The following is a 61,819-nucleotide window of genomic DNA, read 5'->3' on the forward strand; positions in this document are numbered from 1 at the left end:
TGTTTACGTTTTGAAGATATAAATACCACATTTCAGCCGCCCCCTACCCCACTCTTTTTTATGCTCTCTCTCACCGTCAGATAACAGATCAGTAGACTGCCCTCAAAACCGATTCTTTATCTCTATCTCTGTCTCTCGCTTTCTCAATTCTCAAACTCGATCGTTTCGTTCTGATTTCGGCTGCCGAATTGTTTGCTCGATCTTCAGGAAAATGGGTACGCTGCTTCGTACTTCCCACTCTTCTTTTCGTTCTTGTTCTTACTGTTGTTCTACTCTTACTGCTGCTGCTACGACTACTAGTATTGCTAGTGCTAAAAAAAACCCGAATCACAATCACAATCTGAATCAAAATCATTTCTTGAAATCTGTTAGAGATCAGTGCAAATCTAGAAGCTTTAGGAATGTTGATCATGCCTTACACCTGTTTGATACAATGCTTCACATGCGCCCTTTGCCTGCCATTGACGATTTTAATCACATGTTGGGTGCCATTGCAAGATTGAACTATCACCCAGTAGTCATTTCTCTAATTAAACGAATCGAATCATTTGGTATCTCTCCTGATGTTTATACTCTTAATATTTTGATTAACTGCTTCTGCCATTCGAACCGAGTAGATTTTGGGTTTTCTGTCTTGGCAACAATTTTGAAACTTGGTTATCACCCAGACTCTATTACTCTAAACACCCTTGTCAAGGGGCTCTGTCTTCAAGGTAACATTGTTGGAGCTGTGAGGTTGGTAGAAGAAATAGAGAGGAATGGGTATAAGCCTAATGCAATTACTTGTGGAACAATACTAAATTGTCTGTGTAAGATTGGACAGACTAGTATGGCTATTGGGTTGCTTAGGAAGATGGAAGAAGGGAATTTTGAGCTTCAACTGATAACGTATAACACAATCATTGATAGTTTATGTAAGGATACAATGGTAACTGAGGCTTTGAACCTTTTATCTGAAATGATGAATAAAGGCATTCAGCCGGACCTTGTCACTTACAATTCCTTAGTTCAAGGCCTATGCAATTTCGGCAGGTGGAGAGAGGCTACTACCTTATTGAACGAGATGGCACAGAGGAAGATTGTGCCAAGTGTGAGGACCTTCAACATATTGGTGGACACATTTTGCAAAGAGGGGATGTTGAAAGAGGCGAAAATTATTTTTGATAAGATGATTCAAAGAGGTATTGAGCCTGACGTAGTCTCTTATAATTCTTTAATTGATGGATACTGTTTGCAAAATAAATTGAATGATGCCATCGAAGCATTGAACATGATGGTTGAGAGGGGTTGTTCACCTAATGTTGTTAGCTATAACACATTGATTAATGGATTTTGTAAAAATAAAAAAATTGATAAGGCAATGAATCTCTTTCATGAAATGTCCAAGAAGGGAGTAACTCCAGATGTTGTGACTTATAGTACTCTTGTAGGTGGGTTATGTCGAGTGGGGAGACGCAAGGCTGCTCTAGAGCTATTCCATAAGATGCATGTTTGTGGCCAACCTCCAAATCTCCAAACTTATGCTGTCTTGTTGGACGGCCTGTGTAAGAATGGACAAGTTGTTGAGGCAATAAAAGTGATTCTTGAGATGGAAGACAAAACGTTGTGCAACAATATTGTGATTTACAACATTTTGATTGACGGTTTGTGTAACATCGGGAATCTTAAAGTTGCAAGAGAACTCTTTTATAGTCTACCTACGAAAGGATTGCAACCCAATGTTCAAACTTACACCATAATTCTCAAAGGGCTTTGCAAAGAGGGACTAATAGATGAAGTGAGTGAGCTGCTTGAGAAAATGGATGGGAATGGTTGTACCCATGACGATCGCACATATAACACAATCATCCAAGGGTTACTGCAACACAATGAGACATCAAAGGCAATGAAATATCTTGAAATAATGGTTGAAAAGGGTTTTTCAACGAATGTGACGGTTGCAACCATGTTGGTTGGCTTGCTGTCATCTAATCAAGTAGATAAGAACATTCAAGAATTGCTTCATAAGTTTGTGTGAAGGTTGCTTAACTTCTCCATATCTTGGACAAGCTTCATATTTTTACCCATCTCTTGTCAATATGTAAGCAACATGTATTTTTTATTTTAATTTTTTGGAGTAAATTTTATATTTTTTACAAGATGAACTTTCTCTTCATTTCTATACGGAAGATTGGTTGTTCTTTTAATTGTTCTATCTTTTGTTGAGATTTCATTGTGCACCTATGTTGTTGCTTTCGACCTATTTTCATGGATGGTTATTTCAAATTTTATATAATGTAAAGTTAATGTGAAATATATTTGTTCTAAAGTTTGACCTTCTTTGTGGTCATAAATCCATTAGGTAGTGGAATAAACGTTAATAAATGTATATTATGCTTAAATTAAGTATTTTGGAGTTGCGTGTTGAATGTTACAATAAAAATATATATTACGCTTAAATGTAAGGTTTAGTGAATACCTTACTTCTATTTCTATGCTGAATTTGTCTTAGTTTCACATGCTTTCCTGAACTGTATTGACACTAGACTTGGGAATTGGAACCAATTTAGATTAGTGTAGTTTGAAACACTTTTGAACTTAACGAAGTAGCTATTTTGTCCTCTGACTTGAAGAGTTGCAACTTTGGTTGCATTATGGTACAAAAGTAACGTGATGATTTGGTGATCAGAGTCCAATGTTTTTGTGTAAGTTGTGGATGCTTAAACAAGTGTATAAAAGAAGAAAACTCATTTCTGTCTTGTCATAAAATGGGCTGACATAGGAGCTTGACTAGTGGTAGATCATAATGGTTTCTACACTGTTGGCTAAAAAAATATCAGTGTCATCCCATAAGGGTTCACAGAAAACAATCTGTCCTTGTACTTTGTCAGAATTCATGGAACCATTTCTGAAATATTTTGAATTATACAGGTCAGCACCTGCAGAATAGCTTGCAGCATCTCCTGCCTAAATCAAGGGAAATGATTTTTCGTTGAAGTTGAATCTATCAATGGAGAGGTCCTTCTTATATACCTTGTAAGAATCTTAATGTTTAATAAAGTATCTATATGATCTGAATCATCTGATGCCCCTGCTGTCCTTGGCACTTGGGCCTGCCTTCAATCAGCCAATTAAGAATTTTCATTTGTACTGTTAAAACTCTCTCTCTCTCTCTCTCTCTCTCTCTCTCTGAGCTGAAATGCGAACAGTGAGTGATCGATCTGTGTGGTCCAATATGGTGACAAGAGATCAAACAGACTGGCACAAATGTAGATGAAAACTCTTGTGATGAAGCCGGGACCAGTTTTGTGCTCTTATAGTACACAATAATAAAGCACGCTTAAGAGTTTTCTCAACATGTGGGGATGGGATAACCAGTCACACGCACTTACATTTGTGAACAATCTGACTGCTTGAATGGAGTGAGAAAAATTGTTCATTTTTTTCCCTCTTCTTTTCTTTACTTTTGCTAATCAGGAAATGAAAAGGTTCATGCGTGTGTTTCTGTTAACCCTTACACCTCTTATGGTCATGTGGTGAGACTGTTAAATTCAAGGACTAGAGAAAGACATTGATTCTCTCACACCTCTTATTGTACCTTGTATATCTATTCTACGTGTGTTAAATGCTAATATTGATAACAATAATTAAAAAAAAAAATGAATATCTTGCATAAAGTTTTGAACATGAACATTATGTGTTAAAATATATCAACAAGCGTGACATACAGTTAAAAATAGAAGGCATTATATCATTGTCTAATTAAATTTATGAAATAATTCACGGGTAAATGATTGAGTCGCTGAGCATTATATCACATGTAAAAACAAAAGGAAAAAAAATTTGGTGCTGTAGTTTCGATTAATACTATTCACATTCAAATGAAAATAAACTAGATTCTATAACATAGTGAAAAGTGTGCCCTAATATTCTAATTGCAAGATCATTTGCTCAACTTTTTGGATTCATTGGGAGAGCTAGCTGGACCATTTTATGGGGATTGAATATTTGTTTTACCATGGAAATTTGACTTACAGGACACTTCAAAACTAAAAGATGGAGCATAGTCGATAACAGTGTGGAGAGCAGAGGGAGTTCTGTCCTTACTCGTACAAACAACCCAACAGAAGGGCATGTTTTCATAAATGATTAACAATAATGTTATTATCTTTAGCTGTACATCAGATAAGCCCTTCCAAGTGCATCTCTAGGGCAAAGATTAGAGGGAATAAAAAAAAATGATAATTGGGCTCCATTAGAGGCGCCACACTACAAAGGATCACATATATGATTTAAAAGGCCATGGGTTCACTTTTTGATAAGATGCAGCATCTTAATATATTGTAAATGCTTGGGAACTTAGAGAGAGCTGGAATAATACAATTCTTGCGAAACTTACAAATCAGAGTGGCTTGGGGTACAAGGTATATTTGAAATTAGGATCTTTAAATTTTTTAACACCATAATGAGGAAAGTAGGAGAGGATGATATGTTAAATAAGAGTTAAATGGATGACAGGGGCTTCACATAAGCTAGAAAAATTAAGAAAGCAACCACACCCTCTACAGGAATATATATAGATACATAAGCCTTTAGAAATGCTCGATATGATGTCTAGTCATAAGCTTTGTAAGATAAATTATGTAGATATTTTTGAACTTAGGATCTTCAAATTTTTTAACACCGTAATGAGGAAATTGGAAGAGGATGATATGTTAAAGATTTAATGGATGACAGGGGCTTCACATAAGCTAGAACAATTAAGAAGGCAACCACACCCTCTACAGGAATATATAAATACACACACATAAGCCTTTAGAAATGCTCAGTATAATGTCTAGTCATAATCTTTGTAAGATAAATTAGGCAGATGTATGAAATAGGTATTTTGTTGTTGTTAATGCTAGCCACAGCCACTTTTTTTTTTATATACTTCACTCAAGCAGTCAGATTGTTCACAAATGTACGTACGTGTGACTGGTTGTCCCATCCCCACATGTTGAGAAAACTCTTTGGTTGGATTGGAGCATAATATAGCCTTGAGTCCTGACAATGGTGCAATTGTACATGGTTTGTGGACTTAGAGATAAAATGCCTTTGTGCTCTCTTAACATTAGCTAACCAATAAATTGACCAATAATTTTTTTTTCTTTTCATTATAATCTATTAATTAAGCTCAAATATTAATCAATAAATAAAATAATATTTTTTTAATCAAATGAAAAACAAGAAAAGAGGGAGAAAGAGAAATGTTATGGTTCCAAAATTTTTTACAATAAATCCTTAGTGGCAGGTTGTTAGTTGTTACTGGTTATTATTGGTATACAAAAAAGTAATTTTAGTTGTGGGTTCCAATCAAAACGAGTAACAACTTAACCCCTAAGATTTGTTGTGAAAATGTTGTGAATGTAGCATTTCTAAAAAAATAATAAAAAGAGTAATACACAAAAATTTTCTTTACATTTTTCACAACAATTGAGTTGATAAACTTTTACTAGTTTTTATTTGGGTCCATTACTAACATTATCTTTTTACTTACCAGTTACCACTGTCAATTTGCCACACATCAACATGTGTGAAAAAAATTTGACAAATTTTATGTGTCTATAGACTTTCTCAACAAAAAAAAAAAAAAAAAAATTTGACATGGTTTATTTTAAATAGTAATTTTCCATCTAAAACAAGATAATACAGTTTAAGTAAGATTTAAATTTTTATATAAAAAAATCATAGTTAAAAAATATATATATATAAAAAAAAAAAAAAAAACCCAATTCATTTTTGCCTCAAGCCTTTAAACGCATCAAGCCACCCTCACACTTAGTAGTTTCGAACTCATGATCTCATATATATCATGAGACTTTAAGAATTGCTTAGCCAACTCTTGGGGTTGATAGTTACAGTTTAAAATCTATATGATTTGTTTTGAACTTTGAAATACTAGGAGGTCTAAGTCAAAACTATAGCCTAGACTCTAGAATCCTTTTGTATAATTTTTATATTTTAGCTTATTAACTTATTTTATTAACTTAATTGGAACATTTTGATATTTCCAATTAAAATGTCAGGGTTCACATCTTCCTCCGCACTATCAAATTAAAAAAAAAAAAAAAAAGTATGATGATACATTATAAATTTTTTTGTATTTTTTCAACTCTAAGCAAATAAATAAATAAACTTTTTAGTAAAAAGTAATCCAAACGAACTACTAAACTTTCAATAGGTGCAGACTTGAATTCTATAAATAACCAAATATTATTGAGATAAATATCTATGGTGTCTCATCATAATTAGTTGAATGAAATTTAAAATAAGATTAGTCAAAGAGTTTTGTAATTCAATGGTATCTTTCTCCGTTGCTTACACTACAAAAAAAGGTCCTCTGGCCGCGTTTTAAAAACGCGGCTATATGCCAAAAAAACGTGGCTATAGCTTATAGCCGCGTTTTTTTAGGCCGCGGTTTAGAATGTGGCCTAAAACCTGTGACTATAGGACTGATGGTCCTATGGCCGCACTTTTTAACTGCGGCTCCAGCTCAAGTCCTTAGGCCGCGTTTAAAACGCGGCCTAAGGGTCCAGTCTTAGGCCGCGTTTTAAACGCGGCCGAAGGGTGCAGTCTTGGGCCGCGTTTTAAACGCGGCCCAAGGTTGGACCTTAGGCCACGTTTAAAACACGGCCTAAGACTGGACCCTTAGGCCGCGTTTAGGAAGTGTGGCCATACCCTCCATGGTGAGGGCCTCTGACAGTCCGTTAAGCCGCGTTTTAAACGCGGCCTAAGGTCCAACCTTGGGCTACGTTTAAAACGCGGCCCAAGACTGCACCCTTAGGCCATGTTTAAAACGCGGCCCAAGCTTGGACCTTAGGCCGCGTTTAAAACGCGGCTTAAGGGAGCAGTCTTGGGCCGTGTTTAAAACGTGGCCTAAGGGAGCAGCCTTAGGCCGCGTTTTAAATGCAGCCTAAGACCTCCGAATTCCTATTAAGAATTTGTCTATAGTCGCGTTTTTAAAACGTGGCTATAGATTTTTTTTTTTTCCTTTTTTTTTCCCTTTTTCTGGGCAGATGAGTTTTCCTGTATTCCTTACAGCTTGCTGCATGCAACACAAATTTTCTCAAGCAAGAGTTTTCAACAAAATATCAAGCACGAATTTTCTCAAACTTGTCAACAATCACTATCTCTAAAGAATACAGGAAATTGATCAATCTTTATGGAATATGTCGTTCAATACAGCAACTAAATGGAGGGAAAAAGTGTAAAATCCATTGGACACAATATTACAATCATGTTTACAATATTTTGAATATCCACGAAGTTACAATATTACAATATTCCGAATATCCAAACAATTATACACGAAGAGTCCTCCCTATGATGTAGCGCTATCCTGAATATATTATATACATTTTGTTAGCAGCACATAAAAATGCATTACAATAAACACACAAGTTTCATTAAATTAAAGGCAAAGTTTGTATTACCTGACAAATTGCTTAAACCTAAACTGCTTGGCGTCTTTTGTAAGAAGGCTAGTATTTCATCCATTTTCCTCTTTGCTTCGACCATTTCCTACTTTGTTTCGGCCAGCTGCTGCTGATGCCGTGTTTCTGATTCATGCATTGCTTCGGCCAGTTGCTGCTCATGTCGTGCATCTGACTCCCGCTTTGCTTCGGCCAGTGCTTCGGCAATTTCCTCCTTATGTTGTGCATGCAATGAGGCCATCTGGTCCTGATGCCTCTGCTCTGCGTAAGCAAGTTGGTCCCTCATCGAATTTTCCAATGCAGTCATCCGTTGGGCCGTTTCAGGGGACGACGGCCCAGGCAAACATGGAAGGTTGGACCCACTTCTTCCTGTTGGGGTTGGTCCAAAACCGACCCCACGGACACGTCCAGAACGTTCTTTGCCCATCACTTGAGCGAACGCATCATCATGTGCCCAGAGAAGTGAGATATGAGTGATGTGAGAACCAAACAGGCCCTAAATTATAAATTTACTATTTCCTATCAGCTTAAGTTTTTGGGATAAGTGGTAATTTATGAAAATAGATCTAACTACCTTTGCCCAACTTGTGAATGCAATTATTATTCTGCATTATGATATCCTTTGTAATAATAGATATTTGTCATTAAAAGTTCCTTTAAATGGTTAGAATCTTGAATGGGCATTCATTTTAGGGATAGAGATTTTGATAGATTGGCTTCGTAAGTAAATGACTTGTGAAGTCACTATCTTGGTTTATTCGTGGATTGAGATGTGGTGCACCATGCAATACTACTTTGAAGAGTTTGGATTTAAAGAACATTTAATCTTAATCATTGGATTAGTGTTTTTTTTTTTTTTTTTTTTTTTTTTTTTGTTAACCTTCCTCTCCCACATTAAAAGTGGTGGGAATTGGTTCTCGTCAATCTTCTACCCATAAATTAAAATTTCCTAGAGATGCACAGTGTCAAGTCACTCATCCACTCTGATTCCATGAAAGGTACGGATGAGCACTTCAGCAGTACTACAAACAAACACTAGAGACATTACAAAATCCAAATCTTGTTGTTTCTCCTTTATTTATTTTACTCTTTTATCTCTAGAGTTTGGCACATTCTTCTTTCTTTCTTTCTTTTTCTTTAGGTATTGCGGGTGGGATGGAGTGAGATTTGGGCTATAATAATATTGACACAAAACATAAACTGATACACACACATATATATATATATATATATATATATAATTTACATTTTATATAAATACACACGCATTTACATATGCTTATACATGCATGTGTGTGCATGTCCTTCCTTCAAATGTGTGAGATTTAAGGACTGAACTCTTGATTCATTTTCTTTTGAATTTTCTTAACATGATAAGTTTCTATTGCATATCATCATTTCATGTAAGATTATATAAATTTTAATAAAAAATATTTGTACTTTCTAAAGTATTAAAATATATCATCATAAATTATTATTATTATTATCATCATCATCTTCTATACTAATCTTACGAAAAAGAACTATTTTATATCCATTGTTTAAATACTCAAAATACACACACGCTTAAAACATAATAACTTAAAAAAAAAAAAAAAATTCAGTGGATTAGGGTTAAATATTTGAAATATCTAAGTTTAATTGAGTTACATTTAATTTAAAACTTAAAATACAAAATAAATCTTTTGTCTTTTTTTGCTGTTTTTTTTTTTTTTTTTTTTTTTTGACCTCATTAACTAGATAGCCATCAAGAATTATAACTAAAATAAGTAGTTAAAATGTGGTAACTTAAAAAATGACAAGTTTTCCAGTTTTTGCACTTTATTTTCTTACAAAAACTTATGTCCAAGGTTTAGAGTTTTGACATTTTATGATTTTTATACTTTTGTATAAAATATTATCTCCGGAATCTAGAGACATGTCAAGATTTAGATTTGTATGACTTTAAAAATGTTTTAAATTTTTTAATTAAAAAAATGGTAAAATGTTGTTATTCATATTATAAATTTATAAATGATTAATTTATCAAAATTTTGGGGAACAACCTTTCCAGCTAGATTTGCGTAGGGGGGAGAGAGGGGGTTGGTGTTGGTGGTTTGCTTTATATCAAGGTGAGACTCCCACCCTTAATTCTCATATTAGTTCTCTGATCACTACCATGCCTACACAACAACCATCTATTGCTTCTCTTCCCAAATACTTGAAAGAAGATGAAGTGACCCAAGAATGCAGAAACTTCATATCCTCCTTACCTACAGAGAAAGGCTGGGTTACAAATAACCTGCATCAGTACCAAGGTTGTTGGATCATAACTAGGTACATGCAAGGTGTTCTATCATTCCAAAAACACTTCCAAGCTCATGACACTGATATCATCCTTGTTACCACTCCCAAAGCCGGCACCACTTGGTTGGAAGCCCTTCTGTTTTCCTTGGTGAACCGTGTGCACTATCCCAACCCTCAAAAACACCACCCTCTCTTCACGAATAATCCTCATGTTCTTGTACCCTTCTTGGATATCAATCTCTACACCGAAAACCAAGTCCCAGACCTCACTTCCTTTGCCTCTCCAAGGCTCTTTTCAACTCATTTACCTTATGTGTCATTACCCACTCAATGAACCCCCACTACCTGCCTAGTGCTCTAGTAGACTAACTTAATGCCCAACTAGAAGTAGTAGTGTAAGTAGAAACAACTCTTTATGGTGCCTATTGAACAATGCAACTTCAAAATCAAGCTAATCTATAGTTTGTTTAGCAAAAGCTTCTGTCTCAATGGTCTAACATGTGGAGAACTTGGGTCCGCACCCCTCTTCCCCCTTTTGTTGTAAGAAAGAAAGAATAAAAAATAAATAAATGAATAATTTGGTTAACTAACACCAACCACTCATTCATCAGCAACAGGAAGCGGTTTGATTTAGTGAATAAAAGTTTTCAACCGCACACCCTCTCTCTCTCTCAAGAAAAAGGTTATCAAGATTCTAATTTTGTGCAAAATGGAAAGGCAATGCAATGAATGCATACATCTCAGTCAGTATGCCACAGACAAAGCTAGTTGCTTCCCTTTTTTCCTATAGGTGATAAACAATATAGTGATGTACATCATGTACTGGATTCAACCTGTATTGCAGCCAGGTTGGTCTCTTTCTTTCTTTCAAATAGGGTTGGACATATAGTACTTGCCATCTTGTGTTGTGGGGTGGGTTCTGGAACTATGGGTTAATTTTATGTGTGTGCAGCTGGTACTTATTTGTACCAGACTGCTAGTAGATCAGAAACTGCCCCTTGAGGCCATAACTCACTCATCAATACACACACACACACACACACATATATATTTTTCAGAGTTTAAACAGTAAAGTGTGCTCTACACAGAACCAAAGTCATCAAAAATTTCTCATTCAAACACAATGAAAGAAGAAAGAACTCATTGCCAGGAAGTATATACTGACGTCTAAATGTTATGGGATGGGAAGATATACATTTCTACCATAGATGAACTAAAAAAAAAATTTCAGCATGCAATAAATTTATAATAAAAAAAGCAGCGAAAATGTCAGCGAGAGAGAGAGATAGATCTGATCACTATTATATACCCTTTAATAAGTAAGATTATATGAGCTAAAGGAAGGCATCAAATATTGCAAAGAGAAAAAGAGAGGATGTAATTTTTTTACCTTTTACCATTCCTTTACTAAAACCAGGATAGTAAAGGAGAGGAAGTGTGTTTAGGTGTTTGAAACAGCACCTGCAATCGAGTTTAGATCCTGATAGGAAGGGTTTAGGGCTTGAGAACCAGTTGCGGCTAAACTAAAATAATCTAAAACTTTAACCCGAAAGCAAAAAGCTACTGCCCAAACTTATGGGCCGAGTTCAGGACAGTCCAAATTCCAATAATAAGGCCTATGGGTTTTGAATTGTCAACATTTGGTCCAAAAGGTTTTATCGACAACAATTTACTTATTTCAATAGAGGAAGATGCCCATACGATGAAGGCTTTAAAACTTACTTCCAAATCTTTTGATTATATATAAACTAGTTGGAAATCCGTGCATAGCTTTGTATAGATGTATAATTAAATTATTCTATTGGTTTCAAATTGAAATAATAAACTTGGTTTTTATAGGCTTCTGATCTTCACTATTTGCATCAATATAAAAATTAAGCATGAAAAGTGATAAAATGTTAGCTTCAAGAGAATTCATATGTTTGTATAATAGTAGTTGAGAAAAACAGAAAAATCTAATCATTATTCCAAATGTAAAAAAAAAATTATTTCATCCCATACAGTTGTTAGTCCAAATTAATTTTTTTTGCTTACTTAATTCAATACTATAATATGATATATGACTTGCAATAGAAAATCGATCAGAAAGGGTTGTATATCAACACAATGCAGGTTCATACCAAATATAAAATTATAAAATTGCTTCAGTCCAAAAAGAAAGAAAAATATTAAAAATAATTGATTAAAACATAAAGAAACGAATATGAACAATGCAAGCAAAATCTTCTTTTTCTTAGAGTAATAAACTAACCCCAATAAATATGTACCACACCTGTAACAAGTTTTATCTTAGATCATCTTTGGAAGGGAAAAGAAAAAAAAATGAAAGAAGAAGAAGAAGAAGAAAAAAGCCCTCCCCCCCCACCCCAACCCCCCCCCCCCCACCCACCAAAAAAAAAAAAAAAATCATTAGCATGCAGACAGCTTATTTAGGAATTTAATGATTATCTAGTTTATAAACTGGAAACTTTCTAGCCATTGTCTTCAAAAAGGGCATCTGTTAATTTCTGAAAAGAAACGGAAACAATTTCAAAATCAAACAATTTCAAAACCCTAGAATTCAAATATAATAACATCGAAACAAATAAGAAACGGAAAATAATCAGAACCTAAAGAACTTTGCCCTAAATTTCTATTCAAATCAAACACAGAACTTAAAACCCTAAATTCAAAAATTGAAAACAAAAAATAAAAACACAATTACCTCTCTTAGCTTCCCTCTCTCTCTCTTCGACTCTCTCTCTCTCTCTCTCTCTCTCTCTCTCTCTCCTTCTCTGCGAATCAACCGAAGATTTGAACGGTTAAGAGGTCCGACATGAAAGGTTTGGAAGTGGAGGGTGAGGGCTACCTTGAGATCAGAGAGACGCAAGGTTGAGATCGATTGGCAATGGAGGAGGGTGAGGGTTGAGATCGATTGGCGATGAAGGGAGAGGGTTGAGATCGGGCTTCAGAGATGGAGGCTGATATCAGATGGGTGGAAAATTATTTTTAGTTTAGTATTTATACCAATCCTAAAGCCGCAGTTTTAACCCGCAGCTTTAGGCAAAACCTGGGGCTGCGTTTGAAAAATGCGGCCCCATCCCAAACTAAAGCCGCATTTTTCAAATGTGGCCCTATCCCAAACTAATGCGGCCCCATCCCAAACTAAAAATGCGGCCACAGTAAAAGAAAACATAAAAAAAAAAAAAAAAAAGAGTTTAACCAAAAAAAAAAAATACTAAAGTCCTTAGGCCACGTTTTTATCTCAAGAAAACGCGGCCTCAGAACCTGTCTATAGCCCCGCGTTTAAAACGGGGCTTTAAGGATCTTTGAAGCCGCGTTTTTTAAAACGGGGCCATAGACAGGTTCTTAGGCCGCGTTTTTATCTAAAAAAGCGCGGCCTCATAACCTATCTATGGCCCCGTGTTCAAAACGGGGCTTTAAGGTTCTTTGAAGCCGCGTTTTCTAAAACGGGGCTTTAGGGTGGACCTTGGGCCGCGTTTTTTTATGGCTGCGGCTAAAAAATGCGGCCCAAGGCCCCCGCGTTTTGTAGTGTTATGAGAAGAATTATGGTTAGAATTCCCCCTCCATTACTATTGTAAATATTAAATTATCAAAAAATTAAAAATAATGTAAGATGCAGAGTTGAAGATTAATATCCAACAACACCAATAAACAACAAAAAATGAGCTATCTGGCTTCAGCATGCTCTTTCCCCTTGTGAAGTCTGGCAATTTGCAAACACATTTTTACATAACATTACCAGCACTAGGAAACCGAATATTTTTAAAGTAGTAAATATAAAAGATATTGGGTGCTAGCATTTATTCTAACAATGATATTAGAAAAAGAGATAAAGAGTGATCATACTTCAAGATGCTTCATTAACTGTCAAAGTTGCAATCAATTTTTTAGGTTATAGCCTAACCACATTAGTGCATAAGGGCAACAGAGCTGGAACATAGAGGTGTACATGTCAATAATAACAATATTTTGCTCTATGTTTTCATATAACTATCACATTTCATGGCTTCAAACCAAACCTACAAACATGACACACTTATGTGATAGTGTGTTTGCTAAAAGCTTCTGAAGAAAGTTTTTTCTTTAATGGGTATGAATCATATGAAGCACACTCAATCGAAATCAAGAGAAACAAAAAACATGTATATGTAAACTTCTGAACACATATAACTACAACAGCAGATTCCTTGAAGTTACAAAAGCACTCATAACTAGTTGCACCCAAATTAGCATTTCTTTCCTAATCTTTGAAACTGTGCATAAGTACAAGAAATTTAACTTTTAATCCAAATGCTTTTGTTGAAATTTAGAAGTGACTACTCATTGTTTATTAAAAATATATATATTTGCATTATCTTCAGCATGCAATAATAACGTTCACAGTGCTGAAACAAAGGAAAAAGGTTTATGAGGAAAAACATAATGCATAGACAGCAATCATGACAAGCAAGGCACCTGATATATCCACAGATTGATTTGTTGATGTACTTCCTCTTCTACTGGTCCACGCAGAATGGTCAAAGCAACTTGAAACTTTTAACAGCTTTAAATTGAGATTACCATGATTAGTAGTTCTCCATGGAGAATAAATATCAAAAGGCATCACGCACCTATTCTTCATGCTTCATGGGAAATTTGCCATTTGGATGGAAGACATATGCCCCAGAAATCTGAAAAATAACTTGAAAAGGATAATTCAACAACTCTTTCCACGTTTAAGTCATGCAATTTCAGAACATAAATAAAAGAGAGGTTGAGAGAGATAAGTAACACAAGATGAACTTAAGTGTACATGAGGATTTGTCACTTCCATTATATCCAGAGTAATAACTGTAAGATTGTTCAACTGATTCCTCAACCTTCAGAGGTTATGACTAAGTGCATTGGCTGAATCATTCATTTTCTAGCTTTTTTATTTTTATTTTTTATTATTATTTTTTTTTGTATATTTTCTTTTGGGGATGGGGAGGGCAAAAGGGGTCAGCAAAATGAACTTATTATAAAATGCAGCAACAAGAAAAACATTAATTTCACTTTTGATCATAGTTAAGAAAACAAAAATTTGAAAAAAATTCATGGAGATAGAAAATGTAAGCATAAATTTCAAGTAACAAGTGACTATAGAACTTTCAGGTGCATTGCATACCAAGCTTTTGCTATTATCAAAACTAGCCACGAACTTGCGCATTGCACGTGATTAGGGTGGTCTCATTAAATTTATATTTTACAATTTGGACTAATTTAGTAGAGAATAATATATTTCATTATCATATTTTTATTTATTATAGGAAAAATAAAAAATGTAATATAGGAACAATCATAAATCATAAATATAAATTTGAAAAATCATATTTTCATTTATTATAGGAACAGTCATAAATCATAAATATAAAATTTGTTATACCAAAATGAAAACAATACAGTTTTTCTCAAAAATTCAAAAGGTAAGTTAACGAAAATATTTATTTTTTAATAAAATTTATTTATAACATTTTGTGAATCTTTAAAAAGAATATAAAATTTAGTAATTATTCTTTTAGTTTTAAACAAATTTTCTCAAACCCTATTTTTTCTACCCTACAATGCAAAACACCAAAAAATGTAACTAAAAAACTAATAGAACTTAACAATGATTAGATGGACCAATTAGGAAAAAAATTTGTTGTTGATAATCTATTAAGGTTATTTTCATTGTAGAAACTACAATTTCCTCCACCCAAAACATATTATCAAATAAACAATTAATAGCAAAATCTAAGAATTAAATTTCTCTATATGTATTGTTATAAAATAATAATAATAATAATTAAAATACAATTGAAAAAGCTAAAGTATGTCATCCATTCAATTATTTTCGTTTGACTAACTTTTTTTTTTTTTTTTTGTCTGAATAAATGATATTATAGAGTATTTCTAATACAACTATTAAAAGTATTTTCTCCACCTCAAAGGATAAAAAAAATTAGTAAAGTCTCATAGTTTAACATTTAAATTGATAACTATATAAAATCAAATTCTAACTTGCAAAACAACTAATTATTAACCCAAATCATATCAATAAAGAAAAAAAATTACTTGTAATTGGAAATTGGAATACCAAACTACCTAAATACGCAAAAAAAGTCGTATAAATTTACCAAAAAGATAAAAAAATATTATGTGACAATTAAATCAACAATAACAAAAAGAACCATTAGTAGAAAAAAAAGTGATTGAAACAATAAAAAAAAATTCACCAAAAGAGAAGCAAAATTGGAGAAAGAGAGAGACTATTAACCTTTTTATCGTGAACAACTTGGAAGGAATAGAGGAGAGAGGTGGAAATGAGTAAGTAGAAATTTATATGAAAATTATGATGTAAGATGAAGGGTGGAAGTAGATGAAAGGTTGAACAAATTGAAACTATAGAATTTAAGAAGATATGAAGGAAATTTTTTAAAAAAATCTAGAAGGAATCAAATGAAAATGAAAAAATAAAAATAATATTTGGAGGGAATGAAAGATTGAACTAATAAGACAATGGCTAAAGAAGATGAAAAGTTGGGCTAAGTAAGAATTGCCAAAAAAAAAAAAAAATAAATAAAAGATGCTAAAGATGTAGTGCATAAAGAGCTTTAAAAAATTTATTACAGAACTTCCATTATTATATTTGGTATGAATATGTATAGACATTGTTTTTGTTTTTGGTTTTTTAGTTACAAAAATTTCATTATTTAGATTTAAACATCTAAATTAAAGTAGATGAATATGTAAAGGCAAAATTATATGTAATGTTAAAACCACCTAAGATGAATGTGTCAAGTCTATAATCTATTTATATATATATATATATATATAATTTTTAAAAAATAATAAAAAATAATTTCTAAATTAAAGTAGATGAATATGTAAAGAGAAAATTATATGTAATGTTAAAACCGCTCAAAATGAATTTGTAAAATTAATAATCTAATTACAATTTTAAAAAAAGGAATAAAGAATAAATAAGAAAAATAATAATTATGTTGTTAATGACGTAACGATGAAGTGGTACAACAGAAGCTTGGCAGTAATAAATGCTATGGTTTAGCTTTTCCAAACAAGTATATTAATTATTATAACTAATTTTTAAATGATCTAAAATCACACAAAATCATCATTTACATAAGTAAATTCCCCCACCATTTGTATCTACTTTGAAAGGTTTTGAAGGTGTGATAAAATATTAAATTGCAATGTTTTATTTATTTATTTGCTATTTGAGAAACAATATCAGGTCAAAATTCATGCCCACCATATGTAAAACAGACAATTTATTGTAAATCTTAAACCTTTTATAAAAATCACAAACGTTTATAAAAATTATATTATCTCCATATTATTTCTAAACTTACAACATATTCAACACATTTGCTAAATCATGCAGGATGATAAATGACCTTCCTGTAAAATTTTTTGGAGCAATATACAATTCTGCACAAAAAAAAGAATAAGAAAATTGCAAAAAAGAAAAAGAAAAAAGGACTAAAATAAACAAAAACATATAAATAAATAAACAAAATATTTCATAATAAAAACGTGATAAAATATTCTATCACACCTCCAAAGTAGATGTATTTGTATTTAAATTGAATATAAATAGTTATATATAAACCCACATGATACCTAATAATTTTAGTGCATAAAAAAAATCACATAAAGTGATAATTGTGCCCAAACATGGTTTTTTCACGTGGGCTCAGTAGCAACTAAAGAAGGAAACCATTTAACATGAAGATACAACCAAAGTGATATATATATAATTGCATGATTGTGGCGGTCCTGATCACAAGCTTAGTGGTGTCGTAAGTGTGTTTTTGTCAACTGATCTCAAGTTCGAGCCTTCACTTGGCCTTTTGCTACATTCATTTTTAAAATTAAAACCTTAGGAGCATGAGATAAAATAACACATTTCAGCCGCCCCCTTCCCTGATTATTTTTAAGCTCTCTCATCGATCAGTAGCTTAGTTCAAGTAAACTGTCCTCAAAACCGAACCGATTCTCTATTTCTATCTCTCTCTTTCTCAATTCTCAAACTCTATCGTTTCGTTCTGATTTCCGCTGCCGAATTGTTTGCTGGATCTTCAGGAAAATGGGTACGCTTCTTCGTTCTTCGCACACTTGTTTTCGTTCTCATTGTTATTCTACGCTTACTGCTGCTACTACTACTAGTATTGCTAGTGCTAAAAAAAACCCGAATCACTATCTGAATCAAAATCATTTCTTGGAACCTGTTAGAGATCAGTGCAAATCTAGAAGCTTTAGGAATGTTGATCATGCCTTAGACCTGTTTGATAAAATGCTTCACACGCGCCCTTTGCCTTCCATTTACGATTTTAATCACGTGTTGGCTGGCATTGCAAGAATGAAGCATTACCCAGTAGTCATTTCTCTAGTTAAACGAATCGAATCATTCGGTATCTCTCCTAATGTTTGTACTCTTACTATTTTGATTAACTGCTTCTGCCATTTAAACTGTCTAGATTTTGGGTTCTCTGTCTTTGCAACAATTTTGAAACTTGGTTATCCCCCAAACTCTATTCCTCTAAACACCCTTGTCAAGGGTCTCTGTCTTCAAGGTAACATTGCTGGAGCTGTGAAGTTGGTAGAAGATATGGAGAAGAAAGGGTATCAACCTGATGCATTTACTTGTGGAACGATACTAAATGCTCTGTGTAAGATTGGTAAGACTGATATGGCTATTGGGTTGCTCAGGAAATTGGAAGGAGATTTTGAGCTTGATCTGACAGCATATAACACAATCATTGATAGTTTATGTAAGGATAGGTTGGTCACTGAGGCCTTGAACTTTTTGACTGAAATGATGAGTAAAGGCATTCAGCCGGACCTTATCACTTACAATTCCTTAATTCAAGGCCTATGCAATTGCGGCAGGTGGAGAGAAGCTAATACTTTGTTGAACGAGATGGCACAGAGGAAGATTGTGCCAGGTGTGTGGACCTTCAACATATTGGTGGACGCATTTTGCAAAGAGGGGATGTTGATAGAGGCAAAAATAGTTTTTGATAAGATGATTCAAAGAGGTATTGAGCCTGATGTAGTCTCTTATAATTCTTTAATTGATGGATATTGTTTGCAAAATAAATTGAAGGATGCCATCGACGCATTGAACATGATGGTTGAGAGGGGTTGTTCACCTAATGTTGTTAGCTATAGCACATTGATTAATGGATTTTGTAAAAATAAAAGAATTGGTGAGGCAATGAATCTCTTTAATGAAATGTCCAACAAGGGAGTAACTCCTAATGTTGTGACTTACAACACTCTTATAGGTGGGTTTTGTCGAGTGGAGAGACACAAGGCTGCTCTAGAGCTATTCCATAAGATGCAAGCTTGTGGCCAACTTCCAAATCCTCAAACTTATGCTGTCTTGTTGGACGGCCTATGTAAGAATGGACAAGTTGTTGAGGCAATAAAAGTGTTTCTTGAGATGGAAGACAAAACGTTGGGCAACAATATTGTGATTTACAGCATTTTGATTGATGGTTTGTGTAATGTCGGGAATCTTACAGTTGCAAGAGAACTCTTTTATAGTCTATCTGCGAAAGGATTGCAACCCAATGTTCAAACTTACACCATAATGCTCAAAGGGCTTTGCAAAGAGGGACTGCTAGAAGAAGCAAGTGAGATATTTGAGAAAATGGATGGGAGTGGTTGTTCACCTGACGATCGCGCATATAACACAATAATCCAAGGGTTATTGCAACATAATAGGACATCAAAGGCAATGAAATATCTTGAAATAATGGATGACAAGGGTTTTTCAGCAAATGCAACCACTGCATCCATGTTGGTTGACTTGCTATCTGCAAATCCAGCAGATAAAGCACTTCAAGAATTACTTATTAAGACTTTGCCGGTCAATCTATAAGGTGTATGTATATTTGTTGAAAGTGGTTATTTACTTTTTATTTTTTATTTTTTATGAAGTGATGTTTCTTTTCATATCATTGATGTTTTTTCCATTTCAAATTTTCTAGCAAAAGAATACCAATGGTAGGAAAGGTGCTTAACATGTTAATTAAGCATTATGATCCCTGTTTGTATGTTACTGTTCTTTGAAATCTTCTTGTTGGAGTTGAAGTGTATTGGAAGCTTAACTTGATCACATTTGAGTAAAATTTTGTCTTAAGGTTTCAAGTAATTGTTTTTGATTGCCGCAATGATGATGATGATGATGATGATGATGATGTTTTTGGGGAATCAATAATTGGGTTGAACTCATATTTCTTAGGATGGGAGAGGGTTTAATTTCACTTTTGGTACTCTGTCTCTCTCTCTACACGCACAAACATACCCCTTGAGGAATGTTTTATGTGTGTATGTGAAGTTATGTGTGACAATGATCTCCGCTATGGAGGCTGGGATATCTATACCTGATTATATTTTCAAATCTAATTATGAAGGGAAAAATGAATTTTTGAGTGGTGATTGCTGATGAGAAAAGGTAACTGTTGTATTTTAATTAAGGCTTGATTTGCAGCTTTGACATATGTTTTCTTTGCAATTTAGAGAATTTAATTGGACACTACCTATTTATTTGTTTAGATCTAAAATATCTTGTTCAATAACAGGTCTACAATATCTTGTTTATATCTTTATTCAAGATATCGCACTCTTTCACTCTCACACACACACAAGTGAATTCACTATCACCACATTGGATCCAAACAAGAGAAAATGTTGACAAAGTAACACAAGGATATAAAGCGAGTGGAACCAGAACAAAGCCAAGCTTGAAGAGCAAAATCCATCTTGCATTAACTCTCACACATTAGTACTGCATCACTTGTACTTGGACGTGAAGCTATCTCGGTGGGCTTAGCCAAGTACAAGGGACACAGAAATAATGTCAATTCTATCAGCTACTGCATCTTTGCCAGGATGTTTGCCAAGGAACATCCAAATGACCTGCAAGCTTTCAACACTTCAATTTTTGCACCAGGAGCTCCTCCTCCTGCAGTTTCTTCATACAAATAATCTTGCTTTGATTTTAAAATTCCTGTCAGTCGCTAAATGTGATTAAAGCTTAATAGATGAATGCTACTGACACGGTTTTATGTATGTATCTCAAGGTATGTAATAGTTACCAATGTCTGTTGTCCCAAAAGTTTGTAAGACAATCACTTATGATTCTGAGTAGTATGGAAAAATTTTCGAAATATATTGACTCATCTTTATTTTGTGTCAATTTGGATTGAATCCTTTTTTAGTTGTTGGTTCTCTCCCATTAATACAACTCCACAACAGTATCTCTGGTTAACAATTTTTGCTGTTGACAGTTGGTAACATGACCAATTTTATTTTTACTTTGAAATTTTCTCAGTCTCATTAGTTCTAATTCATGTAATGACTAATGGTGTTTCGACCCATGACAATGCTGACATAAGTATTGGGTAGAAAGTGAGTTCACTTGTTGCTGGTGATTTCAAATTGGTGCCTTGGCATTTACCCTTCCTTTTTACTAGGTGGAGATCTGAGCCCTTCATCATTGAAGCTGTCAGATGCTTGCCCGAATACTGCACCGCAACAGATGTGAAAAAACTTCAAATTATAGCATTTGCTTTCTGCAACAAATTTATATTGCTTTTAGCACACAAACAGTACTAAAACTCCATTCTTGCCACCTGTTTGACTGACACTCACCTGAGAACTTTGCAACTTCTTCACTTAGCCGCACATTCTATTTAAGCTCTTCCCATAAACTATAGATTAGCAACTCTTTGGCCATTGAAGTACTACAATTTGGAATAGGCACATGCTTGAGATAATTCAAAAGGTAAAGCCTGTTATGGCAAGGGCTTTTTATCTTTGGATTGAACTATCTTGGGAAAACTCCAATTGAGACATTTCTCACAAAAAAAAAAAAACTCCAGTTGAGACCTTAATATAACATATATGGGCATCACTTACAGCCAAGGGTTAATCCTCCATGTGATTATATAACTGTAAAAACTAAAACCATGATGCACGGGGACCGCTTAGTTTTAGAATGTTTTTGGATTGTTTATTTGCCACGGTAGTATTTAGGGAAACCATAATAAAGTGGCCTCCATTTATAGATTACTACTTGATAGACTTTCATAATAGTTAAAGGATTTAGTTAACGTGTGTGCTTGTACACTAATTAAAAAAAAAGTGTAAATGTGTCCTACCTACATGCATTTAGTGGCGGAGTGTAGAATGTTTTTTGGGGCCAAACTAACTATAGTAAAGTTCTTTAAAAAAAGAAGAAGCTATAACTCCACAAAATTGTGCTCTACATTCTTTCTTGATATTAAAAGGATTTTGAACTCTAGCTTTTTTTTGTTTACACAGTTAAACCATCACTCAAAAATTCATTGTTTACAGTCCCAACTTCTATATTGAGTAGTAACATCTAAATCTTAAGCAAATTTTCTCTTAAAATATACAACAATTGTGAATAGTTTCCTCACGAACTAGTCACACATTAAGAATCTAAATTTAAATTTTATAATTTAGTTATATATATTCTTTGAAGAAAATGTAAACAATAAATTGTAAAATGTATACCGTCAAAAAATAAAAATAAAAAAAACCCTAAGCAATTTATAAAAATACCTCCATGTAATAAGTAATTAAGTATCCGTTTGGATCCACGTTTGCATTTCTTTCCTTTTTTTTTCCCAACCACTTGTTTTGACTTTTCAGCAGTGAATAGTGCACCCGTGCACTATTCATGAGTCCCACAAACTTCACTTTTCAACAAATTTTTCATTAAAAATTGGTCCCACAGTACTATTTACACATTTAAAAATTATTTTGCTACAGTGTTTTCAGTTTTCAATTTCAGCAAAATAAGTTCTATCCAAATGAACCTTAAGTATACAAGCCAATCACTAATGTCAAAATTGAATATATAGAAAAAAAGAAAAGAATAACTTAATATAAAATAAAATAGTAGAAGCTAATGATTACATTGTAACGAAAAAGTTTAGAACCACAAAATTTTTCACAATTTCTTGTCACAACTGTGATGTAGCAGAGTGGTGATGAAAAAATAGTGAGACTATATTTAATTGATAGTTAACCATTCATATATAGTTTATTACGTCAAAATTAACCAAAAAATTGTGAAATAATTTGTGGTAGTAAAACTACTCATATTCTCACTAATGTCACTAAATATTAATCTTGTTTCCAGCACTCGCTGCACACTTACCAACATTTCTTTCCTATAAATACCAGCATCTCCGAGTTGCCGCTTCACTACTAAACTATTACCTCACAAAAAAACCAGCCATGGCTAAGCCTATCCTGCTCTATACTTCTCTGTGCTTTCTTGTGCTCTTCATCAACGGATGCCTAGCTTATAGACAGTGGCAGCAACAACAAGAGTTCAACCAGTGCCAACTGGACAGTCTTGATGCCCTTGAACCCAACAACAGCATCGAGGCGGAAGCCGGTGTGATCGAGTCTTGGGACCCCAACGACGAGCAGTTCCAGTGCGATGGAGTGGCGGTCGTTCGCAATGCCATTGAGCCTAATGGCCTTCTCTTGCCTCAGTATACCAATGCTTGGTCAATGTAATTACATGATTGATTTTAACTGGTGAACGGTGAACCTAAGGTATCTAAGGGCTTGAAGACTTGAACACCTGATATTGATGGCCCACATTGTTGAAAATGTGACACTAACGGGCAGGGCATTTTATCTATACAAACCATTTACAATTGCACCATTGCCATGACTCAGGGCTATATTATGCTCCATTCCAACCATTTATAGATACTTTATTAAACATTGAGAATCTTACAAAGTTTATAATAATTGCTATCTCTAATTAACAATGTAAACCATTAGTGGCCGTTAGCATAGTTTTCAGAACCGGACCGAATCGGGAGGTCGGACCGTGAAAACCGGGATGAAAACCGGTTTTTTAAGCATAAAGAACCGGATTTTTTGTTAATTCCGTGAACCGCTAAAACTGGGGTTGGACCGTACGAACCGGTGAGAACCGTGCGGTCCAACCCCTTAGCAAATTTTTTTTTTTTTTTTTAATTTTATTCTACTTAATTAAATTATCCATATCTTACAAGGAATTAAAAAAATTATAATTAAAATCCTTCAAAGATATATTCAACTTTACTTCAAAAATTAATCATAAATTTTAATGTTTTCATGGTTATTATTTTATTTTATTAACTTTCTTATTTAATTATTAAATATATGCTTGAAAATCGTTAAATTTCCCTTATATATATAGATATATTGTCAATTTTGCTAGTTTTATAAATTTAATATCTATATTTAGGTTTTAATTAATTATTTAATTAATTATGACGTCATCATGGTTCGACCCCGGTTCGACCTCGATTTGACCTCAAAAACCTTGAACCTCTCCCTTTAACTGTTCAATGAATGGTCCGGGTCTGAAAACCTTGTGCCCTTGTGCTCTCTTAACATTAGCCAACCAAAAAATTAACCAATAAAGTTTTTTTTTTCTTTTCATTATAATAGTATTAATCAATAAATAAAGTAGTACTTTTTAATCAAATGAAAAACAAGAAAAGAGAGAGAAAGAGAAATGTTATGAATTTTTTACAATATTTTTACAACAAATCCTAAATGGCAGATTGTTAGTTGTTACTAGTTATTATTGGTATACAAAAAAGTAATTTTAGTTGTGAGTTCAAGTCAAAACAAGTAACAACTTAATTCCTAAAACTTGTTGCGAAAATGTTGTAAATGTAGCACTTCTAAAAAAAATCAATAAAAAGAGCAATACACAAAAAATTTCTTAACATATTTCATAACAATTGAGTTGATAAACTCTTACTAGTACTTATCAAGGTTCATTACTAAGATTACCTTTTTACTTACCAGTTACCACCGTCAATTTGCCACCATCAACATGTGTGAAAAAGATTTGACAAATATTTTGTGTCTATAGACTTTCTCAACCAAAAAAATAAAAATAAACTCTACATGGTTTATTTTAATTAGTAATTTTTCATCTAAAACAAGATAATAGAGTTTAAGTAAGATTTAAATTTTTATATATAAAAAAAAAAAATCATAGTTAAATACTATATAAAAAAACCCCAATTTATTTTTTACTTTAAGCCTCTAAATGCGTCAAGCCACCCTTATATATAGTCCCCCTGTCTCACACTTAGCAGTTTTGAACTCATGATCTCATATATATCATGAGACTTTAAGAACCATTAAGACAACTCTTGGGATTGATAGTTACACTTTGAAATCTATATGGTTTGTTTTGAACTTTGAAATACTAGGAGGTCTAAGTCAAAACTATAGCCTAGACTCTAAAATCCTTTTGTATAATTTTTATATTTTAGCTTATTAACTTATTTTATTAACTCAATTGGAACATTTGATATTTCCAATTAAAATATCAAGGTTCAAATCTTCCTCCCCACTATCAAATTAAAAAAAAAAAAAAAAAATTTTTAAGTATGATGATACATTATAAAGTTTTTTGTATTTTATCAACTCAATCTAAGCAAATAAATAAACTTTTTAGTAAAAAACTAATCCAAACGAACAAATAAACTTTGGATAGGTGCAGACTTGAATTCTATAAATAACCAAATATTATTGAGATAAATATCTATGGTGTCTCGTCATAATTATTTGAATGAAATTTAAAATAAGATTAGTCAAGAGTTTTGTAATTCAATGGTATTTTTCTCTTTTCCTTATGAGAAGAATTATGGTTAGAATTCCCCCTCCATTACTGTTGTAAATATTAAATAATCAAAAAATTAAAAGTAATGTAAGATGTAGAGTTGAACATTAATATCCAACAACACCAATAAACAACACAAAATGAGCTATCTGGCTTCAGCATGCTCTTTCCCCTTGTGAAGTCTAGTAGTCTACAAACACATTTTTACATAAAATTACTAGCAACAGGGAAATGGTATAATTTTAAAGTAGTAAATATTAAAGATATTGGGTGCTAGCATTTATTCTAACAATGATATTAGAAAAAGAGATAATGAATGATCCTACTTCAAAATGCTTCATTAATTGTCAAAGTTGCAATCAATTTTTTAAGTTATAACCTAACCACATCAGTGCATAAGGGCAATCAGAGCTGGAACATAGAGGTGTACATGACAATGATAACAATTTTTTGCTCTATGTTTTCATGTTGCTGTCACATTTCATGGCTTCAAACCAAAACTACAAACAGGACACACTTATGTGATAGTGTATTTGCTAAAAGCTTCAGAAGAAAGATTTTCGTTTAAAGGGTATGAATCATACACACTCAATCAAAATCAAGAGAAACAGAAAAATACGTATATGTAATATCTAAGCTTTTAAACACATATAACTACAACAGTAGATTCCCTGAAGTTACAAAAGCACTCATAACTAGTTGCACCCAAATTAGCATTTCTTTCCAAATCTCTGAAACTGTGCATAAGTACAAGAAATCTAATTTTTAATCCAAATGCTTTAGTTGAAATTTAGAAGTGACTGCTCATTGTTAATTAAAAAATATATATTTGCATTATCTTTAGCATGCAATAATAATGTTCACAGTGTTGAAACAAAGGAAAAAGGTTTATGAGGAAAAACATAATGCATAGACAACTATCATGACAAGCAAGGCACCTAATATATCCACAGATTGATTTGTTGATATACTTCCTCGACTGCTGGTCCACGCAGAATAGTCGAACCAACCTGAAACTTTTAACAACTTTAAATTGAGATTACCATGATTATTAGTTCTCCATATAAATATTAGAACATGGTTGTCAAAATTGCGATCTGCATGGATCGTAGGATTGCACGATTTTACGATCTCACCTCACCAAAACGTTTAGGATATATCACATTAGGATCGCAAAAATGGTAGGATCTTATGTAGGATCATATAGGATCGTAGGATTGTATGGGATCCTACCGATCCTAGCAAAAACTTAAATTTTTGGTTGTTTTTTTTTATGGGATAAATTTTTTGTTTTGATGAAGCTTTAAGGGTTTTAATTTTTTCATGTTGTGATGGTATGACTTTTTATTTTATTTTTATAAAATTATGTTAACCTATGCAAATGTTTTTTAGTTTCTAGTTTACTTGTAGTCAAAATGAAGGAATGCTTCATCATTTCTAAATAAAGAATTTGATGTTGGCTTTGTTGCCTTTTAAACTATAATGTTGTTAAATTTGTTTGATCAATATATTAATTTGTGTTCTAATATTACTAAAATATTTTTTTATATATAATTTTATCAGTTATGCTTGTATTTGTATATTGATTGATTGATTTTTTTGAGCATGCTCTTTAATTGTTGTTGAGTAGTATAACTTCAATAGTTGAGTATGAAATTGTATCTTAATCTCTTTTACAGCTCTAGTATGCAAATATATAATGTCTACATAGATGATGAAATGGATGATGATGATTAGGAATTTAGGACGGTGGTTATAAGAACCTTAGAATGAGAATAATTAAATGTTCACTTTACCTTAATATTCATCTTACTTTTGGATTTCATATTGCAGTTAGCTAGTTTCTATTAATTTGTTAACTTATTTTGAATTTAAAACTTGGAACTTAGAACTTGGAAAATATTTTCCATGTGTTTTGATAAATGTTTTGGTATTTGGATGCTAATGTTTGAACTTTTTAAATACATTGGGTCAAAATTTAAGTATAGTTGTTTCGTTAGTATAGACTTAGTGATGTATGACATGCAAATTACATCATATGAATCTTAGTTTTTTTATGAATGAATTTATAATTTTCGTGATTGTTCAACATACAAAGTCATCATCAATGTGTTTTTTGCTTTAAATTTGAAAATATGTAGGATCTTACGATTCACGATCCGATCCTATGATTTACGATCCCACCTACCTTCAACGATCCTATATAGGATCTCAATTTTGACAACCTTGATCAGAAGGCATCACACACTTGTTCTTCATGCTTCATGGGAAATTTGCCATTTGGACGGAAGACATATGCCCTAGAAATCTGAAAAATAACTAGGAAAGGGATAATTCAACAACTCTTTCAACTTTTAAGTCATGCAATTTTAGAACATAAATAAAAGAGAGGTTAAAAGAGATATGTAACACAAGATGAACTTAAGTGTACCTCAGGATATGTCACTTCCATTATATCCGGAGTAATAACTATAAGATTGTTCAACTGATTCCTTAACCTTCAAAGGTTATGACTAAGGGTCCATTTGGATACCGCTGAAAACTGAAAATTGAAAACTGAAAACTGAAAACACTGTAGCAAAATAATTTTTAAATGTGTAAATAGTGCCGTGGGACTCATTTGAAAAAGTTGTTGAATAAAGAGGTTTGTGGGTCTCGTGAACAGTGCACGGGACACACTGGAAATTCATAATAGCCACAAAAATGCCGTTTCAAAAAAAAAAAAAAAAAAGTGAAAACGTAGACATGAATGCGCCAAACTCAGTATCCAAACGGATACTAAGTGCATTAGCTACAGAATCATTCATTTTCCTCCTTTTTTTTTTTGTATATATTTTCTTTTGGGGATGGGGAGGGCCAAAGGGGTAAGCAAAATGAACTTATTATAAAATGCAGCAACAAGAAAAAACATTAATTTCACTTTTGATCATAGTTAAGAAAACAAAATTTTGAAAAAAATTCATGGAGATAGAAAATGTAAGCATAAATTTCAAGTAACAAGTGATTATAGAACTTTCAAGCGCATTACATACCAAGCTTCTGCTATTAACAAAATTTATCATCTTTCCTTTAGTGGTGGAAAAAGTAAGCTTTAAGTTTCCTTGACCAATTTCAATAGTAAATTTTTTACTACTCTGAAACTTGTGTACAGATGATCTGGTTGAACCCGTACCTACAACTGAAAGGCAAAACAAGTCAAAAACTTATATCACTACCTTGAAGAAGAATGAATTTCATGTTTTTCCACTTCGTAAAATAAAATAAAAAATGTAGATCTATTGCAATAATAAGAGCAGACCTGGCTTTTTGGCACTTGAAATAGTGCATTTGCTGAAACCAAGTGGTGGTAAAGACACTGAAAATGCAAGCAAATACTTGGGTGTCTCAATTGGACTTTGACCTAAGTACGCCCTAAAATAGTAGTCCCTTGTCCACATAGGCACTGGCAGGCAGAAGGAGTTGCGATAAAAGTAATGAACATTAACATTTTCATTGATAACTAAAAGAAAGTTAGATATTGTAAATCTATATATATCTAAAAGTTGAAGCGTAGTATTTATTGTTGCTACGCTCTAGTTAAACCACATCAGGGTCCACCTCATTATCATTTTCTTTCCAATTTTCCTATAATTGTTTTTAACATTTACTTTTTATTTTATTTTAATATTTACATTTTTTCCAACATTTCTCCACCCTTACCTTTTCATCTCCCCACTACCCTCCACATAAATATTATTCTTCTTCTTTTCATCTCCCCACTACCCTCTACATAAATATTATTCTTCTTCTTTCTTTTCATCTTCCTTTAGTTTGTCTCTTCTCATTCACACTCTTTACTATAAATTCGTAACTATCTATTCCATCCTATGCATGGTTTTCTTTCACAAAAAAAAGGTTCTCTCTCTCAATTTTTCAATGAATGTTTTATACATTCTTCTATTTATGCCAAATTACTAATCTTTGGGAACCCTTTTTTTTTTCTACACTAGAATCATTATGCTCATTTTCTCACTTAATTTAATCGGGTAGTTTGCCGGAAATCAAAAAAAGGTTCTCTCTCTCTTTCTCTCTCAATTTTTTGATGAATTTTTTATACATTCTTCTATTTATGCCAAATTACTAATCTTTGGGATTTTTTTTTTTTGATAAATTTTTTCTACACTAGAATCATTATGCTCATTTTCTAACTTTATTTAATCGGGTAGTTTGCAAGAATTCAAGTAAAACTAGACAATAAGGAATTTTACAGCATTGGAGAACACCTGTACAACATATACCAGCCAAAAGTTGAAAGTCAGCAAATTAGTGGAGCTATGATTAAGCTTCAAATGGGATTGATGGTATTGTCAATGTTCTTTAATTAGCATCCTTATTTCTATTTCTCTATATATGTTTCCTAGAATTAGTAGTAGTCTCATTTTTATTTTCTCTATTATATTCTAGGTAAACCAAGAGTTCTTTAAAATTCCACATTGGTTAATGCCATTTAGATTTAAAATTTTTTTTTTCTCTTTAATTGTTAAATGTTACCCTTTTTCTGTTCTTTCTTACAACTCTAATTAATGTTGATGGTTTTTTTTTTTTTTTTTTTTTTTTTTGTTTTTTTTTTGGTTTTTGGTTAGTTAAGGTTGATGGTGTATTCTTACAAAGAAAAGAAAAAATTGAATTCTGTATAAACCTGTACCTAAAGGGGATAGAAGCCTTTTTTTATTTGATTAGAGACAATATATTAAAGGGTCATATCCTTTGGCCATTGCATTGCATTTCTTAGAGGTTAAAAGATAATGCTTGTCATTATAGAAAAACATTTTGGGTGGGAATAAGGGTGTCATTTTGTTTGCTCTAAGAGTAACAAAAGATCCTATTATAAAGGAAGCCCACAATCATATCACATGCTTATTACACTAACCATGAGCACAACCCATTATTCTCTCTCACCATGTTTCTACTACATTTGCATTTAGCAACCTAAGATTGGAATTTATTCCCAATAGAAGACTTGTAGAATCATTCATTTTTTATAGGAAACTAGCCGCAGACTCGTGAGAATATAAATATTATGCAATGAAGTGTAATATATAAAAAGTAACAATTACTTCAAGCGTTGTCTTTTTTTCAAAAAAAAAAGAAAAGAAAATATTTTTACACTTATTTTTTTTAATCTTTTTATCTCTACAAATATATCATTTTATTTATTTATTTCTTTTTGTGTATTTCACCAATATATTTTAACTTTGTTGTAGTGTCTTACATTTGCTTAATATACAACTCATCTCTTAAAGAATAAGGAAATTATCATAATAAAAAAAATTACCACAAAATTACAATGTTAACTTAACCAAAATTAAAATAAAACTAAAGAAGTAAAAAATAGATTTTATAATAATTTATTAGTCAAAAAATTGGTAGGCATATTCAAATTCCTATTTCCAAAAACAACTAAGTATTAATCCAAACCAAAATTCAATCAAAATTATAAAAGGGAAAGAAAAAAATTTCTGATGGGAAATTAAAAAAGCACAATCCTAAAACACATATTAAAAAAAAAAAACCATCAATCTTAATTTGAGTTATAAGAAAGAACAAAAGTCTTTTATGTGCAATTGTTCTCTTTATTGGTATTTATTGTTATATATTTTATTTTTACTTTTTTTTTTCTTCTCATCTTATGTTATTCAACATTTAAATTCAGTCACATCTTCTACGTCATTAAATTATTTATATTTTCTCTCTTTTTTTATTTTTAATAATTAAACATGGAATATTTTATTTAAATTAAAATCAATAAAATTTTCCTTAAAAAATTGTACTCTTTTTATTTTATTTTATTTTTACATTTACACTTTGTCCAAGCTTTTCCTTACCTTTATCTTTTCATCTCCCCACTACCTTCTACCTTAATATCACTATTCATCTACCCACATCTTCCATATCATTAAATTATTTATATTTTTCTCTACTTTTTATTTTAAAAAAAAATTAAAATTTTAAAATTTTATTTACGTTCAATAAATAAAAGTGTCCTCATAAAGTGGAGTAATACTAGGGACACACTTATTCTCAAACCCAATACATCAAAGAAAAAATATAATACAAAACAAATGCCAATTGGGAAACACTAAATTAAAAATAAAAAAAATTGTGGATATCAAACCAAATATAATATAAAGAAACTAATAGTTATAGATATACTAACTTAAGGGTAGCAAAATTAAATGAAAAAAAATAAAAACTACAATGCATATTTAATGCAATAAAATCATCATCAAATTTTGGAAAACAGTAGCTTGCCTATGTAGAGAGAAAGAGAGAGAGATGGTAAAGAAAAAAAATGAAATGTCAATTAATAACTATTAATTGGAAAACAAGGAGGTTGTAAGAAGAAGTAAAAATAAAAAAATAAATATGACCTGTATGGAGTTTCAGCGATCAAATTCTTTACAGTGCAATAAAATCAACTGTTACATTCACATAAAAAATTGAATCAATAATCAATAATTATAGACAATCTTAGCGATATATTTAAACTTAAAACTAATCAAACTCTATTTCATAACTAAAAGTTGATGATTCTCAAAAAAAAAAAAAAAAAAAAAAGGAGATGTCCTTATGTAATAATAGAAATTACATAAGAAATAAAGTTAGAAAATTTTAAAATCCCTTTTTTGACATTTCATTTAACTTTATATATATATATATATATATATATATGTGTGTGTGTGTGTGTGTGTGTGTGTGTGTAATCTTCATACACAATTACATTTAAAAATCTAATAAAAAGTGCTACATCTCTTTTAACACCTCTATTATGAAAATCATTAGCCAGTAAATATATAGTAATAGTAAAAAACGTTATAAATGAAATTATGAAAAAAAGTGATAAAACTAATTAGCTACTATCATTATGAAGTAGTAGTCTATGATTTTACACATCAAAAGAAGTGGAATATATAGAGTTTACTTAAGGTATATGTAAAGATTCACATTAAAAAAAAGATATGTAAAGGTTAAAAAAATGTATATTCTATAAATAAATAAAAAGGTATATGTAATGTTTTTATTAACTTAAAAGAAAATGAAATATCAATTATTAATAACAACAACAACAACAACAACAACAACAACAACAATAATAATAATAATATAGGGGTAATTACATTCCCCTTCCTTGATGTTTGAAGAAATGACACTCTACCCCAAACTTGAAAGGAAAAAATATTTTCACCCCTTACATTTGTTTTACCAAACTTTGTTAAATTAATATTAAAATATTGTGGACTAACTTGCCTGTGCTTAAGGTAGGTTCCAAAATTATTCTTGTGGGGCCAAAGAAATTGTGACCTTGGCCCATTTTACCTTAGGGCCCAAGGCCCGAGCCAAGGGGGGATATAGCCGAGGACATACAATAAAAGTCCAAGTAGCCTTGAGACATAGTCGAGGATGACTCTGTCCTCGGCATCCCTAAGGCCCTCCTAAAAGAAAGGGCAAGAACGGCATAAGAACAGTTTTGGAAAGGACCTAACACATCTGCGTTGATAAAGAAAGGACCCTTGGACAATATGATGACAAAGGATAAAGGAAAGGCTGCAATTACTGCAATTAAATACTCTGCATCAGATAGAGCAGTGCTTTTTAGTTTTTACAATCACCCTCAACCACTTTGGGTATGGGCTAATGGGACAAGTATCAGCCCTGGAAAGTTGGACCTACACGTGGACGTTGGAGGAAGGGGCAAAGACTAGTATAAAAGGAGAAGTAAGCAGTCCAGAAAGGGGGCTGGGAAAAAAAGACTAAGAACCAGAGCCTTCCAGGTCGTACCGAGGAGAAAGACTTCTCGAGCGAACATAGTTTATTTCCGTATGAACACTATGGCTAGCCATCGTCCGGTGACCAAGGCCTAACCTTTCAAACCCACGCTTTATAAATTATATTGTTTGGGCTCTTAACGTGTGAACCCAATATCATTTTGCGGTTGTTAAAAATTGAATCCCTACAATTGATCACAAGAGGCTTGGTGGTACATTACTCCCTTTACTTCACAGCTTATAAGGTAGAAAGTGGAGGGGTTTTCTTTCGATGTGGGACGCTTAGGTTGCAAAGCATGCCGAGGATGTTGCAAGCATGCCGAGGACGTTGCAAAGCATGCCGAGGATGGTCAAGGACGTTGCTTGAATGCCTAGGATGTTGCCAAGCATGCCTAAGCATGCCTTAGGTACCCACAATCCTTAATTTTAAAATTAAATTCTCTTATTTTAAAATTTTAAATTAAAGTGTATTTCAAAATATTAAGTAATGTCTTTTGCTTTTTTTTTTTTTTTTTTCCCTTTTTTTTTCCCAATTTTAAAATTAAATTCTCTTTTTTTTTTTTTTTTTTCCCTTTTCTTTTCCCAATGAGTTATGGAGAGATTTGTCATTTCAAATGTTTTGGTATTTTATAAATTCGTATTTTAATTCTAAAGTTATGAGTAATGTCTTTACTAACCATGGTTAAAAATTTATAAACAAATTCTTAAATAAATTTATAATATTTTGTTATTAATATAAACAAAATGGGAGAGTGTTATTACTTATTACCCCAAATATATTTAATAAGATTAACCTAAAAAAAAAATTATCTCGCGTAATGCGCGGGTCTGCGACTAGTAGGAATAAAAGTTATGCCAACCTAATTACATTGGAACATGTTTGATAATGATGAAGCAATGGGATTGCCAAAGAGCCAAAGTATAATACTCTCAGACCTATCAGAAAATACACGGGATGTATTCACACACACATACACCTCAAAGAACTACTGTTGTCATGGAATACTCTTAAAGAGGCCTCTCATTTTACCTTTAAAAATAAAGAATTCTTCCCCAAAGAGAGAGAGAGAGAGAGAGAGAATTCATATTTTTTAGATCTACATCCTCCACGATTTTAGGATATTGATGAAGTCATCAATTACTAACCTTACATTCAACTGGTCCTGGTCCACATTGAAAGTGTTTCATACATATACAAGTGGGCATTCACACATACAATGCTTAGGCTTAAAAATGTCATTTTAATCACACTACTATATTACCTAAACTAATACAAGTTTATCGTGCTTTGCATCATTCAACAAATCTATGCAAATGTTTTTGGTTCTCTCCATGTAGTAAACCTGCCGACATAACAAATCATTTAACTTCTCATATTGTTCTTTAATGTATAATTTCTGACTCTCAAAAATGAACATGTTCATCTAGTGCATCCCAATTGTTGGTATGAAGGAGCATGTAAGCAAATGGCTTGTTGACTAGAATGAAGATCCAATACTTGTAACTAGCCTAACTTCTTCAATACATACTGCATGACTAGTCCACACATTTAGATCATTGAAAGAAATGAAGACCATAATGCGGCCTTGAATTTCAAAAATGTAAGACACTGTTGTAAGAATGGAAGTACTCACAGGAATTTGAATTACATAACTCCTCTTCCATCCAAGAGAATTGTAGACCACAACTACCTACAAAGATAAGAAGACACCAAAAAGTGGTATTTATCTAAATGGAATAGAAACAATTCATAATTGTTGCAAGGAAAAATATTTTCCTTACCAAATTATTTCCTTGAGACAGATCAACTTCTGATCCAGGACAAGAACTTATATTCAGAAGTGGGCACTAGAAAAAGAAAAGAAAAATAAGAAGATAATAAAAGGATAGAAGAGTGCAAACACAATTCATATGTCAAAACCATTTTTAGCTTGATTTTCAAAGTTTATTTATTTATATATACATTTTTAAAAATGTTTCCTGCAAAACTATTCTTTGACAAGAATGTCAATAATTAAATCATTAAATGCTTTAAAGAAGTTAGCATTATGTAACATAGCCAAAAATGAAAGAACAAAAAGCAAATATATAAATATTAGAACAAAAAGTTTCAAAAAAAAAAAAACTTAATTTTCAGTTTAAAATTTTAAATTTAATAGAATTTTTTAACTGCAGAGGGCATTTTGCCCATTATCAATCAATCAGGAGGGACATTGCTCATTTTTTGGGTTAGCATGGAGGTTGAAGTGGACCCTATAGTTTAGGGGGGCAAATTGGAATTAACCCATAATAATACAAAGATAAACTACCCCTCTAAACATTACCGCCTCTTAGTCATTAAAAAAAATGCAAGGATAACAGATTGCAGCTAAAAAGTACCATATTAACAAGAGAACTAAAAATGTGCTCAAAAGTCAAAAACAAGATCCATCATCAAAGCTATACGAATGCCACAATAAAATGAGCCCTTTAAGCAATGAATTAAAATAGCTCAGTAGCTGAAGCTCATAATACTTTATTGGTTGAAACTTCCCACATCCAGTATTTGACGTAGATTAAGCCAAGCAAGAAAGTGAAGATGCAAATAATTCCTTAGCCTACACATAAATTTTGAAGAAATGGATGACGCTTGGAAGAGAGAGAGAGACTTTGAGAAAAATCATATGGTTGAATTGATAAGCCAAACTCACACCTCTGTGTACCCTATCAAAACGTTTTGCATAATCATTAACCACATGTAGGTTTTCTGTACCAATAAGTCCATTATGATGTTGAGCAATTGCTAAAGCATCTGCTAGTGATTCTGTATTGGGCTAAGAACTATTCCCTCCTTTGAAAAACTCTAGTTGCCTTATGGCCAATTATTCATTAGAGATAAATAAATCTCAAACTCTAAAACTGTCATTAGACTGTTCCAATTAAATCCATCATACATACTGAAACAGTCACATAAATGATACCAAATAATAGCCACTCATTATTCTGACATAGCGCTTCGAGGCTGGTCTACTGGTAAAGTATCCTATCCAGTATGCATTTGCACTATCTGCATAACTGGCATGGTGCATGCTTCAAACTTTAAGAAAAAGGTTGAAATGGGAAACAACAAGGATATGGGTTATATAACATCCAAACGTTAAACTTACGGGAAAAAGTAATCAGTCTTGGTTGGCCAGGATTCATCTATAGCATACTTTGCATCAGTATATATGGATGGGGTAGAGTATAGAGCATTGACACGCCCATCCTGGAAAACCAATTAGAACCAAAAAAAAAAAAAAAAATTCAGAAAATAAAAGAAGGATGTGAAACGATGAGGAAAAATTTACTGACACAAGAAAAATTCAACATTAAAGAGAGGCAGAGAGAGAGAGAGAGAAGAAGAAGAAAGACATATTTATGAACTAAAACTTACTTTAGAATGGCATGTATTAATGAGATGGAACTATTAACCCATTTAGCAGGACTATAGCAAGCTTGATTAATGTTAAACTCTTATGGCCAAACATGAATAATTATGTGTAAAGAAATGGGACATATAAAATGAAAATTCTGGCACAGCTTTTAAGATTATATCCTACATATTTTATCAATCCTAATAAGTTTTAAAGCTGACATAATGCAGGCCAAATTTAAGTGATGGCATATCCCGAACACTATAATTCTATATTTTAATGTGAATATAAGCAGTATAAAGTATTTCAACTAGGTAGAATCTCTGTACCTTTGCCATTTATTCTTAAGATTCAACCTAAATCATGTTTGAATTTTCCAACCAAGAAACAAATTCATTGCTTCCTCAATTCTTACTTTTAGAATTATGGCTAAGTAATTAAACTTATCATTTCTTAAAAGTTTAAAATTTTGGGAGAATTGATAATTTCACATGGTATTAGAGTAGGAAATCTTGAGTTTGATTCCTGTTTTTACTCTACCTCAAATTTAAAATGTTAAAAATCTCATGTGTTGGACCCTCACTTATTAAGGGGAACTTTAGGCCCACATGTGAGGGGGAGGATTAGAATTATGGTTAAGTGATTAAATTCACCATTTCCATTCTTATTGTTAGAATTATAGCTAAGTGATTAAATTTACCATTTCTTAAAAGTTTAAACTTTTGGGAGAATTAGTAATTTAACATGGTATTTAAGTAGGAAATCTTGAGCTTGATCCCTATTTTTACTCTACCTCTTATTTAAAATGTTAAAAATCCTATGTATTGGGCCCCACTTATTAAGGGAAACTTTAGGCCCACACGTGAGGGGGAGGTTTAGCATTATGGTTAAGTGATTAAATTCACAATTTCCTTAAGTTTTTGGAAGAATTAGTAATTTGACACTCACCTTATAGTAGATTACCAACATTATTCCATAAATTATTACTAGCAGCCTATATTAGAAATACTATACATCTTAGTTCAAATGAGTATCTTATCATCTAATTTGCCTTTCTTTAATAAACATGAGACATGCATATTTAATCACAGATTATAACTTAAACAATATTCTGTCAAAAAATCCTTAACTTAAGGAATTTGTAGAGACTTGAAAGGCATAAGATTATGATGATGATGGAGAAACCATCTGAAACCATCTTTGTAGTTTTAACAATTGGTCACCTTGTTGAAGGTTCCAACCATGGACAAAATACAAAAATTGACCAAGTTCAACCAATTTTTAGCATTTAGTTTCTGGACTTTTAGATTCTTAATAACAACCTAGACATTTGATGTAACGCGGTCCTTGAAATTTCAAGACACTGTGATTAATGAACTGCAACATTACAGTTTAATTGCAAGAACAGCAAAGAGGGCATTAGTGAGACTGAGATGGGGCATAATTCAAAGGCAATAAAAATTGTTTAAAAAAAAAAAACTTTCACTGTCCCAAATTCCAATTCTCCTATTCCTAATCCTATGTGCAAATCCAGCATAGTCCCATGCATTTTTCAGAGTCTCTCCACGAACCAAGCCATGATACTTTGTTTGTTTACCAGGACAATGTAGTAAAAGAAAAAGAAATAGCAATTTTAAATCTTAGATTATCCATCAAATAAGTAAATAAAACCAACATAATTACTTAGTGTGAGGATTTTCAATTTTCATCAATTAAACCAGTAAAGGTTAAAAGTTTAGTTTCCTTCTCTTTTCCAATGTTTCTGCATCTACCAAACTCAGTACAATAATATATTATACTTTTAAAATGAGAAATATCAATTGGACCAAAAAAATTGCCTGTTCAACTTAGATAAACCTTGGATTCTGGTCAGTCAATGTGCAGGCACTATAGAATCCAATACATTTTGCACACAAGCCCCTTACACAGCCAAAAACAACATGTTTAAGTTTCATCTTCAACCAAATTCATAACACAGAGAGAGAGAGAGAGAGAGAGAGAGAGAGAGAGAGAGAGAGAGACGTGGATGGAAATGTTGGGGCCAACGTAGTAATGATCAACTGTCTTCAACTAGCCAACATCATCGTTGGTGTGACTGTGAGGAACCATATGGGCATTCACCCATTTAGAGTGGGTAAAGGTCACCAATAGTCCCAACAAGAGTAAAAACCATCTCTAAAATGATGGAACCTGCTTGGATCCCTGACCATTCCCTTGCGACAATCTTTGAGATCACCTTGATTGCAGTATGGCAGTCTGTGCAAGCTCTTAGATTCTTCAGCACCAGTATAGGTGACCCTTCTGGTTTACTGATCAGAGCATATGCAATTGCTAAGTGTTCGCTGTGATATTTAAGAGACTCTGCTTTGATCTCCTCATCTACATTGTGAAGGACAACTTGTGTCTGGCTTGTACCCTTCCTTTTCCATTTGCTTCGCCAGCTTATCAATCTTTCTTATGATATCCCCCATTTGCTGGAGGGATTTGTCATTTGCTGAGAAGACATGATTCTTATGTTCGATTTCAACCTAGCTATAAGCAGGGATCTTTTTAACTCCTCTATCCCTCTTTGCCTCCTTTACCTTCCCAACGTTGTCCCACTGGCCTACTGCTGCATAAATATTGGACATATTGACATATGGAGCAGCATCCCTAAGCTCTTCCATACTGAAAAGTTGGTCTGCTACTTTCTTAGTCAATTCTTGATTTTTATGAAGTCTACATGAATTTAGAACCGATGACCACATAACCTCATTAGATTCAAATGGCGTCTGAGCCATTAACTTCTCCACTTCATCAAACCGTCCACTCCGACACAACACATCAACCAATGAAGCATAGTGTTCTCTCTTAGGAACAAGTTTATAAACTTGAGTCAAGGAGTTAAAGTATTGCAATGCTTTGTCAATGTGCCCACAGTGGCTGCAAGCAGTTAAGACACTGAGAAAGCTAATTGAATCTAGTTGAAAACCTGACTGGACCATTTGTTCAAAAGACATAAGAGTGCCAACACCATCTCCATTCTGTGCATAAGCTGAGATTAGGGCATTCCAAGGGACTGGATTCCTTTCAGGCATTTCTTGATAACTTTGAAGTGCATCTTTTAAGGACCCACATTTTGCATACATATCTACGAGTGCACTTCCAGAAAATACATTTGACATAAATCCTGATCTGCTTACAAATGAATGTAACTGTTTCCCTAGTGAGAGGGAGGCTAAATTTGCAGAAGCCCTCAAGAAGCTAGCAAAAGTTGCCTAGTCAGCACTTACATTGGTTCTTTGCATCTCATTGAACAGTTTAGGCTTTCTTCATGGAGTCCCTTATAAACATAACTTGAGATCATTGTAGTCCATGGAACTGTGCTTTTGTGGGCTAAATTTGCAAATATCTTTTTCGCTTCCTCAAATCTGCCACAGTTGTCATACACGTCAACCAAAGAATTTCCAACCAGAATTTCTGAATCAGCTGCTGACACAATAGCTGGGGAATGAATTTGTTGACCCATTTCCGAGTCCAATGTATTGGCTACAATGCTCAATAAGGTTGCAAGAGGTATTGCCTACAATCAAATCTGGTATACTGTAATTCCCGGAAATGATCAAGAGACTCTTTGATTTGCCCATCCCATGCATAACCCGAGATGATTACATTGTACGTTATGCCATCCAACTCTGGCATTTCATGAAAAAATTTCCTTGCTTTAAGCACACGACTATACTTTGAGTAGAAATCGAGCAAAGCATTCCCCATAAACACATTCCAAACAAAGTTGGTCTTCACCACAAAAGAATGAATTTGCTGCCCAAATACTATGTCATCTAATCCAATCCCAGCACATAGAGCCACGACAAAAGTAAAGTCTGAAGGCTTTAAACCAAAATGCTGCATTTGCATAAAGAGCTTTATTGCATCTTCATTCATCCCATCTCTTGAGAACCCTATTATCATCGCATTCAAAGTGACGCAATCTCTTTCAAGCATTTCCTGAAAAGGCTGACAAGCTAAATCTAGGCAACGTGTTTTGGAGTAACATCAACTAAGGAATTGCAAACCATGAGAGTTGAATCAAATCCCAATTTAACAATATGGGCATGGACTTGAACAACTTCATTCGCCGTCTCTGACTCAGTACATCCAGAAAAGAGAATCGCAAAGGTTATATAATCCGGTTCCGTCCCCCACCTACACATCGCTGCAAAAAGCTTAAAAGCTTCTCCAAATTGATTAGATTGCGAATACCCACTTATCAAATTGTCCAAGTCACTGATGTACGTTCAACCGTGGTGTCAAACAACTCTCTAGCATAAGAAAGATTGCTCGATTTCACATAACGGGAAATCATCATGTTTATCGAGATTGTATTCTTCTGAGGCATTTGATCAAACAGTTGATGTGCATGGGACAATTCACCTCGATTGAATTGTTTGGAGAAAATCATTGACCCAGAAGTTAAAACGGCATGTTTCTCGATTGAAGCCCGTTTTGATGATGGGCATTGGTAAAATGATGGACATTATGGAGAGGTGGCCTTGGAGATTGAGAGGCTCTTAAAGAAGCAAAGTTTTGAAGCGTATTTGGGATTTTTTTTCAAAATAACACTAAAACTCAAACAATTTCGTTAGTTAGCATGTTTTCAAAACTATTTAGCAAATTAACATCTCAAGTGCAGGGAACCCGATTTTGTTGCGCTAAATCGAGCATTACTGACTCAAGTTCTATGCGTGGAAATTGAGCATTATAGACTTGATTTTCATAAAGAGATCAAGCTCAGAAGAAACCCAAGCCCAGAAGGAAGAAACCCAGAAACCCAGACCAAACAAAGAAGAAAAACAAACTGGAAGAAACACGAAGAAACAACAAACCATGAAGCTCTAGGAGGAGGCAGTGGTGGCAACGAAGCTCCATGCCAATGTTTTCTCTGGGTCTTTGGGTTTGAAGATATTTCGCTGAGTCTGGGTCTTTGGTTGGATGATGTTTCGGTGGGTATCTCAAGGAAATCGAGTCTTGAAGACTCGAGTTCCATGGAACTCAAGTTCATCACACTCGATTTAGCACAACAAAATCGAACCCCTTGCACTCGAGATGTTAGTTTGTTAAATTGTTTTGAAAACATGCTAACTAACGAAATTGTTTAAGATTCAGTGTTATTTTGAAAAAAAAATCCGCGCATTTGCTCTATGTAAAGGTTTCATAGGAAACAATGAAACATAGAAATTAGTTACCTAAGAGCACTGGATAGAAAATGTGTTGGGTTTATCATATTTTTGCTCAAAAACTAAACATGGATAAGTTGTAATAATGATGTTTGAGTTTCGACAATATTATTTCATAAAGTGAAAATTCAAGTTCTGGAATTTTCTAAGTGAAAATTCGAAATTTAGTATTTTCGATTAGTAGAAGTTTTTGCTCAATCGATTAAAATGGTAAGGAAATATATCTTAGAGTCTCTGCTTATTTCGATCGATGCTCGATTCTTGTGTGATTGATTGAAAAGGGCATTTGATCGATCAAAAGGAACTGTTGACCGATTGAAACTCAATAAACTGAATTTTCTGCAAAGTTTTCTAGTGACTGTTTTGAAAGTTTGAAAAGGCTTCAGGCCTTGTGAACAGTTTTATGAAATATTTTGACTCTCCATACGTGCCTTTTGATAAAATATAACCCTATAGGTATAAATAGAGGCTTATGTTCACTTGAAAAATAATAGTAAGTTAGAAAGAAATACAAGAAATCCTGTGGTTATTCTTGGAAAAAATTGGAAAATAACACCAAGTTGCAAACAATTTTGTTAATTAGCAATATTTCCTAACTATTTAGGAAACTAACATCTCGATTGCCTGAGGCTCGATTTCACTATAGCAACTTGACTCTTTTAGACTTGAGTTCCTGCTCTTTGTTTTCAACTTTGCCTAAGCTTCATGTCCAATGCTTCTTTCTTCTAATCTTAGAACCTTTGGATCCGACCAAATCCCCATGGCTCAACCTCGACAAATTTCTTCTAATCTCAGAACCTTCGGATAGCCAAATCTCCATGGCTCAACCTTTGCCTTTGCCTCTTCTCTCTAACTCTCAAAACCTTAAACGCACTTCCGGAGACTACAAACCTAGAAAATAGAAAACAAGCAACAATAGCACTGGGGACAACATACCTAAAAAATAACAAACCCAAGTCAATCCAGTGCCGAGATTGTGATTTTTGGGTTTGGGTTTTTCAGAAATGGGTTAAAGGTGAAGAAGATGGAGAAGAAAGTTGGTGTGATGAAGATGGAGAAATGGGATTTTGGGGTTTGGAGTGTGGGATGGTAGGAAAGAAAGAAAAGAAAAGGAATCGTGTCTTTTAGGTTGGAGTTTTCAAAATTGAGTTTCTTAGACTCAAGGTGTTAGTTTTCTAAATAGTTTAGAAACGTTGCTAACTAATGAAATTGTTTGCAACTCGGTGTTATTTTCCAATTTCCCCATGTTATTTTCTATAATTGCTATCTGTAAAACCCAACAACTTGGTTATATCCTAGGGACAAATTTGCGATAACCCTTTATTGTCTAAGGATTACAATTTTGTGTTTCTAGTTATCTATTTCTGTTTGTCTTTTGTGTTATCTTTGTTTTTCCTTTATTACTTTGTGTATTATTCCCAACAAAAACTACCCACCTTAGTCTATCTATAACATTGTTCATATGCAAAATTGCTACAGCAATATATGCATAGTCACTGTTCATGTGTAAATGATTTTTTAATTCTTTTTTTCACTCTCCCCTTCATCTTACTCTTCTCCTATGTCTTCTTCTCACAACAAAACCACAAAACCACGTTTGCCCAGCCTCAACCACCGATCAAGGTGTTACCACCCAAATACAAAAGCCCAAAAACTAAAATTAGCAATAACCAATCATATAATCGGCAAGAACCAGATGAAATCAAACCAAAAAACTAACCAAAACCCAGATGAAGTCAAGTAAATGCGCAACCACTGCAACCATGTTTATCAACTTCTTGTTATCTAATCAAGCAAATGATAACATTCAAGAATTGCTTAAGAAGTCTACATGAAGGCTTTTAAGTGGCTCAATGTCAAGGACATTTTTTCATATTTTAACACATCACAAGTCAATCTGTAAGCAATTGAATGGGATGACACAATTAAATTGAAATGATATATATAGTATGATTGATCACCTAATTAATATCTATCAAGCAAATGGTTAGATTGGAGCATAATATAGTCCTGACAATGGTGCAATTGTAAATGGTTTGTGGACATAGAGATAAAATATGCCCTTGTGTTCTCTTAGCATTAGCTAATCTGTGCATCCTCATTAGATTAATATAATAATATCTCAGCCTATGCTTTACATGCATTACCAATGCCAAGATGCTGTTTTCATTTTCATTCAAAATTTAATTACTTTTCTTGAATATCATAAGAAATTTCTTTTTTATTTTTGGGTATCGGTGATTAATTTGAAGAGAATTTGTATAGAAATTTATTTACTCTGTTGATCTGATGTAGTAACAAACTCTGGGTCATCTTCTACACCTATCTGTGTTGATGGTAACGAGTAGTTGAACCTAAAATCAGTAATGGAAAAGTCAATTATAATAGTTTCTACACTGTTGGGTAAAAAAGTTAACAGTGTCATCCCATAAGGTTTCACAGAAAACAATCTGTCATTGTACTTTGTAAGAATCCATGGAACCATTTCTGAAATATTTTTGAATTATCTAGGTCAGCACCTGCAGAGTAGTTTGCAGCATCTCTAGCCTAAATCTAGGGAAATCATGTTTCATTGAAGTTGAAGCTATTAATGAAGAGGCCCTTCTTAGATCATTCAATAAAATTAGTATGGTATTAATAAAGAATACTGTATTGAAATGCTATCTTTTTCATGGAATAACTTCGGTGAAAAGCTCAGAGTGTACACTTGTCCTTTGCCAAGCAAACTTGAGCAACAAGTTTCCTGTCAATGGTGCTGGCGGCAAAAGCTAATATCCAAGGTGCATACTTGGAGAGGCTTAATGGCTGAGCCCCTAAGTTTCCAGTCGAACTTGAAGTCAAGATGCCTTTTCTCATGGCATGGAAAGAAGCAGAGTGGCTGGTAGATACCAAGGGACATAGAAATAATGTCAATTCTATCAGCTACTGCATCTTTGCCAGGATGTTTGCCAAGGAACATCCAAATGACCTGCAAGTTTTCAACACTTCAATTTTTGCACCAGGAACTCCACCTCCCGCAATTCCTTCATACAAATAATCTTGCTTTGATTTTAAAATTCCTGTGAGTCGCTAAATGTGATTAAAGCTTAAAAGATGAATGCTATTGACACAGTTTTATGTATGTATCTCAAGTCATGTAATAGTTACCAATGTCTGTTGTCCCAAAAGTTTGTAAGACAATCACTTATGATTCTGAGTAGTATGGAAAATTTTTTCGAAATATATTGACTCATCTTTATTTTGTGTCAATTTGGATTGAATTCTTATTTAGTTATTGGTTCTCTCCCATTAATACGACTCCACAACAGTATCTCTGGTTAACAATTTTAGCTGTTGACAGTTGTTAACATGACCAATTTTATTTTTACTTTGAAATTTTCTCAATCGCATTAGCTCTTATTCATGTAATGAGTAATGGTGTTTCGACCCATGACAATGCTGACATTAGTACTGGGTAGAAAGTGGGTTCACTTTTTGCTGGTGATTTCAAATTGGTGCCTTGGCGTTTACCCTTCCATTTTACTAGGCGGAGAGCTGAGCCCTTCATCATTGAAGCTATCAGATGCTTGCCCGAATACTGCAACACAGCAGATGTGAAAAAACTTCAAATTATAGCATTTTCTTGGTATTTCTGCAACAAATTTCGATTGCTTTTAGCTCACAAACGGTACTAAAACTCCATTCTTTGCCACCTGTTTGACTGACACTCACCTGAGAACTTTGCAACTTCTTCATTTAGCCGCACATCCTATTTAAGCTCTTCCCATAAACTATAAATTAGCAACTCTTTGGCCATTGAAGTACTACAATCTGGAATAGGCACATGCTTGAGATAATTCAAAAGGTAAAGCCTGCTATGGCAAGGGTTTTTTATCTTTGGATTGAGCTATCTTGGGAAAACTCCAATTGAGGCCTTATATAACATATATGGGCATCACTTACAAGTGTTAATCCTCCATGTAATTATATAACTATAAAAACTAAAACCATGATGCACACATGCACCACTTAGTTTTGGAATGTTTTTGGATTGTTTATTTGCCACGGTAGTATTTAGGGAAACCATGAATAAAGAGGCATTCATTTATAGATAACTACTTTAAAAGATTTAGTTAACGTGTGTGCTTGTACACTCATTAAAAAAAAAGTGTAAATGTGTCCTACCTACATGCATTTAGTAGTGGAACGAATAATGTTTTCCAGGGCCAAACTAAATATAGTAAAGTTCTTTAAAAAAGAAGAAGCTATAACTCCACAAAACTGTGCTCTACATTCTTTCTTGATACTAAAAGGATTTTGAACTCTAGCCTTTTTTGTTTACACAGTTAAACTATCACTCAAAAATTCATTGTTTATAGTCCCCACTTCTATATTGAGTAGTAACATCTAAATCTTAAACAAATTTTCTCTTAAAATATACAACAAATGTGAATAGTTTCCTCACGAATTAGTCACACTTTAAGAATCTAAATTTATATTTTATAATCTAGTTATAAATATTCTTTGAAGAAAATGTAAACAATAAACTGTATAATGTATACTGTCAAAAAAAAAAAAAAAAAAAAAAAACCCAAGCAATTTATAAAAATTCCTCCATGTAATAAGTATACAAGCCAATCACTAATGTCAAAATTGAATATATAGAAGAAAAAAAACATAGAATAACTTAATATAAAATAAAATAGTAGAAGCTAATGATCACTATTGTCACGAAAAAGTCTAGATCTACAAAAATTTTCACAATTTCTTGCTACAACTGTGATGTAGCAGAGTGGTGATGAAAAAATATTGGGACTATATTTAATTGATAGTTAACCATTTATAGTCTACTACATCAAAATTGACCAAAACATTATGAAATAATTTGTGATACTAGAATTACTCATGTTCTCACCAATGTCACTGAATATAGTGTTTGTTTATATATTTTGTAAATTGCATTGTGTCTATGATCAGTAGCTTAGTGGTGTTGTAAGTGTATTTTGCCCAATTGATCTACAGTTCGAGCCCTCGCTTCGCTCTTTTGCTATCTACATTTTGAAAACTATGTAAATACCACATTTCAGCCGCCCCCTTCCCAGTAGACTGCCCTCAAAACCGAACCGATTCTATATCTTTATCTCTATCTCTCTCTCTCTTTCTCAATTCTCAAACTCTATCGTTTCGTTCTGATTTCCGCTGCCGAATTGTTTGCTGGATCTTCACGAAAATGGGTACGCTTCTTCGTTCTTCTCACACTTGTTTTCGTTCTTATTGTTATTCTACGCTTACTGCTGCTGCTACTGCTACTACTACTAGTATTGCTAGTGCTAAAAAAAACCCGAATCACAATCTGAATCAAAATCAATTCTTGAAACCTGTTAGAGATCAGTGCAAATCTAGAAGCTTTAGGAATGTTGATCATGCCTTAGACCTGTTTGATAAAATGCTTCACACGCTCCCTTTGCCTTCCATTTACGATTTTAATCACGTGTTGGGTGGCATTGCAAGAATGAAGCATTACCCAGTAGTCATTTCTCTAATTAAACGAATCAAATCATTCGGAGTCTCTCCCGATGTTTATACTCTCAATGTTTTGATTAACTGCTTCTGCCATTTAAACTGTCTAGATTTTGGGTTCTCTGTCGTGGCAACAATTTTGAAACTTGGTTATCACCCAAACTCTATTACTCTAAACACCCTTGTGAAGGGTCTCTGTTTTCAAGGTAACATTGCTGGAGCTGTGAAGTTGTTAGAAGATATGGAGAAGGAAGGGTATCAACCTGATGCATTTACTTGTGGAACGATACTAAATGCTCTGTGTAAGATTGGTAAGACTGATATGGCTATTGGGTTGCTCAGGAAATTGGAAGAAGGAGATTTTGAGCTTGATCTGACAGCGTATAACACAATCATTGATAGTTTATGTAAGGATAGGTTGGTAATTGAGGCCTTGAACTTTTTGACTGAAATGATGAGTAAAGGCATTCAACCAGACCTTATCACTTACAATTCCTTAATTCAAGGCCTATGCAATTGCGGCAGGTGGAGAGAGGCTACTACTTTGTTGAACAAGATGGCACAGAGGAAGATCGTGCCAAGTGTGAGGACCTTCAACATATTGGTGGACACATTTTGCAAAGAGGGGATGTTGATAGAGGCAAAAAAAGTTTTTGATAAGATGATTCAAAGAGATATTGAGCCTGACGTAGTCTCTTATAATTCTTTAATTGATGGATACTGTTTGCAAAATAAATTGAACGATGCCATCGAAGCATTGAACGTGATGGTTGAGAGGGGTTGTTCACCTGATGTTGTTAGCTATAACATATTGATTAATGGTTTTTGTAAAAATAAAAAAATTTATGAGGCAATGAATCTCTTTAATGAAATGTCCAACAAGAGAGTGGCTCCCAGCATTGTGACTTATAACACTCTTATAGGTGGGTTTTGTCGAGTGGAGAGACCCCAGGCTGCACTAGACCTATTTCTTAAGATGCAGGCATATGGCCAACTTCCAGATCCCCAAACTTATGCTGTCTTGTTGGACGGCCTGTGTAAGAATGGACTAGTTGTTGTGGCAATAAAAGTGTTTCTTGAGATGGAAGACAAAACGTTAGGCAATTATATTGTGATTTACAACATTTTGATTGACGGTTTGTGTAATGTTGGGAATCTTAAAGTTGCAAGAGAACTCTTTTATAGTCTACCTGCAAAAGGATTGCAACCCAATGTTCGAACTTACACCATAATGCTCAAAGGGCTTTGCAAAGAGGGACTGCTAGAAGAAGCAAGTGAGATATTTGAGAAAATGGATGGGAGCGGTTGTTCACCTAACGTTCACACATATAACACAATAATCCAGGGGTTACTGCAACATAATGAGACAACAAAGGCAATTAAATATCTTGAAATAATGGTTGACAAGGGTTTTTCAGCAAATGCGACAGTTGCAAGCATGTTATTTGACTTGCTGTCATCTAATCAAGTAGATAAGAACATTCAAGAATTTCTCCTGAAGCTTGTGTGAAGGTTTTTTAGTTTCTCAATATCAAGGACAATTCATATTTTATCCATCACATATCAATCTTTAATAGATGTGTATCATTTTAGGTAAATTTTATAGTTTCTAAAGATGATTTTCTATTTCATTTACGTGTGCATGATTGTTTGTACCTTTAACTGTTCTATCTTTTGTTGTGATTTCATTGTGCACTCATGTTGTTGCTTGGAAGTTGGAACCTATTTTCCTGGATAGTTGTTTCAAAAAATTTTCTTATTTAAGGTTAATGCTAAATATTGTTGCTCTAAATTTTGGCATTTTTTGTGTGGTTATATGTCCCTTAGCCAGTGGAATTAATGATAATATATGTTCCCTCCAATGAAATTAAGTTTTGGAGTTGCATTTATGCAAACTAAGTTCCCCCCCCCCCCTCCTTTTTCCCCCTCTTATAAGCCTTGTGGTGCTTTTGTGCAGTGGACTCGAGTCAAATTTTGTTAGTCTAGCTTGGTTGGTAAACTCAAGGAGTTAGCTGATAATTTTGTATGTGCTTCTCCTTGAATTGTCTAAGACAGAAGCAACTTAGGTAGTAGTGCAATACAAAATTAACTTCATGGTATAATCATTTTGACATTTACGATTTAAAGTAAATGAATTGAGTTGGAAACTCCCAACTTGCGATCATATAGCTGAAGAATAGTTCATTTGTTAGTGATTGATTACATTTCATGGACGCAAAGAGTTGATTCTTTTGGAGCTTTTGTAATTTCATTTTGGTGTATGTAGATTGTGATTTCCTAGGCTAACTTAGGTTAGGTTTCTTAGTTTTAGTTAGTGATGTTATGCTTAAAGAAAACCAATCTTTTTGAAATACACAAGGTTAACTTAGTGATGTCATGTTTGGTCAAGTACAAGATAGATAATCCCATAGGTCTTGTGAAATATACAACAAGGTTTATAAAAGTCGTGCTGTAGGTTACTGCAAAATCATTATAATGAGATAATTATTATGTATGAGTGTTTTCTTGTTAGGTTGATTTGGTCTTTGACTTGTGATTTCGGGAATTTAGCTTGAGATAAAAGATGGGGTTCTCTTTCACCAAGCTTTTCAGATGGCCTTTTGCCAAAGAGATGCGTATTCTAATGGTGGGTCTTCATGCAGTGGGCAAGACTACCATTTTGTACAAGCTGAAATTGGGAGAGATTGTGACCACCCTTCCTACCATTGGTATTCTTTTGCTATATTGTTAACATTGTTCTATTATATAATGTGTTGCTTGTTTGTAGTTATAGGTAGCTGGATTTTACAAATTCTTTTGTAGTTATAGGTAATTGGTGAACAGTGAACCTAACGTATCTAAGGAACAGAAGAAATTGTACTGTAAGTTTTGCTCTTAAAGCATTATGCATCTATATGGGAAGCTTAAGTAAATGTTGCCAAAGGTGATCACCCAGATAGAGCTAAGATGGGATAAAATTGCATCACTTTGGTCACTTAAGGGCTTGAAGATGTGAACACCTGATATTGATGGCCCACATTTCTTTATTTTTATTTGAGCAGGTAAATGATTGGTCTCATCTAGGTGAATATTTAAGGAGACTAGGAAACATTTTATACTAATGGCTTCAGTGGGCCTAGCACCTGCTTTTGGTATGAGAGAACCTAGTAACCATAATGTCGGAGTTGATCGGTTGCCTGAGGAGATGAATGACATGAAAATTATGGATGACAAAGTACGGAGTTGGTTTGGCATTTCTCTTTCTTATTATTTTCTTGTGTTCACTTGATTTGTGAAGTTTATTAACCAGTTATTCATAGGATTCACTGTTTTTGTAGGAAATGGAAGCCATAGTTGTTGATGGTAATGGTACAGAGACAGGTCATATAATTGTAACAACTGTTGGGGGTAGAAATGGGGAGCCGAAGCTGGTATAGCTTTGTTTTACAAGTTATTCTCCACAATTTCTGTAATTGAGGACCTTATGTATGCTCTTTTGAATGAAAATGTCAAATGAATCCTACATGCTCTACAAGTGTCTAACTAAAGCTGGTTTAGGACTATTGCAAATGTCAACAATTGTAAAATTTGTCCTTCTGGATACATGCATATCTTGATTTAAATGCAATGTATCATTTCATGACGTGTATTTCTGATATGGCCTTCTGATATTTGCAGACAATAAGTTACATGGCTGAGCGTGTTGTTGGACATGGATCTTTTGGAGTCGTGTTCCAGGTGAGGATTTATAGCATTTAAATTATAACTAAGTTTGATGTCTGTTAATTTAGCATCTTTAGTTAGTATGATGCAAGCTTTTATATACTGGTTTACTATGTTTATGTAGGCAAAGTGCCTAGAGACAGGTGAAACTGTTGCTACAAAGAAGGTTCTTAAGACAAGAGGTATAAGAATGGAGAGCTGCAAACCATGCGCCTTCTTAACCAACCAAATGTTGTCTCTTTGAAGCATTGTTTCTTCTCAACCACTGAAAAGGATGAACTTTACCTTAATTTGGTACTTGAGTGTGTTCCTGAAACAGTTCATCGTGTGATCAAACACTACAACAAATTGAACCAAAGGATGCCACTGATATATGTGAAACTTTATACATACCAGGTTTTGTTACTTGTTAAGAATTGGTTTCCTTCTGCTCTCATGATAAGTCATGTTTTGGACAATGTTTATATGTTCATATGGTTAATTTGAAAATTTGTTTTGGAAACTGCTTATGTCTAATATTGCTTGAGCAAAGATATTTAAATGTTAAGTTAGTCTTAACTCGTTTAAGAGTATCAGACTGGTGTTCTACACCATGGACTGCGAGCCCTAGGCTGACCAATGTGTCTTGATGCATTAAAGACAGCCTCAAGACTTAACCCTCGGAATCTTCACATGTATGGTTAATTATTTTAGATTTAGGTTGACATTCCATTCTTTTTCTTTGAAGGGGGGTGGGAGGTAGGGTTTATAGCTAGCTTTAACTTCATCAACATGTGTGGTATTTATAGTTTTGCTGATTGTTTTTTTTCTTGCTTAGATTCTAATATATCTTTATGCTTTGCAGATCTTTAGGGCCTTGTCATATATTCATCACTGCATTGGAGTATGTCATCAGGACATTAAACCTCAAAACCTTTTGGTACATCTGCTAAAAAATTTGCATGTCGATTTTAGATATTTAACTTGTGTTTTCTTTAACCTGCACTGCCATTGCCTTTGTAAGGATGACACAGGAAAAAAATGCAGGTTAACAATCTATTCTAACTAAAAGCTATTGCTCTTGTACAGGTGAATCCACATACCCACCAGGTTAAATTATGTTACTTTGGAAGTGCGAAAGTCTTGGTATGTTTTTATTTTGTTATTCATGTCCTTTTTCCTGAAGTTATTTTTGTCTTTGCTGTAATTGGAATGCTTAATATCCTTATTTTATTTAATGTTGGACAGGTAAAAGGTGAGCCAAACATTTCTTACATCTGCTCTCGGTATTATCGAGCACCAGAGCTTATATTTGGAGCAACTGAGTATACTACAGCTATTGACATTTGGTTTGCTGGCTGTGTTCTTGCTGAGTTACTGCTTGGACAGGTAATTGATTATTCATATAAGCTCTGGTCAACTTCTGGATTTGTAATTTGTACATTAAGATTAAAATGAACTTTTCGTTCTGTCAGCCTTTGTTTCCTGGTGAGAGTGGAGTCAACCAGCTCGTGGAGATAATCAAGGTAAATATAATATTTTGTTATGTAATGGAACTTGGATATTTATTTATTGTGGGATTTTTTGTATGAAATTTGCTGGTTAGGAACTAGCTGATGAGACAAAATGAAGTCTTTTGAGTACAATTATTTCACTGGGCTGATCTAGCAGATGCTTTAGCTTTTAGCCTCTTAGATTGGGCAGTGGTTGGTTTGAATTATGGTCATGCTTGTTTACATGGTATATGGATATTTTTTACACTGCTGTATTTGATATGAATTTTTCTGTGTTGTAGGTTTTGGGCACTCCTACAAGGAAGGAAATCAAATGCATGAACCCTAACTATACAGAGTTCAAATTCCCTCAGATCAAAGCTCATCCATGGCACAAGGTATTCAAGATGGAAATCTTAAGGTCTCATAGTATATATTTTTATCACCAGTCCTCCCACTAATATCTGCTCATTCCTCTTTTATTAGATATTCCACAAGCGTATGCCTCTAGAGGTTGTTGATTTGGTTTCAAGACTACTACAATACTCCCCTAACCTACAATGCTCAGTTGTGAGTACATTAAAATCTCAGTTTTCCAATATCTTATTTTACCAATTTACCAGCAATCATGCACTACTCCCTTGGGAACATCTTCACTAGGCTATGTATGATATGATTAATCTGTTGATCATAGGAATCTTGTAGGTGAATATTGGTAATTGTTAGCAATAGTAGTTGTATGATGGTGGAGATTGCTTTTACAGCATGGATCAATCTGTTCCATTCTTGTTTGGGACGGGTTGGTTTGGAAAGGGCACGTAATGACAAAAGTCTACCAAATATGTTTGACCATACAGGTCACTTGGTCCTACTTGGGTTGTAATGTTGTATCATTTTCTAGATTCCCTCTTGGTAGAGTTGGTTCATTTCATTCACCTAACACAATGGCAATTAAAGTCTTCTATCTGAGGAAATGAAATAGTAATATAGATATACTACTTAAACACATTGTATCACTTTATTTCACTATGAATGCTGTGCTATCGAGATACTTAAATCAATAAAGATGGTAATGGTCATCAATTCTTAGGTGGATTAATGCTACATCTAGTTGCATGCATTCACTACTAGGTTTGGATTATAAGCATTGAAGTTTTAAATTTTTTTCACAAAAAATAGAACTCTTTGAGGACTTTTCAGGGTCACTCCTAAAACATTTGATCCATGGACAGGTGTGTTAACATTGTAGCATGATGATGGCAGTAAAGTTACTATAACAAAAGTTTTAATATAAAATATATGGGGTTTGGATGATGATTGTTAATTATACTAGAGGATCATTGAATGAGGACACTCATGCAGCTTTATTACTTTATGCCAATATACATGCTAACTTGGGTAGTAGTTGCAATCCTACTGCTCATCAACCAGACAAAAAATGGTAACCCATTAAAGTGTATTATGTATTCTATATACAACTCTATTGACATATATTAGAACATTTCATCTAGATCAAATTGTTTTATGTTGGATGGAAAACCCTTCATTGGAGGGACCATTTGGGTTTGTCCTCTGTTCGAAGCATTTCATTTCCTGTATTTATTTGAGATTTTTCTAATAATATTTGCAGTTAGTTTTATTGATTCCTAAATAATTATGAATTGGATGAATATAAATCCATTTGGTATAGTCGCTAAAGATGGTTTTGAGAGGTTCATTCTTTTTCTGTTTGATACAATGCTTCACATGCACCCTTTCCCTTCCCTTGTGGATTTTAATCAATTTTTGGGTGCCATTGCATGAATGAAGCGTTACTCTATGGTCATTAATTTAGATAGAGATATGGAATCACTAGGAATTACTCCCAATATCTTTGGCTAGAACAATAGCAGATGGCAATGGTACCTTCATTTCTAGGCTTGATTATGATGCAGTTGATCTGTTCTTTCAACCATTGTGGATTAACTTTCAATGTGTAAATACATTCAAATGCTTTTCAATGTTAGTTAACGCTCAGGTATTTTGTGTACAATTGACTCTCTCTCAATGGAATCATGCTTGTGCTTTGAAGCCCATTGGGAATTTGGTGAATGCTGAGGTTTTTACCGTGCCAGTCTTAATAAAGTAGTTGGTTACACCTCTATGGTTAGGGATGTTTATGAAATTTTACATAAACAGAAGTATGTCCCAAATGTGAGGAGAGCGTGTATTATACTGCACCAACAACAATTTTGTAATAATAGCACTAGCTTTTAGTACTTGAGCCCATTGGCAGTTCTCAAATACGTCCAGCATTCATATTTGTAAATTGAAGGTTGGCCTTTTTGGTTGTGTGCATTGTTTTGCAATGTTTTTGTTTTTGATAAACAGGTAGACCTTTTTGCTATTTTGAAACATGGATAGAACTTAGATACAATTCTTTAGATGTTTTACCTTATGTCCCCCAATTAAATTCACTCACGTGGCTGGCTAATGGGCCACGTAGTTAAATTTATTTGTCTGCTGGAGAAGATACCAGCTTTTGTGTTGCTTGGTCAATATAATTACATGATTGATTTTAATTGGTGAATGGTGAACCTTAGGTATCTAAGGAGCAGAAGAAATTGTACAGTAAGTTTTGCTCTTAAAACATTATGCATCTATATGGGAATCTTAAGTAAATGCTGCCAAAGATGATCACCCAGATAGAGCTAAGATGGGATAAAACTGCATCACTTTGGTCTCTTAAGGGCTTGAAGATGTGAACACCTGATATTGATGGCCCACATTATTGAAAATGTGACACTGACAGCCACTAATGACTCACATTGTTTATCGGAGACAGCAATTATTTTATACTTTGTAAGATTCTCATTGTTTAATAAAGTATCTATAAATGGTTGGATTGGAGCATAGTATAGCCCTGAGTCCTGACAATGGTGCAATTGTACATGGTTTGTGCACTAATTAGAGATATAATGTCAATAACATATATACCCCTTGTAAATCTTACTGCCAATAGCTCATTTTACTTACCATCTCTGAGTTTTGTTTAAAATTTTCTTGTGCATAATAATATTGCTGGTTGAATGCCTAGGATGAATTGAGGGAGGCTGTGCTTCTTGTATTTGCAAACAAGCAGGATCTTCCAAATGCCATGATTGCTGTTGAAATAACTGATAAGCTTGGTCTTCATTCCCTCTGTCAATGCCACTGGTATATTAACACACACACACACACACACACACACATTCCCTCTCTCTCTCTCTCTCTCTCATGTTTTACCCATACATAGGAAATTTGGTATCCACTGATTGGGGCCATTACTTTGGGTTCTATTTGAGCCTTTCAGGTATATCCAGAGCACATGTGCCACTTCTGGGGAAGGGCTGTACGAGGGACTAGACTGGCTTTCCAACAATATGGCTAACAAGGTTAGGCTCTAGTGTTGCATGCAGCATAAGTGATAATCTTCGATATGGTTATGGGCTGGTTTATTAATATTTTCTATTTGGTTCTTGCAGGCTTAGGAGATCCGTAAATCTTCATTTACTTTTTTGGGCTGCAATTTCTGTCAAAGGGGACTTTGTCGTTGTGTGGTGTTTATGCGTTTTACATTTGATATTGTCTTAAGAATGTATCTGTTTGTGTAGATCATTGTTAGAATATGGTAGAAATTGACTTTTGCCTTGTAGATTTTAAATAATTCATGATTCACAGTTGATAGATATGATTAAACCTTGCTTATTTTGGGATACCCTTGCTTTTGGTTCTCCTTCAATGGATATGGTTGTAATAGTTTCTCCTCCCCCTAATTCTCATTTATGATTAAAATTTCAATTCTCCTATGTGGTGAAGTTGCATGGGTACTTGAAGATCCATTGATGTTAATCTTTTGCGAGTCACCAATCTCTTTGTTTGGAATAGTGGTAGTAAGTGGTACTTTGGTTTCTAGGGCTTGGTTATGGGACAATTGAGTTGATCTTCTCTTCCATAATGGGTCCTCTTTCAATGCATAAGTACATTAAAAAAGCTGTTGAAATTTTAATCCATAACCTTCAGGATTTTGGTGTTGAGTCTTAATAGATTAACAAGTGATTGGTTACATCTCAATAGCTAGGGGTCTTTATGAAATTTCAGATAAAAAGAATTGTATTCCAACTGTGGGGAGAGCATCTTGTATGCAGCAACCAGAACAATTTGTTTATATTTGCACTTGCTTTTAGTACTTGAGGCCAAGTAAATTGTGAATGCATCACATCTTGAGTTAGAGCTCTGATATTTGCATCACTTTGCTCAACATTGCATTGTTGAGCAAATTTGTTGAATTGGTGAACCAATATGCCACACTGAAACATTGAGAAGGTTAGAAGGGTCACCCATTTAAAGTTCAGATATTTGCATCACTTGGTGTTGAAATAGATTCATCTCTCATCATTGTAGCTTATGGTACATGAATTTGACCAATATCCAAGTCGGAGGCCACGAAGTTAGGGGTTTTTTTTTTTTTTTTTTTGGGCTGAAGGCCACTAAGTTTTGACCATCTGGTGTTGATGGCTGATGTTGTTGAACTTTTTATTTTGTTTCATTTACTTATTCTTTGTTTAGTGTAATATATTACCGTGAGACACTACAACTTATAATGACACCTATCCCATCTTTAGTTTCTAACAATTTCGCTAACTACAATCAAGTATAACAACTCCACTAACTAAAACGCAGCTAATTTACATTTAAAACCTTATGTCTTTTATTTAAATTTTTATGGTCGAAATGTTTTATTTAAATCTTAAAATTTCAAAATGCATTTTATTTAGCCAAGAGTATTGTAGCTCAACTAGTTAGCACTACCTTCTTTTTTTCATGACAATTAGGAAAAATGTGATAAAAGGTTTAAATAAAACGTTTTTAAAAACTTTGATATTTAAATGAAACATTTTGGAAGTTATAAAGATTTAAATGAAATCAGGCAATTATTGTGTAGTCCCGGAGTACAAGGTTAGCCAATCAATAGGAGCGTGCCAACACATAATAACTTGCTTATCTGGCCAAAATGGCCAAATGGCCATAAAATCCTAAGTATATAGTTAGTAGTTCTAGTTATCAAACTATATTATTTACTAGCATCTCGAGTCTAAAAGACTCGATTTTCATGGTCTAATCATTTCCGATGTGGCATATTTTTCCACGTGGTCACATGAAAATCGAGTCTCTAAGACTCGATTTGTAAACCTTATAAAGGTCGAAGAAGAACCCAGACCCAGAAGAGCCTAGAGAGTTAAAAAAAAAAAAAAAAAAAAACCCATAAATAGATGGAGAAGAACCCAGGCCGCACGGCAGACTGCACTGCTTGGCCTGGGTCGCCTTTTTGGGTTCTTCTCTGATATGTTCTGGGCAAGTCACCTCTCTCATCTAATCTACCAGAAAAGGGCGGGTATTGCTATTAGAAGACTATTGACCTAAATTATAGTTGCATAATAATAATAGACCATAAGACCAGGCGCACCGGTGGTGGTGTATCTCATCTCTCATCTCTCATAATCATAATCATACTCATACTCATAGATAGACATCAATCTCAATCTCAATCTCAACGCAGCAGCAATAGCTCCGATGGGAAGCAAAGAATGAGCTAAGGAGAGAAGAGAAAAGAGAATGCAAGAAATTTCCATTCTCAGGACCATTCCCTATTCTGATCACCAGAGGTCTTCTTTTTCTTTCTTTTCTTTTTTAAATGAATCGAATCGCAATCATTTGTCCGTTCTGTATGTTTTTTTTTTCTCTAGGTTCTTCTTTGATATGTTCTGGGCAGGTCGCCTCTCTCATCTGATCTGATTCTTTCTCTTTTGATCTGATTGTTGTGTTTCTGGATTTCTTAAATTTTTTTTTTTTTTTTTTTGTGTATTTTGGCTTGTACGAGAGACTTGAGAGTTGAAATTTTTTTAAATTTTTTTGGTTTATAAATCGAGTTTTAGAGACTCGATTTCCAAATAGCAAAAAAAATGCCACATCAGACCATGAAAATCGAGTCTTTAAGACTCGATTTATAAACCAAAATCGAGTCTTTTAAACTCGAGATGCTCGTAAATAATATAATTTGGTAACTAGAACTACTAACTATATACTTAGGATTTTATGACCATTTGGCCATTTTGGCCTGCTTATCTCAGTGGGACTTCCAGCTCAGGGTGCTCTGTTAACGTCTATTAACGTTAGGAAATTTTTAGTTTCACTTTTAATTTTAAAACAGGGGCGCTTCTTCCTTCTCTTAGACTCTCACATACGATTCCTCTCTTCCTCTCCCATGAACAGCAGCTCAAGTACCATAGGCTATTCCTCTCTCACCTCCGTCAGCATCATGGAAGTTCACTGTGTGGCCACCTTGCCGTGGTTGGTTCAGTTCGTTCTCTGATGCTGTTTCGGTATTTGTTCAAAACAAAACCGATCTAGCCCAAACGAAAATGAAAGCCCTTCCGGACTCTTCTCTGTATGGTCCTTATCAAGCTCTTTCCTCTTCTAATCCATTGCTCCAAGCCTCATTCACAGGTATAGCCATCCGTAAAGGCATAAACGGTGAGTGCATTTTTTTTTTAAATCACTGTTTGAGATTTTGATTGTAATGTGATTTGGATTTGCAATTGTTACCCAATTGGGTGTTGGATTTGTAATTTTGTGAAGTAACTTGTGGCTGGTGAGTCATTATGTAAAGCATGACTCATGGTATGTTTTTTATTGCATATAAAGTGTTTGTTTAAATGCTTCTTAGGCCAAAACTTACCAAATCCTTGTCCAGCTTTCTGAGACAAAGCCAAATCCTTATTTTGCAGTGCTATAAGATTTTTTTTCCTTTTTGAGTGAAGTATTTGCTGTTTTGCAGTGAATCTATTATTGATTTAGTAGTTTCCATTTATTTAAAGCCTAAGTAATTGTGCGATTATTACTGGAATTCGCAAATAAATTTATGTAGCTTATCAGCCCTTTCAGTGTTGGTTCCAAGTGTTGGATGCTTACTTTTACCTTTTTTTTTTTTTTTTTTTTTTTGGTTTATTACTAGAGAGGCTTTGTTGAGGCCCATGCTTCTGTACTCCAATTGGCTCATTCCTTTACTCCAATTGTTTGATAAAATTCCCCAGTGAAAAGACTATCATTTTTAAAGAATTTTGGTATAGACCTTCATGAAACTTGCTTATTACCGTTAGAAAAGCTTGATTTAATTATCATAACTCATTCTTGAACATGTTATTGATAGTGCTTAGACATATTGGAGTTCACCTGTGATGATTATTAATAACTGTAAATTTCACTTATGCTATTTTGTATTAATCGTGTGATGAATATATATATATATATATATATATTATATTCATACATTATTTAGTTTTGATATTCAATCATTATGTAGAAGAAGTTCAGACTTTAGAGGAGCAAAATGAGTAGAGGTGGAGAGAAAGGTTTCACAACCACAAAAATCTAGAAGGATATTTCAATGGATATCTGAAAAATAAGTCTGATGATGCTTTCATTTGTGGAAACAATTATACTTTCTACATTGAAGCCTTGCTGCCTATCTTTCTTTTAGGAATCCTTTGTTTTACTTTTTGGTTTTCATCTAGCAAAGTGAATTTGTACTTATAGATTCACTCAAATTTGACTTGGAGCCCATGTAAAGTTATGTACTAATTTTATATGCTTAGTTTCTTGTTCTCAAGGATTACTTAATTTATACATTTAATTTATTTATTTTTCTTTAAATTAGATTGTCAACCACATAGAAAAGTTACAAAAGTAAGACATGGGCAATGGCCACTATGAACTAAGTAAGAGAGTTCTTAAGGTATTTTTTATTATAGTTGAAGACAAACAAAACTTATTATTATAGTTGTTCTCTACTTTGAAACCAGAATTGCAATGGTGCCCATAAAAAAATTGTCATGAGAACACTTATTCTTGTAATATATATGATTTTTGAGCTAAAAGAATGTCTCGTCTTATTTTAGTTTCTTGTAACTTTTGGAAGCATTTGGAGGGAGTGCATATTATGGTGACACTTTTTTTGATGTGGAATTGTCCAATTCTAATGTAATAACCTTCAAATTCATTAAGAAGATTTGTTGAATTCCATGATTTTTTTCTCCAATATGGTGTAGAAAGTAAATGTGAGAATTGTGTTATCATGGTTAACGGTCTTGCTTCATAGTCATGACCAAAGGAATTACGTAATTAACCTGATAACCAAATCCAAGAATTCTTAAAAATAAAGTTAATAATAGTCAGCAATGAAGATACAAACTCACATTACATTAAGTATTTTGAAATTACAAGAATTTACAAATTCACATTGCATATGTATTTTGAAGTCACAAGAATTTGTACTAGACATTGGGGTGGGGGGGGGGGGAAGATTTTGGAAATAATCTAAATGCTTTATTATTCAAATATCATCCTTAAAAACAATGTTTGTTACAGGCTAATTATCATATGCATCACAATGACATAAAGGAACCACTCCAACTAGGTTATCCAAGTTTTGCTATTCATCTGCATCTTCTGCTACAAAATATTCATGCTGCAACGTCTGCTGCAAAATATTCATGCCACAAAGATAAGCAGCACTTCACAACATTATATAACAAAGGAGGCATAAAACTCAATCCAAATAGGAATGACAAAAATAAAAGTGAAATAATGTAATTTTAATTGACATAAGGACAATAAATTCCATCAACTTATGATTTTGAGTAACAATTGATTTTGATAAAACAACAAATACACTGTTACTGATGCACAGAAATGTAATTTATCATACAAGCCCTCAGGTAATTAGCCTGCTTTACATGAATCCCAGCTATACCTAAATGGAACACAAGGCACCAATATCACTCTCCGCTGATCATAGCAAACTGAAAACGGACCCGCTTAATTTCCACAAATGTCGAATAAGAATTTCGAGTTTACACAAGGCTGCATGTTAGCACTTGAGTAGTCAGAACTTTACACGATAGCATAAAACAATAAGAATTTTGAGTTTGATACTGCACCTGAGCAATGTGTTTGGCAGAGATGAGTTCAAACATAACAAAAGATGCATGCCACCCTTGCTTTAGGCCAAATATTTCTAGTAAACCATCATCAGCATGGGCCTCAACAAGGGCGGAGCTAGGAATTTTTGTTTGGGGAGGCGAAGTTACAACACTAATATATTTATCAAGACAACCTCATACACACACATAAATACACATGCTTTTTTTATTATATACACACTTTTTTATTTGATAAGTTATATATATACACACACC

General features: G+C 33.5%; 4 protein-coding genes and 3 pseudogenes across 6 annotated transcripts; 5 read left to right on the forward strand and 2 right to left on the reverse strand.

The window, feature by feature from the left end:
• Positions 1 to 68: 68 nt before the first annotated feature.
• LOC115978915 (putative pentatricopeptide repeat-containing protein At1g12700, mitochondrial) lies at positions 69 to 3,057 on the forward strand. 3 transcript variants are annotated; one of them, XR_004088893.1, is made up of 2 exons: positions 69 to 2,080; positions 2,911 to 3,057. XR_004088893.1 is itself a non-coding variant. In XM_031100830.1 (2 exons), the coding sequence occupies exon 1, from the start codon at positions 212 to 214 to the stop codon at positions 2,015 to 2,017; it is 1,806 nt and encodes a 601-aa protein (XP_030956690.1). In that variant the 5' UTR covers positions 69 to 211; the 3' UTR covers positions 2,018 to 2,019; positions 2,911 to 3,057. The 3 variants fall into 3 exon arrangements, 1 of the variants encoding a protein (XP_030956690.1); XR_004088894.1 differs by having other exon boundaries at positions 69 to 215; XM_031100830.1 differs by having other exon boundaries at positions 69 to 2,019.
• Positions 3,058 to 9,612: 6,555 nt separating this feature from the next.
• LOC115980353 (cytosolic sulfotransferase 11-like) lies at positions 9,613 to 10,074 on the forward strand. Its single transcript, XM_031102617.1, has one exon. The coding sequence runs from the start codon at positions 9,613 to 9,615 to the stop codon at positions 10,072 to 10,074; it is 462 nt and encodes a 153-aa protein (XP_030958477.1).
• Positions 10,075 to 17,633: 7,559 nt separating this feature from the next.
• LOC115978916 (putative pentatricopeptide repeat-containing protein At1g12700, mitochondrial) lies at positions 17,634 to 20,350 on the forward strand. Its single transcript, XM_031100831.1, has one exon. It carries the CDS (start codon positions 17,854 to 17,856, stop codon positions 19,651 to 19,653), a length of 1,800 nt encoding a protein of 599 aa, XP_030956691.1. The 5' UTR covers positions 17,634 to 17,853; the 3' UTR covers positions 19,654 to 20,350.
• Positions 20,351 to 25,600: 5,250 nt separating this feature from the next.
• On the reverse strand, positions 25,601 to 36,993 carry LOC115980354 (annotated as a pseudogene).
• A 1,803-nt stretch (positions 36,994 to 38,796) lies between these two features.
• On the reverse strand, positions 38,797 to 49,236 carry LOC115978914 (annotated as a pseudogene).
• LOC115978917 (putative pentatricopeptide repeat-containing protein At1g12700, mitochondrial) lies at positions 46,998 to 48,928 on the forward strand. The gene has a single exon (XM_031100832.1). The coding sequence runs from the start codon at positions 47,081 to 47,083 to the stop codon at positions 48,878 to 48,880; it is 1,800 nt and encodes a 599-aa protein (XP_030956692.1). The 5' UTR covers positions 46,998 to 47,080; the 3' UTR covers positions 48,881 to 48,928.
• Positions 49,237 to 50,137: 901 nt separating the features above from the next.
• LOC115978921 lies at positions 50,138 to 56,408 on the forward strand (annotated as a pseudogene).
• The last annotated feature ends 5,411 nt before the right edge of the window (positions 56,409 to 61,819 follow it).

This window comes from Quercus lobata, chromosome 3, assembly GCF_001633185.2.
Source record: "Quercus lobata isolate SW786 chromosome 3, ValleyOak3.0 Primary Assembly, whole genome shotgun sequence".
In the NCBI taxonomy this organism is placed as follows: domain Eukaryota; kingdom Viridiplantae; phylum Streptophyta; class Magnoliopsida; order Fagales; family Fagaceae; genus Quercus; species Quercus lobata.

What these genes read in the sequence shown, in the direction of transcription:
- LOC115978915 (XM_031100830.1), top strand. Translation starts at nt 212, where the DNA reads ATGGGTACGCTGCTTCGTACTTCCCACTCTTCTTTTCGTTCTTGTTCT.
- LOC115980353 (XM_031102617.1), top strand. Translation starts at nt 9,613, where the DNA reads ATGCCTACACAACAACCATCTATTGCTTCTCTTCCCAAATACTTGAAA.
- LOC115978916 (XM_031100831.1), top strand. Translation starts at nt 17,854, where the DNA reads ATGGGTACGCTTCTTCGTTCTTCGCACACTTGTTTTCGTTCTCATTGT.
- LOC115978917 (XM_031100832.1), top strand. Translation starts at nt 47,081, where the DNA reads ATGGGTACGCTTCTTCGTTCTTCTCACACTTGTTTTCGTTCTTATTGT.